The following is a 63,722-nucleotide window of genomic DNA, read 5'->3' as shown; positions in this document are numbered from 1 at the left end:
GGCAGGAACTGTGCACAGAGCAGCCTCGGTCTCACTGCAGGCCTCGAGGAGTTGCCATTAATACACATGATCCTCCGGCACCAAAGCCCGGGCCCGGATCCCAGAGGGCTCAAGCTAGGGGAGATGCCCTATTAGTTATTAATGAGCTAGGGGGCCTATGACACCAGTTGTGTCATTCTGATTCAATCCAGTAGGGGGCAATGGTCTTTCTCTCTCACGCACACACACACACACCTGATTAGTGCAGCCCCTTCCAGACTTCCCCCGAGCCCCACAGCTGCATTTCGCCAGCGGGGCCCATCCCCAGCCCCGCAGTGGCCTTGTGCCCCGTAGCCGGCTCCGCAAGGGTGCACCTGGATTGTCCGTGCCCGCGCACCCTGCTCTTTACTGCAGTGGAAGCTGCACAGGGGAACACTCTGGCCTTGCAGTAGCCGAAACAACAGGGAACTTTCCCCCCAGGATAGCGGCAGCGGGAGCTGCGCTGAGCTCTCTCTCCTCTCTCTCTCTTTCCTGGCATCTCTTTCTCCCCACAAAGTGCCACCCACCTTCCCAGGCTGGCTGGCTGGTGTGCCCAGATCACCTGATCCCCCTCCCACAAAACCCAGTGTCTCCCAGTCATGTGCCCTGCACTCGCAACAGAGAACTGTGCCTTTCGCCATCTGCCAGGGTAATTGGGCAGCGGCTTGGAAGGGAACCTGGAGGAGGAGCTGCGTTCCTGGCAGCATTAACCCAGTGAGCTGCCAGCTCCATGCGGGTGCTCTGCACTCACATTGCTGCAGACGTGCGTTGGGCAGGGCCAGGCCAGGCCCTGGTACCGTGGGGGTGCCAGTGGAAGTGGGGTTTTCCCCTCGCTCCAGTGTCGTCCCCGAGGATCCTGCATTTCGAGGGTGCAGAACAGGCGCCGTCGGCTGAGCCAATCCCACCCGGCGTCAAGGCGAAGTCAAGAAGCAGATGGGGCCCAGCTCAGAATCAGGCCTGGGTTGTGATGAAAAGGCCCCTGGGCGCAAGTGCACAGCCTGGTTTGCAGAGGGGCCGGACGCCTGACACTTCTGTAGGCTCCGGCGAGACCTGTGGGCGCTCAGCACTTTGGACCCTGTCTCTCTGCAACGACAGCTGAAGCCAACCGAGTCTGACCTAGTTCCCAGCTTGGCCGTAGGAGCAGTGGACTGAGCTGGGGACCATCAGCTAGGACTCCTGGGCTTTATTCTTGGCTCTGCCACTGACTCCCTGCATGACCTGGGGCGAGTCCCACCTCCTCTGACCTGCACTTTTCCCATCTGCAAAATGCTGACAATGCTGCTGGCTGATCGCTCCCTTTGTGGAGCGCTGGGTGTCTGGGATGAACGGCACCATGGCCGTGCACAGCACGGCAACCAACCGGTGGGCGTGGCTGAGTCACCAGTGCCCCCTGCTGGATGGAATCGCAAACTTCTCGGCTGTGTGTCATAGGCCCTTCACCGCTGACAGAGATTCCCCTTGAGCGGCCGTGCAAGGGCTTTCGGTGCTGCTCTGAGATCTAGCCCCAGGCAGTTCCGAGTCCCCGTGAGCTATCTAGGAAGCTCCTTGCTCCCATGAAAGCAGCAATCCACCTCTTCGCCTCTCTTTTCCTCTCCTGTGGCTGTGCAATACATTGTTCTTTTTCTTTCCCCAGCGGCAGGGAGCAGGTGACAGAGGCTTAGAATAATGATCAGCCCACGTGTGGTTTCAGAAACCCTCTCTCTTCCCCTCCAGGGTCTTCGTCTGCTGCCTGGGACACCCCCCTCCCCGCCCAGCCCACGCACAGAAGATGGAGCAGAACATGGCTGGGAGAGCCTGCGTAGGGAATCCTCAGACAGCCCTGACTGTCCTGCAGGCGTGGCCTGGCCTGTCTCCGTTCCCTGCACATAACGTTGCCTTGTCCCCTTCTGCTGGTATGACAGCACAACCCCGAGACCCGCCCAGGGCCCCGCCGTGCCGGGCAGCGCGCAGGTGGAGAGGCAGCCCCGACCCAAGTGCTCACAGGCTAAGCTGGCGAGCGGTGTGATCTCAGCGGAGAGGCCTGTGGCGACATCTCGCCTCGACCTGGGGCTTGCCGGCAAGGCTGGGGGACGCCGGCCCTGCCACGGCCTGCACTGCCCTGGCCATCAGCAGAGGGCGCTGCCCTCCCAGGCGGCTGAGCCTGTGCCCAGGACTGCAAGCGCCAGAGCAGCCTGGATCCCTCCGGGGGGCTGAGGGCCGAAGGCCACACCCCGCTGCCTTGGGTTAGGTCGTCACCTCGCCTGGAAAAGCTGCTGCTGCTGAGCAGCAGGGAGGGGTGGGGGGGCCCTGCGCCCCGTGATGCCAGGGCCCTGGTCTGGCTCCCCCCAGCCAGCGTGGGGTGCCCCTGGGATCTCACTGGGGTACAAGCGACGGCCCTGGCCCCAGGCTCTGGCACACGCCAGCTCCGGCCGCAGCCTGTGGGAGCCCGGCCCTGCCCCAAGCTGACACCACGCGGGCGCTGCCCGCACCTGAGCAGCCGCTGCCAGTGCCTGGGGGGGGCTGTAATCCGCAGTGTTACCCCCCCCCCCAAACCGTTCCCAGCCCAGGGATTCTGCACTATGGCCAGCAGAGGGTGCTGGGCTCCCCCCGGCCATCCCTGGCACCCGGTCCATCGTACCCACCCCCCCACACACAGACACATACACAGGGCCCTTGTTTATTGTTCAGCCCAGCTCCTTCCCAAAGAGGCGGTCGAAGCCGGCGGGCGGGGTGGGGGGGCTCTGCGGAGAGGCAGCAGCTGTCAGCTGAGCTGGCGTCTGTCCAGCATGGCTCTGTGGGGGCCATTCAACAGGCCGGGAAACTGCCTACGCTCGTGCCACGGCACCGACAGCCCCGCCTGGGCCGGAAGGGTCCGCTTGTCCCAGCAATGCCAGACTCCGCAGCCCCCGCTCGCCAGGGCTCCTGGGCCAGCAGCCTGCTTGCCCTGCTCTGGCTCCATCTCCCCAGCGCCCCTCAAGCCCACCCCCCAGCCCCCTGCTATCCCAGCACCCCCCACTACCCTAGCCCTGGGCTCCCTCCAGCCCCCAGCTGTACCAGTGCCCCCCAGTCCTGACCCGCAGCCCCCTGCAATCCCAGCACCCCCCGCTACCCTAGCCCTGGGCTCCCCCCAGCTGTACCAGTGCCCCCCAGTCCTGACCCGCAGCCCCCTGCAATCCCAGCACCCCCCGCTACCCTAGCCCTGGGCTCCCTCCAGCCCCCCAGCTGTACCAGTGCCCCCCAGTCCTGACCCGCAGCCCCCTGCTATCCCAGCACCCCCCACTAACCTAGCCCTGGGCTCCCTCCAGCCCCCCAGCTGTACCAGTGCCCCCCAGTCCTGACCCGCAGCCCCCTGCAAACCCAGCACCCCCCACTAACCTAGCCCTGGGCTCCCTCCAGCCCCCAGCTGTACCAGTGCCCACCAGTCCTGACCCGCAGCCCCCTGCAATCCCAGCACCCCCCGCTACCCTAGCCCTGGGCTCCTGCCAGCTGTACCAGTGCCCCCCAGTCCTGACCCACAGCCCCCTGCTATCCCAGCACCCACCGCTACCCTAGCCCTGGGCTCCCCCCAGCTGTACCAGTGCCCCCCAGTCCTGACCCGCAGCCCCCTGCAATCCCAGCACCCCCCGCTACCCTAGCCCTGGGCTCCCCCCAGCTGTACCAGTGCCCCCCAGTCCTGACCCACACCCCCCTGCTATCCCAGCACCCACCGCTACCCTAGCCCTGGGCTCCCCCCAGCTGTACCAGTGCCCCCCAGTCCTGACCCACAGCTCCCTGCTATCCCAGCACCCCCCGCTACCCTAGCCCCGGGGTCCCTCCAGCCCCCCAGCTGTACCAGTGCCCCCCAGTCCTGACCCGCAGCCCCCCGCTACCCCAGCCCTGTGTTACACGGATCTGCACAAACTGGGTCTCCAGCCAAGTTCAGCGAAGACGTTGCTCCTCTGCCCAGGGCTAGAGGCGACCGATCTCCCGGCTGTGCCATGTCAGCGGCAGGTTGGAGCCCAACGCCTGGGCAAGCCGGGCTTTCGGTCCCTTCGCTGTACAGCTTCCGCTCTGGCTCTAGGGCCTAGTCACTGAGCTGTGGGCACCACACAAAACGTGCCAGGCCCTGCCAGCGTGGCGGCGGAGGGACCCGAGGCCAGGAGGGATCCGTGCTGGGGGGAGAGGCCATGGCAACGGCAGGAGGAGCTGAAGCAACAGGGAAAGAATTTCAGAATAAAAGGGGCGCCGGGTGCCCAATAGGGGACCCCCTTTCCCCCCCACACCCTCGGGCCCCTCGTAGCTTTGAGGGCAGCTGGAGAGAGAGAGGAGAGGGAATAGTTACTCAGGATCCTGCATTTATGGAAGCAGCTCAGGATCTCAAAGTGCCTTGCAGAGGTGGCACCGTATCAGTGCTACAGATGGGGAAACTGAGGCAGGGGGCCTCACCCATGCGGTCACAGTGCAGAGGTGGGTGTCCGCTAGCACCACAGCCGGGCACAGGGGTCCTGACGAGACTTAGTCCCTGCCCCCGCCCAGCGGTGCTCAGCTTCAGGGACGGGAAAGGCGCAGCCCCGTGAGCCAGCTCTGGTCTCACCCAGGAGAGAGCCCGTCGGGGCTGCTGCGGTCCGGCCGCTGGCTGACCCACCAGCCCTTTGAGTGGAAGCCATCCCGGAGCATTGGCAGCCTGCGAAAGATCCAGGGCCCCCAAGCCCAGGAGAGGGCCAGGGTCAGCAGCTTGGGAGCAGCTGGCCAGCGTCAAGCGTGTTCCGCAGAGTCAGCAGCCGAACAGCTGGGGGCCGGATGCGGAGCCCGGGGGTAAAATATTTGGGTCGTTTACAACATCGGCGTCAGAAACAAAGCCAGAGGCACCGAAAACGCAAAGGGCCCCTGGAACCTTTTGTTCCCAGTGCAGGAAGGATGAACAAAGCCCTCCTGAGAGGGCTGCCAAACTACGCCCACTAGTGCTGGGGCCTGGGCCTGGCTGCTGGGGGGAGACACCCCCGGCATAGCGCCCCCCAGCACGGCTCTGGGGTCAGCCCCCTCTCAGAGGGCAGAGCGCCCCCTATCCAAACACCAACCCGGCTTTCGGCTGCCCCTGGGGTTTCCCTGGCTGCTCCCCCATCCCAGCACTGAGCCGGTCCCCAAGGCGTGGGGCTCGGCCAGCCCGGGCTGTGGGGGGATGAGCAGTGCGGAGGTGACCCTGCTGGAGAGCTGTGGCTGGGTGCTCGGGGCAGCACCCATTTCCCGGGGGCGCCGCTCCCGTTCAGCACCTCGCTCTGGGTGGGAATTTCCCTGGGACCCGTCGCGCGTGGGGAAAACGCCTCCTCAGCTCTTGTGGCCGGCAGGGTGACCCCCCCCCCTCACCCCCGTGCCACCACTCCCAGCCCCACGCGGGGTACGAGCCGAAGGGGCTGAAGTGGATCTGGCAGTGGGGGAACAAGGGGGTGGGGTCCTGGGCTCATTCCGGGGGCTGGGATTTCCCAGCACTAACCAGCCAGGAGGAGCTGGGAGCGTCAGTGTCCAGGTTGGGGCGGGAACCAGATCTCTGAACCCACCCGAAATGGACCCCAGCTATGGCCTCTGGAAATGGAAACAGTGCCCCTCACTCCCGACCCGCAGCCCCCTGCTAGCCCAGCCCTGGGCTCCCCCAGAGCTCTGCCAGTTGCCCCTCAATCCCAATCCACAGCCCCCTGCTAGCCCAGCCCTGGGCTCCCCCCCCAGCCCAGCTCTGACGGTGCCCCTCACTCCTGCCCCTCAGCCCCTGGGCTCCCCCCCCCCAGGCTCTGCCGGTGGCCCTGACAAATGCACTGACTCCTGGTAACCTCAGCCCCTGCCCCCAGCGCTGAGGCAGTGAAGGGCACCTCGCCCTTCACTGAGACTTCAGCAGCAGCGGCTGCGACGCCAGGTGGGGGGGATCAGCACTGGGTGGGCTGGGAAGCGGGGGGAAGGGGTGCTGGGTGGTTGTGCTCTGCTCACACAGTGACTCAGGACTCCTGGGTTCTATTCCTGGCCCCAGGGGGAGCAGGAGCAGGGTTGAGTAGCAGGGGGGGAGGGTGGAACTCAGGACTCCTGGGTTCCGTCCTCAGCTCTGTCACTGACTCGGCCTGTGACTGTGGCTGATGAACACCTGCCATTGTGAGGCTGTTTTGCCCCAGCCAGACACCTGGCTCCTGCTCCCACGTGCTCCTGGGACAGACGGGGAAACTGGGGCAGAATCACAGACTTGCTCTCAGTAGCTGAGCTGGGAATGGAACCCAGGAGTCCGGGCTCCTGGCCCCTCGAGTCGAACCCAGCAGACCCCACTCCTCTCCCAGAGTCAGGGACAGAACCCAGGAGTCCTGGGCTTGGTGCCTCAAGCCCAAGCCCTGCTGGAGGAGGGGAGCAGAGGACAATCCTGGGAGCCAGCAAGGCCCATGGGGGGTCCCTGTCTCCAGGGTCCATGGTCGGGATTCTCCATCTCTCCTGGGGGGCCCCGGCGTTTCCCCACGATGCTCAGCCTCCCATGTCCCAACTGCAGGCCTGGTATGGAGGGTTGGAGGGGAAGAGGGGACATTTGCCACCCACCCCCATGATCTTCAAGGGCCTCCAGATTATTGTCAGAAAGGCCAAAATCTCCGATCCCAGCAAAACCCTGACCCAGCAGCCAGAGCTTCGGCCCCAGGATTTCCCAGGTCCAGCAGCCCCGGGCGCCTGGAGAGCAGGTTGTGTTTTAAATAGCAGCATCCAGGGACCCAAGGATACCCACTGGCCCCCCAATAATGGGGGCCTAGAACTGGCCCTGCCCAGGGTGCCAAGCCCTTCCCCGGGGCTCAGATCCCTCTCACCCCAAGCTGAGCAGGGACTCTGGGTGGCAGGAGCAGATGGGACAGTATGGGAGCCTCTCGCACCCACAGCCCAGCTGGAGCCTGCCTGGAGCGATGGAGCTGCCTTGGGGCCAGGCCCCTGCACTCTGACACCCCCAGGCACCTTTCAGCCAGTGCCCCCGTGCCTGGGGTCGTCCCGGGTTTGGGCCGGGCAGTACTGGGACAGGAGAGCTGGTAGCCAGCGGGCGTTAGCCTGGGTCAGCACACGGGGGCTGCGCCTGTCACAGAGAGGCCCTGGTCCCTGGGGTCCTTCTCCCAATCCTTGGGGGTGTTTGCCCCTGTCTCCTGGTCAGACCCCAGCAGGGGGGCTTGCACCCAGCCTCCTTGAATTGCTGCTGGTGGCTGGAGAAGTGGCCTCCGGGCCCCACCCCAGAGCGGGCCGCAGCGACCCCAGTGACGTAGGGGATAAGAGGCGCCCCAGGCAGGGCAGAGCCCTGTTCCTTCCCCAGCTGTGTTCCTGGCCCCGCTGGGCCATGGCAGGGAGGGAGTCGGATGCCGGAGCCTTTGTCTCCCAACCCGGCTCTGGCTTAATTACAGGGCGAGAGCGACCCTGCCCTGAGAAAAGAGCTCGTTTAGCAGCCTGCTAATGAACCTGTCTCCCGGGGAGGCGCTGACCCCGCCGAGACCCAATTCTGCACCACGCTCCACTTCCCGGAGCCGAGGCCGCGCCGGAGGAATGGATCAGAGACGCAGGCACACGGCAGCTTCCTATTGCAGTGGGTGAACCGGGGGGGCCGCAGGCCTATCGGTGCCCCTCAATCCCGACCCACAGCCCCCTGCTCTGCCAGCCCTGGGCTCCCCTACCCCACAGCTTTGCCGGTGCCCCTCAATCCCGACCCACAGCCCCCTGCACGTTCCATTTGCACCTGCCCCAAGCACACACGCTGGGCTGCAGTCAGGCATGGGGTACCTGCTCCCACACTGGGGGAGGGCCCCATCTCCTGCTGCCCCCACCCTTGTGGGGCACAAGCAACCGTCCATGTTCTAGAGCAAGATGTGTGTTCTAGAGCAGGGGCACGTGGTTCTTCTAGAACGGGTGCATCTACAGACTCGTGTTCTAGCGCGGGTGCCTGTTCTAGAGCAGGAAGGGCCTGGGGCGAGTTGGTCTAGAACAGGGGTAGGCAACCTATGGCACGTGTGCCGAAGACGGCACGTGAGCTGATTTTCAGTGGCACTCACACTGCCCGGGTCCTGGCCACCGGGCGGGGGGGCTCTGCATTTTAATTTAATTTTAAATGAAGTTTCTTAAACATTTTAAAAACCATATTTACTTTACATACAACAATCGTTTAGTTCTATACTATAGACTTATAGAAAGAGACCTTCTAAAAAGGTTAAAATGTATGACAGGCACGTGAAACCTTAAATCAGAGTGAATAAATGAAGACTCGGCACAGCACTTCTGAAAGGTTGCTGACCCCTGGTCTGGAACATTGATGATCTAGGGCGGGGCGTTCTAGAGCCAGGGAAGGGTTGTTCTGGAGCAGGGCGTTCAGGAGGCCTGTAGCCCCGACCCTTCCCCTCCCTAGGCAGTGAGGAGCTGAGGACCAAGCCTGGATGCGGTGAGCTGTCCCTGGCCCCTCCACCTCGGAATAACTCCCTGAGGCTCCAGCCAGGGCCATGCCATGCCCAGATCCCCCGCCCACCCACCAGGGACCAAATCCCAGCCCAGGTACAGGGGCAGGGGAGGCGCCGGGAGCTTTGCCAGCCAAGGGGACGTCCGCTCCAGCAATCGCACTGATGAGGAATAACAAAGGCCACTTAATTCCCAGCGTTAATTATTCATCCAGGCCCCGCGGAGCAGGGAGCCACAAATCCCCCTATGATGGAGCCGGGATTAAGGGGATTTGGGCAGTGCCTTGTCGGCTTGTGGGAGTGACTCCCAGAGAGGGCAGCCGGCGCTGGAGGAGCCCAGGTGGGGAGGGGCTGGTGGGTATTAATAAGGAGAGATTTCCTGTGACCAGGGCTACGCACGGGGCCCTCGGCACGTCTGACAGCTGCAGGCCGGGGCGGGGGGGCGGCTGTAACGGGACACTCGTTCTTCCCTGTCGGTGGGGCGCTGGTTCGAATCCCGCCTGGGGTGGTGGAGAGCAGAAGGCAGCGCTGTCCAAAAGCCCTACGGAGGGCCCCGGGCCCCACCCCCTGTGCGGCTGGGATGGGACGCCGGGGTGGAGGGGCCACGCAGGCGGCAGCCCGGCAGGCCAGGTCCGTCCGCAGCAGGGTGGGGACCCTGGGGGTGAATGGGGCTGCCGGAGGCCACGGACAGCAGGTGCAGGGAGCTGCCCTCCCCCAGCCTGGCCGGCCCCAGGGCTCCTAGGTCCGTCCCTCGGGCAGGGCACTGCGAGCTGAGCTCCCTGGGTGCCCAGCCCCCTGCCTGAGCCCAGCCCCCAGCCCGCTCTGCCCACTGCCCAGCCTGCCACAACCCATCCCGCTCAGGGTGTCTCTGCGGGAGCAGGCTGCCCCCCCCCACCCCCGTTCTGGGGAAGCGCTGCCCTGCCGGGCTCCTGCTGACACCTGCACCCACCGGGCGACAAGGGGCCTGGGGGGGGCTGCAGTTCGGGATCGAGGGGCACGGGCAAAGGGGGCCGGAACAGTTCCCAGCGGGTTCGGGGGGGGGTGGCTGCCAGTTCCCTTTTTAAGAATGAGGCCCCTCCCCCCACAGCTGGGAACGGAGCTGAGGCATCTGGGGGGAGGAATTCATGCTTCGGGGAGCCCGTCGGATTCTCAGCCAACGTCCCCCTCCTGGGACCAGCCTTGGCAGGGAGCCCTGGACCAGCTGCATCCAGCCCCCCGGCAGACGGCGATGGGCTCCCACGGCCCAGGCAGGGCAGGGCTCCGGCCCCGTTCTCATCCTCCTGCAGACATGGGGAATCCGGTCCTGTGGGGAGCTGGAGCCAGCAGGGTCCCCCAGCACCGCAGGGGTTAATGGCCCTCCCCACCTGGCGCCAAGGGGAGGCAGATGCTGGGAGCCGCCCGGGGGCAAGGGGTGCTGCCCAGGGGCCCCAGGATCAGGCGTCCCCATGCTGGAGATGAGTGATGGGCAAGCGAGCCCTTTGCCCCCCAGGCGGCTGGTTCCTCCCAGCCCCTGGTGCCAGGCCTGGCAGAGCTGCCCCAAGGAGACAGAGCCCCCCATGTGGGGCAGCTACAAGGAAGTGTGAGGCTGCCTGTGTGCAGCGCACGGGGGGCCTGGATCCCTGCTTGGGCTGGGAGCCAGAGCTTCCAGCACAGACCCCACTCCCCTCCCAGAGCCGATGATGGAACCCAGGAGTCCTGGCTGGCTCCCAGCCCTTCCCCCACAACCACTACCCCCCTCCCGGGGCCGTTTCCCTGAGACTAGACCCCGCTGTTTCTCTGGTCCCTGGCCTGGGAGCCGCGGTGGGGAGCCGCAGGCTCTGGAAGAGATGGCTGGGGGCAGGGGCTGAGGGGGGCTGGCTGCGGTTCCCACCAATGAGACTCCCCTGGGCTGCAGTTTATTGGGTGTGAACCGTTTCCTTCCCAGGATGAGTTCCCAGCAGGAAGCAGGGCATGCTGGGCTATCAGTCGTCCTCCCACCCCCAGGTGACCAGCCCTTAGGCAAGGCCTGCCCTGCCCTGTGCCTCAGTTTCCCCATGCAAAGCCAGCCTCTTGGCAGTGGCATGGGTCACATGCCATTTTACACCTCGTTTTACAAACAGGGAAACTGAGGCACTGAGCAGGCATGGGACACGCCCACGGTTGAGCAGTTCATCGGGCAGAGCTAGGAAAAGGAGTCCTGGCTCCCAGCCCCTCCCCTCCCCCTGCCTTTGCCCCATGCACAAGCTGTTGTCTGGTTCCTGGCACGGCTCCCCCAGCTGCGTCCGGCGGCGACAGCCCCCAACAGCTGATCCACCAGGCATTGTGCAACATCCTGGGTGGCTTCAGGACAGAGAAGCAGCCGGCTCCATGCCGACGCCAGCGCCACGGAAACGGTCTGTCCCGTCAGGGGGCCCCAGGTCTGGGCATCACTGGGCACGGGCACAGCCTGGCTGCCCAGATCCACAGTGCAAAGCATGCTGGGAGGTGCGTCAGTTCCGCTCCTGGGCATGCTGAGCCTGGGGGGCAGGGCCTGCTGGGCACCCCAGGCCCCGTGGGGAAGGGAAGAGCCATTGTCCCCTGCAGAGCCACCCAGACTCATCCTGCTCAGGGTCCCCACGTCACCAGCGTTAGCCAAGCAAAGTCAGGGAAACTGAGGCACGGAGGGGGGGACACGACCTCCCAGGAGCAGGGAACAGAACTTGGGAGCCTGGGCTCCCAAAGGTGGCTGGGAGAGCGACCCTCGAATGGTGCTGGTGAGCAGCTGCTAGGCCCCACCCCAGAGGTGGGCGCATTCTGGGCGGGGTGAGGGATCCCTCTGTGTTTGGGGATGGTTTGGCATGGACGATGCAGGAGAGATGAACTGTTCCTAGCCCCGCCGGCTGGTGGGACAGTTGCAAGGGGAAGCAGCTACTACTCTGCCTCCTGGTTTACCCCGTTTGGTGGATCCTTGCAGCAGAGGAGAATGCCGGAGGGACCCGGTTGGGATGCGTCTCTCTCCAATCCAAGATGCACTCGCCCGGAACAAGCTCATTAAAATTCATCCTGCAGCTCGGCATCATGGGTCTGTCTATATATAGCCTGGGCCCCGGTGGAGCGGCCGGTGCAGACGGGGCTGCTGGTTTGGTCAGGAACCGCGCCAGGGATTTTAGGATCTGGGTCCTGAGATCTGAGCCCACTGTGGGTGATAGGAACAGTGACCGTGGCCCCAGACCTCACCTGACCTGCAGCCCCCTGCTAGCCCAGCCCTGGGCTTCCCAGGCCAATATCCTGTGCCAACCTGCGGCTGCACCCAAAGCAGTTTGGAAAGTCATCAGTTTCCAGTCCCAAAACCCTGTGACCTCCAGCTTCCAGCCCCCTCCTCTCATAGCCACCCCCCGCCTCCAGTGGATGCTGCCCTGAGGCCTGGCCCATCCCTGCTGAAACCAAAGGGCCCTTTGACGGACCAGCTGTCTATCACCTCCTGGGGGCAGGTGTCGTCCCAGCTGCTATCTAACTGGGCAGGAGGGAGGCTGGGTTTCTGGGCCTGAAACACCTTGGCAGCAGCCTCAGAAGTGAATTTGCAGTGACAGCGAGTGCCAGTCCACAGGCTTCAGGGCCAGAGCTGAGAGGCAGGGCTGTGGTCAGGAGGGAATTATCTTTCTCTTGTCTCTGCCCTTATGGAAGGGTGTCGAGCAGAGAGGGTGCTGGGAACCAGGACTCCTGGGTTCTATTCCCAGTTCTGTTCCCATGTGAATATGGGTGGCCCCTTCCCCACCACATGCCTCAGTTTCCCCCTTCTAACATGGGGCTAATGATCCCGCCCCACCCCGGGGGCTCAGCTCACCAGTGCAGACAAAGCCCTTTGCGATCCATGGAGAGGAGGCCTGGGGTCTGGGCTGGGATGAAGCTCATTGGGGCAGCCCACGTCCCGGAGGGGCAGGTCAGTACGTGCTAGGGGAGCCCTGGGGACACTGGACTCCCCCTTGCCTTGCTGAGCAGGCCCTTCCCCAAAGGATGAGCTCAGCCCTGGCTGGTCCCTTATCGCAGCCAGACGCTGCCGCAGACGCAGATTATTTGCAGAGGATAAAGTGTACGGTACAGCGAGGACTCGCAGGGGGGAAGCTGCACGGCCTCACCCCCACACTGGCTCGCTGCCTCCAGCGCAGGGAGGGGGCTGGAGGGCCGCCACAGCCCCTGTCAGGAGAAGAGGGTACCAGCATCCAGCTGCCAACCTGGTGGTGGGGATTGCTAGCAACCCCTGAGCCCGCCCCCGCCAGCTGGACCAGGGGAACCCTCAGCCCGCTTCCCAGGGGGACTCTTTGGGCAGCACTCCCTGCACACAGGCAGGTGGGGATGGGCGGCGGAGACCAGCCCTGTGGGTGACACGGTGCCAGGCTCCCCACCTGCTCTCTGGCAGAGGCTCCACGCCCAGCCCCTGCCCCTGTGTGGTGTGTCATGGGAGGGAGGGTGGTGGGACACCCATTGGTGTGAACCAACTTCCCAGGCAGGGCCTTATTACCTCCTCCTGGGCTCCCCCATCACATACCGGGGTCCCCGGAGTGTGCTCCCACGTGCCAATCCACCAGGTGACGAGGTGTCACTGGCCCTTTAAGGGCAGGCATTCTGGGACTTGTAGTGCCCAGGGTCCATTCCCGGGTGGGAGGAGCTGAAGCAAGGCCTGCTGGGAGTGGAGACAGGGTATAAAAGCCAAGAGACGCGCGTGTGCCAGTCCTGGGGGTAGTGGTACAATCTGTTTGGTGGGGTCTAGAACAGCTCCTTAAGGTGCTGTTGCCCCCAGGATGCCCTGATCCAGGGGGTGGGGATCTGGGGGTGTTGAGGGAGGTGCAGAGCTGTGTTGGGGGAGGTCTGCTAAGGGGGGCTGAGCCCCAGAATGGAGATTTTGGGAATGTCCCCACACACCCCTGGCCTGTGGCTGGCTGCAGCGGGCGCCGGCACCTGGGCCTCCGTCGCTTCCCTGGCTGGGCTGAGTGGGGAGGCAGGTAGCAGAGGTGGGGGGAAGCTGCCCTGGCTATGGGGCGGGTTGCGATTGGCATCCAGGCTGCTGCACCACTGAGGGAGCAGAGCCCAGCGGGCCAGTGGGGGACCCCTGGTTACGGAGACCCCGTCTCCAGCACAGCCCCTTGCTCTCCCTCACCCGCCTCTCCACCCCCACGCTCCAAGGCTGAATTGCTGCTGACTCAGGGGCCCCGGAAACACAGGGCTCTTCGCAATCAGGGCTCTGGTCTCTCCGAGTCAGGTGATTGCAAATCCTGTGTTAGCCTCTCCCCTGCTGGGTGCGTCCCCCACAATTCGGCCTGGCCTGGCACTCGGGGAGGGACCCGAGGCTGCAGAACAGGGAGGGCAGGGCAGCCCCCTGCCCTGCTGTGTCAGCCTTGCCTCCCTTCCCACGCCCCTCGAGTCTGACCCCCGTTCCTGGCTGTGTCAGCCCTGCAATCTCCATACCCCTGGTGCTGCGGATCCCCTCAAACCCAACCTCCCCCCGCCCCATTATAATGTTCACCATTGGGCCAAACCTTTACTGGAGGAAAAACATTCCCCGAGCCCCAGCAAACCCCTTTGTCGTGATACTCATCAGCTCACCGAAGCTTTGCTGTCCCGCACTCAATGCTGCCTCCCCTTGCCCTGCACATACCCACACACCCTGCCTGCCCCTTCCCCTCCCTCCTGAGCAAGATCTGAGCCTGGAGGAGCCATGCGTCCCCGCGGCCTGTGCACAGCACACCTGGTTCTGAGGTGCGCCCATCTCTCTGCCCACCTGCAGACTGGCCTTCCTCAGGGCCGCATGCCGGACCTGTGCAGTTTTGGAGACAGCAGCTGCTAGGAAGAGGTGGGAGCCAGAGCTGGGAATGGTTTGGGATGCAGGGAAAGGGGATCAGCGCTGTGTGTCTCAGGGCATCACCTTTTAATGTCCTTCCCATGCTGGTCGGTTACATGCTGGCCCAGACACCCACATATGGGAAACAGCCATGGATTGCTGCACCCAGCCCCCAAATGCAGCCACTTCTGGGGTGGGGCACGGCGGCTCTTTAACCGCGTAGGGTAACGCTGGGTGGCAGTTCAGTCCGGGAGGAGAGGAAGGGGCTGTGTTAAGCTGACGCCGCAGCGGGGGCTTTGGGATGGTAAAACGCCCCGGCTCCCGTCACATTTGCCGTCTCGCGTAATGGAGGCACAAAGCCCCTCTGATGGTGGTGGGCCGGGGGCCTGAGCGTTACAGCTCAGCAGAGCCTTGGCCTCATAAAGGCTGAGAGCCACCCGCGCGGCCAATGGGGGCCTCTAACCTACACTCAATTGGGGGCGTAGCAGCTGGCGGCCCAGTGTGGACCTCTACGAGCCAGTCCCCATCCTCCCCAGCCATGGGGCTGGCAGGCAGGATGGACACTAATACCTCTGACCCCCCGCCCAGCCTGTGGGTACCCTCGGGGGGGCAGGGGAGCCAGCATCTTCACCACAACAAGGGGATTGTCATTGCTCCCCTCTGAGATCATCGCTCTTCCCCGAGCAACCTCAGAGCGCTGGGCTCTGATCCCGGCCTCTCCTCCTGGCGCGCGTTTATCCCCAGCTGATTTATGTGCATGGCTGTGGGGCGGGGGGCTGCCTCTCTGTGCGTGGGTGTGTGTCTGTCTCCGGCTGTGCATGCAGAGGCCTGTGTGTGCATGGTGTGTGTTTGCATACAGCAGTGCACTTATCTCTGCACATGTGAACACGTGTGTTTGCACGCCACCTACGTCTCTACATCTTGGGGCATTTGTGTGTGCCTGCATGCCCAGGTGCGAGCAGGCATGTGCTGTGCATGCTCCAGCGTGTGTCTCTGCAGCTGTGTGTTTGCACACCGTGTGTGTCTATCTCTCTGTGCATGTGTGTGAAATCACTCTTGTCTGGTCCCAGCCTGCCCCATGTTTCTAAACTGTCCAGCCAGTTTCATGGCCTGCAGGGCAGGTTCTTCTCTCCGTTACACTAGGGGAAGTCGTGAGCCCAGAGAAGGCTCTGGATTTTCCCTGATGTAACTGAGACAAGCATCTGCCCTTTTCTGTCTCTGCACCCCTCCACCTATCGAGCCCCAGCTTCCTTGAAGCCTGCCTGCCTGGCGCTGGCAGGAGAGCCCCTGCCCTCTGGGCCAACCTCCCCAGGCCTTTCCACCTCACCGACAGCAGTCCCTGCTCTGTGGCCACCAGGAGACACTGGACCAGTGGAGAAGTAACATTTAGCTAGTGCCAAGGACTGAGGTGGTAGCTAACCAGAGCCGGAATTCAGCTAGGTCATACTGCTGATATTGTCCCAGCGTTTGCTGGTACTTCCCTGGCGCTCGGTCTGGATCCACCTGCTGCCTCGACTTGCCCTTAGACGGCAAACTCTGTGCTGCCAGGACTGTCTCCCGTTCGGTGTATGGGCAGAGCCCAGCGCAACCCTCCAAGGGAGACTCCTCAGAACTCCTCATGAACAACCCAGCGGGATTTCCCAAGGGGGAAACCACTGGGCTCCGTAATCTTTTGATGGGGTCCTATAGAAATGACAAACGACCTACGGAATTTAATCCTTTCTACAGTAGGGTGGGTGTGGCTTTTTTGTGTTTTTTTTTTAACCATCCTATAGATTTCCACAGCAGGGAGAGAACCCGCCAGGGGACATATTGGGAGCCTATAGGCCAGCAATCACTTTGTGTTCAATTTGTCTGGGCTTCTCCAGTAAGGGCCGCTGGCGACTAGAGAGGGAAAGAAGTCGGTGTTCAGTGGCGCACATGGCAGCGTTGGCCAGCCCGGTGGCTTAGCTCCTTCTCCTCCCAGCTCCGGTCTCCCCGTTATGAAGGTTTCTGCTTTACATGGTGTTCTTTAGTCTCATGAATGAAAATTAACCTGCCTGCTTCCTGTCTTCAAAGGGAATCATAAACATTAGCTAATCTTGACTACGCCCCAGGAGCTGCAAAAAATCTCGGCCCAGCCAGTGTCTACACTCAGCAGGGGATAGATCTCCCAGGCACCACGCTTGGAGCCCTGAGAATCTCCATCCAGCTATAAGCCATGTGGGACGTTTATGGTTATTATCCAACTAGCAGCAACAGCTGAGAGCCCCCGTCACGCACCAGGCCCCATGGTGCTAGGTGCTGTACGAACACAGACCAAAGGGTTGGCCCCTCCCACAAAGAGCACAAGATGCCAGACAACAGACAGACAGATGGGAACACACAGTAAAGGGACCATAGCATGTAGTGGAGCAACTCTTATTGCAGCCAGTAGAGGGCAGCACTGTGCAGGCACCACAAAGATTCACTTGGGAAATAGCCACGTTTGATAAATGGGGAAACTGAGGCACACATCAGGGAAGGCACTGGGAGTAGGACCAGGAGTCCTGCATTCAGGCTACTCCACTAGACCGCATTGGTTAATGCGGTACAATAACTGGGTTGTTTGCATCCTGGAGCACATGGCGGTTGCAGTGAGGTGGGGTGGGGGCAGAGAGGAGGGCTAGGGTGGGGGGCTGCAGGGAATGAGGGGGTGCAGGGAAGTGGTGTGTGTGGGCCTGAAGAGCTGGAAATGGGGGGGGCAAAGCAGGGGAATAGGGTCAGGGTTCAGGGGCTCAGGGCAGGGGAATGGGCCCAAGGAGCAGGGAACAGGGGGGACACAGCAGGGGAAAGAGGGGTGCAGGGGAATGGAGTGGGGGCACTGGGGCAGGGACTGGGGGGTGCTGGAGCACAGGGAATGGGGTGAGGGGGGTGCAGGGGCTGGGCCCGGGGCACAGGGAATGGGGTGGGGGAGGCTGGGGCTGGGGGTGCAGGGGCTGGGCGGCTGGGGCAGGGAATGGGGGGCACAGGGGCTTGGCCCAGGGAACAGGGAATGGGGTGGGAGCGCAGGGAATGGGGGAGCAGGGGCAGGGAATGGGGTGAGGGGGCTGGAGGGCGCAGGGGATGGGGGGTTGGGGCAGGAAATGGGGAGCAGGGTTTGGGGGCAGGGAATGGGGGGAGGGGGGCAGGGAATGGGGCGAGGGGGGCGCAGGGTTTGGGGGCAGGGAATGGGGGGAGGGGGGCAGGGTTTGGGGCGGGGGGCAGGGAATGGGGCGGGGGGGTGGAGGGGGCGGAGCGGGGCCGGGCGCAGCGAGCCGGGCGGCCGGCAGGGAGCGGCCTTTCGCCGGCGAAGGGGGCTGGGGCCGCGGCAGGAGCCGGCGGGGCGGGGCGGAGCCTGGCCGCGCCGCGCTCCGCAGCCCGCTCCCGGGGACACGCAGCCAGAGCCGCGCTCCCAGCCCCGGATTTACAGACCCGGCCCCGCGCGCAGCCACCGGCCCGGGGCCGCCCGGGCCCCCGCAGCCGGGCCGAGCCGAGCCGAGCCGCCGCCGCTTCCTGCCGGGGGCCGGGCAGGAGCAGCCCCGCCGAGGTGAGGCTCTGGGGGGCGCAGGGCAGGATCTGGGGGGCGCATGGGGGGGCGTTGCACGGGGGGGTCTGTGCGGGGGGGTCCGCGCCTTGCAGGGATTAAACTGCAGAGTCACAGGCTGAGCCCCCCCCCTCCTGCCTCTCCCAGCCGGACAGCAGGGCTCTGCTCCCCTGCTCGGGGGGGGGGTTATCCTCCCCCTCCCCCCCCAGGCCAGTGCCCCTTCTGCCCTCCCATGGGCTGTCCGGTTTCCTGGGCTCCCTGTTGTCCCCTTTCCCGGCTGCCCCGGGCCCTGTCAGTGCCATGGCACGGGCTGGGGAGGGGGCAAGTGACCCCCCCACACACACGCACAGCCTTGGATTTTGGATTTTGCACCGTGTTGTGTTTCGTACTAATTCACCCCCGCCCGAAGCCCGGATCCCTCGGTCGCTCTGGTTCCTTCCTGACACCCAGCTTTAATCCGCCCCCCCGCTGGCATTAACCTATATTTTCCTCTCCAGCAAATGGAGAGCGCTGGCCTAGCTGGAGGGGCCAGACAGACACACGCTGCCAGACAGCGCCAGCCCTTTAAACCCTGGGTTTGTTTACTGTGTGCATAGCTCGCCCTGCGCGGTGCCAGCCTGGCCTCTGGCACGCGGGACCCCGGGCGCTGGGTCCCCCAGACACCCAAAGCGCCTCTCATCTCCCCTGCAAGGATGGCACCACTTCCCGCTTGCCAGCCCAGCCCGGCAGGGAGTTGTTTGCAGCACAGGGGCTGTTGGGGGGCGGGCGAATCCGGTTTTGGGGGGACACCCTCTGGCTCATTGCGTTTCTCACTTGGAATAGCCCCAGCTTTCTACTGCCCTGCAATGGTATTTTTGCTTTTAAAGGGGGTGGGGTGGGGCGCAAGGGGGCCAGGGCCTGTGTGCGACCGACCGTTGCAGGGGGGAGGATGTTGGGGGGCTGCTGGAGCAAGGGGGTGAGTTGGGGAGGGGGGGGCGGAGCGGGGAGGAAAATATGGGTAAATATTTTCTTAAAAACCAGGGCCATTTGGCATGTGGCTGGCTGATCACAAGTCAGGGGGGTCCTAGGGGGGCTGCGTGGGTTTCCGTTATGCTGCCACGGCCCTTTTCCGGCAGAGCCAGACGGATTGAACTTGCAACTCCTCTTTGGTGGCCGGGAGGGGTAGGAGCGAGCAGTGTTCCCCTTCCCCCCCACCCGCCGCCCCCCACTTGTGGCCGGGGATCAGTGGGGGGGAGTGGGGCGTACTGCTGGGCTGCGAGGACCCGTGCAGTGGGGTTCCCCTCCCCGGCCCAGGGAGGCTCCAGACGGGCGGCACGGGCGTAGCAGCGACAGCCGTGGTGTCAGCGGCCAAGTCTGCGTAAAGGAGGGTGACAGCCGTGGCCAGCGGGCTCCGGGGGTGGGGGCAATGTGGGGGCCCAATCCGGCGCGGGGCTGAGTGCCGTGGGGACACATGCAAGGTCAGGCCCTCTGTAGCGTGCCCCCAGCCATCCCCTGGCCCCGGCCTGCTGGCTTGAACGTCACTCCCTCGCCCGCAGAAAACAGGGACCCTGTCAGACTTCAGCCAGGTTTGGCCTGCGCTGGGCAGCTGGCCCGGCTTCGCACGTGCGCCGCTCCCGGGGAACCTGCGGAGGGCGCTCTGCCCGCCTGGCCCCACCCCCTCGCCAGACTGGGCTCGGGGCGTCAGGAATGCGTTTCATGTTTGGCAGCGATTGTGTGGTTGTGGGAGCTGGTTTGGGCTGGGGGGCAGGTGACCTGTGACACCGGGACGTCCCTTCAGCATGTGAACGGGCCTGCCCTGGGGAGCGAACTGGGCTGGGCCAGGCATGGCACCGCTGCCGCCCCCAGAAGTGCGGGATGACTTGCTCGGGGTCTCCAGCAGAACGTGCCGGGTGACCCCGGAGGGGGCTAGCAGGGGCAGGGTGGGAGGTCAGGCCAGGGGCACAGTCACCTGTGGGCTGGAAGGAGCGTGTGGCTGAGGGGAGGGCAGGGTCTGATGCTCTAATCTGGAGCGGCTCAGCGAAGCACCCTGAGTGCAGCTGTCTCCACCCTGCAGTCCCTCCCCCACCATCCCCCAGTCCCTCCCCAGCTTTCTTTGCCTTCCCCTTGTCACTGTGTCCATTGCCACATACACAATTAATGGCTGTGCTAGAGCTCTCAGGAAACCCAGCTGACTGTCCTGTCCTGTCCTGTCAGCTGGAGGCCACCTCTGGCGATTGGGGCGCGGGGAGGGGGGCTGGCTTGTTCTGTGATCATTGGTAGAAAATGAAGAGCAGCTGCTGTTGGAGAAGTCGGCATAGTAGTTTATAACCTGGTAGCGCCAAAAGGCTCCAACAGTGAGCAGGGACCTGTCAGGCCGGGCGCTGCCCAGACGCAGTGACCGGGATCCGGGCCCCGTCGGGCCGGGCGCTGCCCAGACGCAGTGACCGGGATCCGGGCCCCGTCGGGCCGGGCGCTGCCCAGACGCAGTGACCGGGATCCGGGCCCCGTCGGGCCGGGCGCTGCCCAGACGCAGTGACCGGGATCCGGGCCCCGTCGGGCCGGGCGCTGCCCAGACGCAGTGACCGGGATCCGGGCCCCGTCGGGCCGGGCGCTGCCCAGACGCAGTGACCGGGATCCGGGCCCCGTCGGGCCGGGCGCTGCCCAGACGCAGTGACCGGGATCCGGGCCCCGTCGGGCCGGGCGCTACCCAGACACACAGTGACCGGGATCCGGGCCCCGTCGGGCCGGGCGCTGCCCAGACGCAGTGACCGGGATCCGGGCCCCGTCGGGCCGGGCGCTGCCCAGACGCAGTGACCGGGATCCGGGCCCCGTCGGGCCGGGCGCTGCCCAGACGCAGTGACCGGGATCCGGGCCCCGTCGGGCCGGGCGCTGCCCAGACGCAGTGACCGGGATCCGGGCCCCGTCGGGCCGGGCGCTGCCCAGACGCAGTGACCGGGATCCGGGCCGGGCGCTACCCAGACACACAGTGACTGAGGTCGTGGCCCCGTCGGGCCGGGCGCTGCCCAGACGCAGTGACCGAGATTCGGGCCGGGCGCTACCCAGACACACAGTGACCGAGGTCGGGGCCCCGTCGCGCCGGGCGCTGCCCAGACACAGTGACCGGGATCCGGGCCCCGTCGGGCCGGGCGCTGCCCAGACGCTGTGACCGGGATCCGGGCCCCGTCGGGCCGGGCGCTGCCCAGACGCTGTGACCGGGATCCGGGCCCCGTCGGGCCGGGCGCTGCCCAGACGCAGTGACCGGGATCCGGGCCCCGTCGGGCCGGGCGCTGCCCAGACGCAGTGACCGGGATCCGGGCCGGGCGCTACCCAGACACACAGTGACCGAGGTCGGGGCCCCGTCGCGCCGGGCGCTGCCCAGACACTGTGACCGGGATCCGGGCCCCGTCGGGCCGGGCGCTGCCCAGACGCTGTGACCGGGATCCGGGCCCCGTCGGGCCGGGCGCTGCCCAGACGCAGTGACCGAGATCCGGGCCCCATCGGGCTGGGCGCTGCCCAGACGCAGTGACCGAGATTCAGGCTGGGCGCTACCCAGACACGCAGTGACCGAGATTGGGGCCCGTCGGGCCGGGCGCTGCCCAGGCACAGTGAGTGAGGTCAGGGCCCCGTCGGGCCCGGCGCTGGCCAGGCACGCGGTGACCGAGGTCGGGGCCCCGTCGGGCCGGGCGCTGGCCAGGCACGCGGTGACCGAGGTCGGGGCCCGTCGGGCCCGGCGCTGGCCAGGCACGCGGTGACCGAGGTCGGGGCCCCGTCGGGCCCGGCGCTGGCCAGGCACGCGGTGACCGAGGTCGGGGGCCCGGCGCTGGCCAGGCACGCGGTGACCGAGGTCGGGGCCCCGTCGGGCCCGGCGCTGGCCAGGCACGCGGTGACCGAGGTCGGGGCCCCGTCGGGCCCGGCGCTGGCCAGGCACGCGGTGACCGAGGTCGGGGCCCCGTCGGGCCAGGCGCTGGCCAGACAGGCCTTGCCCCGAAGAACTCCCAGTGGGAGAAAGCAGGGGTTTTCCCCACTGTGCGGGTGGGGAACAGAGGCACTGAGAAATCAAGCTGCCCCCCGGGTTAGGCGCCCCGGGGCACGTGTGCACGCTGGTACATTTGCATGGTACGCTGGTGTCGCCGAGGAGGGGTATGCAGGCATCTGCGCATGCAGCTCTCTGCTTCCTGGTGCCTGGTGGGCACCGGCTCCCCCTGGCTTGTGGCCACGCTGCATCAAACGTTCCTGACCCCTATCCTGCTCCGAGGCCCTGCCACCCTGTCTGCTCCCGGGGCCGAGCGGAGCCGCCAAGGGAGTCCTCGGCCTGTATGGCTTGTGAGCAGGCACCTCACAGCAGTGATGGCTGTGGGGCAAACCCTGTGCCAGCTTTTCCGGCTCGCCTGGCATGACCTTTGGCTGCGCCAGCCCTCAGAGCTGCCCTCTCCATGGCCTGCTGCCCCTCCCCCCCCCCCGCCCCGTGGCCTTGGATTGCCTGCACAGGGGCGAGGCAGATGGTGAGAAGTGGCTGCAAATGGGGAGATCTGGGGGTGGGTCCCTGCCTGGGTGTGATGCAAGGGGAGCGGGGGCTGTTGTGTGCCCCTGCCTGAGCACAGCGCCCCCCCAGCCTGTCACAGGGCATCCTGGGAGGGAGGGGGGCGCAGGGATTTCATTTCCTTCCCTGCTGTGGAGCTGAGGGCAGGCACACGCCCGCGCCAGCACCTTGTGGAACCGGTTTGCAGGACCCCCCCGCCCCACCACACCTCCCCTCTCCCCCTCAGCTCCTTCAGGTTTTTTAATTTTTCTCCTGGGCCCCAGGGTGTTTCTCAGGGTGGGGAACTCGCTGAGAGCTGGAGGTTTCTTTAATGGATTCTTCTCCCCCCCACTTGGCAAAAGTCCCTGCAGTAGACAAGTGACGTGCGTGCGGGTGCATGTGCTGCACACATGCATGCAGCCGCAGACATGGATTCGTGCACACGTGGATCCATCCGTACGTCTGCAGCCCACCCTGGCCTCATGCACGCGCATGGATCCCCGTGCCCTCGCGCAGCCTCTGGACAAGCAGACACAAATCCGTTCCCCCCTGTGTGTGCAAGGGTGAATCCGTGCCCCTGTGTGCACAGGCACATCCTGGCATGCGCACAGACTCAGGAGCGTGTGCACGGACACATACATTCATATGCATCCCCACGTGTGTAGTAGGAGCGCGCAGGGGTTCGTGTAGAGATGTGTGTGTGTTCCTTCAAGCACACACGCATGGATGAGCAGACGTGTGCGTGCCCACCGCATGGCGAGCTGCAGCGGAGCAGGCAAGGAACAGCTAAGACAGGCCGGGCAGGGTTTGATTTCCCCTGCTCATCCTCTTTGCCCTGTACACAGGAAGTGGCAGAGGAGGGGGCCTCCCCGGGGGGGACGCAGAATGTAGGGGCAACCCCCCCACACAGGCACCATCCTCTGGCACCTTGGTGGGGGGGTCAGGGGACAGCCTCAGCTTAGGGATCACGCTCTGGTGGCGTCAGCCGCTCTCCCGCCAGGGGACACCCAAGTGCCTGCACCTCTGAGTGCTCCCGTGCGGGGGGGGGAGGGCCCGTCCACCCCCGTGTCTGCACTAGACACAGGCAGCTGGGAGGAGCGCTTGGAATGTGGGTCGCCACCCTCCTGGGAAGTGCTGACGGTGCGATCCCACAGCAGCCGGGGGGCAGAGCCGGGACAGGCCCTTGGCCCCGACACTGGGAAGTTCCTTGGCCTGGCTGGATTCTGGCTGCAAGGACGCCTGGAATTCAAAACTGGGGACCCAGCCCAGCTCTCCTGTGGCTTTCTCTCCCCCCCCCCCCCAGTGTTATGGGCTGGGGTCTCCAGGAGGCCGTGCAAGCTCTGGTGGAGCAAGGCTGGGAGGGGAGGAAGCCCTGGCTAGTGGCTGGAGCAGCGAAGGAGTCGTCTGGACCCCTGGGTTCGGGAGTGTCGTGGTTGGGGTGGGGGTTGAGAGGTCAGGACTCCTGGGTTCTATTCCCGGCTCTGGGGGGGGGCATTTCCTAGCCCAGTAGGGGCCAGGAGCCAGCCGATGTGGGGTCTGGTGCTGGCCAAGTCGCCGTGCAGCCCTGCTCCGTGCCCTGGTGTCTCCACGTGGGGGATGGTGCTGCCCCCCAGCCCCTCCTGGGGGGCGTCGGCAGTCTGGGTAAAGGTGCCGGCCCAGGGCTGTGCCGAAGACAGCGCCGCGCTCAGGGCGGAGCAGGGCCGAGAACTTGTTGAAGCAGCCGCCCTCCCCCTTCGCGTGCAGCTGGCTCGTCCTCCTGCTCTCCGGCTCCGCCTGCGCCGTGCAACTTCCTGCCAGGGCCCCGCAGCCAGCTCGGTGTGCGAGGTCGCCAGAGCGCGCCCCGGCCGGCCCAGCCCCGGCCTTGGCCCTCCCTGGAGGGGGGCAGGGTTCAGGCTGGCTGGCCGGACCAGGTGGGGCGTGTTAGCAGGCGTGCTCGGCTCCCAGGGGATGGGAGCGAACCTCAGCTGAAGCGCAGGCCAGGCAGGCTGGGGAGAACGGCTCCGGTGAGGCTCCCGGCTCGGTGCAGTGGAGGATCGACCTGGAACCAGGCCCAGCTTGGCGCTGCTGACTCAGGCTTCGCGCTGCAGGGCTGACGACCCTGTCGAGGCTGGAGCCCGGGCTCCGAGACCCAGCCGGGGGGACGGTCTCCGGCCCGAACCTCTGCGCTGCTTTTTTCAGCCCCAGCGCGTGACCCCGAACCGGCTGCCCCAGTGTCACTGCCGCGGGGTGGGCGGGGAGCTGTCTGCAAACAGCAGCACGGGTGCTGCAGCTCCCCAGCCCATCTGAGACCGAGCCGCAGCGTCTGTCTGCCCCGGCTGCAGTGCACGGCCCTCAGGGGCATCCTATGGGGGCCGCCCAGACGCCACTTGGATGGACTCAGGGACCGGGCCATTGGGTACCTGCCAGTGACAACAGCCTTCATCCAGGCACCTCTGCGCGCTCTGTGGGTGCAGGGCAGGGTCACCGGCCCTGTTTTGTAGATGGAGAAACCAAGGCACGGAGAGGTCAGACGCCACGGCGATGGGCGCTGTGTGAAGACATAGGATAGCAGTTTGTGTGACTTGGGCAAGGTGGTGGTAGAACTGGGAATGGAACCCAGGAGTCCTGACTCTCCCCCTAGTCCACCTGCCTCCCTGCTCTGCCAAAGCTAGATATGGGACCCAGGAGTCCGGAGTGCTGCTGCCCTGATCTCATCACTGAACTCCTCCTTCCCGCTTGCTCGTGGAGCCAGGAATAGGACCCAGGCATCTCATGCACGGGACCAGATATTTGATGCTGCTGGTGGCTCAGAGTCATTTTAAAGTCACCCCCCCCCCCGTGACATGGGGCAGGGAAGCAGATGCCGTCAACCTGGCCCATGGGCACGTTGCTGCCCCCGGGTCCTTGTGCAGCTGGGGAATGAGGGCAAACATTAGTCCCCTCCTGAGGCCCCTCGGTGGCAGGATCGCAGGGCACAGGCATTAGGGTCGCATGCGTGGGAATCTGCTCTCGGCCCTGGGCGGGGGGGCCTGTGGAGTGGGGTGGGGGCTGTTCAGTCTCCCTGGTTCGTGCAGCCCTTCATGCTCCCAGCGCAGGGGACCCGACTGTGATGGAGGCAGGGAGAGCTGAGCCCCAGGGTGCTCGTTACATGCTGGATGCCGGGGGGTGGGGGGGAGCCTGGTAGCTCGTGGGATGGGAGTGGGGCGCTCAGAGCAGAGAGAGCCGGCACGGCACCCCCGGCCGCTAGGCCCCGACGGGCTTCGCGAGCCGGCAGGCCCAGTGGGGAGCCCAAGCCGGGGCGCTGGGCCGAGTGAGCGGTGACCCCCGTGTTCCAGGAGGGTTGTGCACGAGGCGGGCGAGTGCGGCGCCGGGGTGGCAGTGGGCCAGTGGGAGCCGGGGATTCCCCGGGCGAACCGCAATCGGAAGCAGGTGGCAGGAACTCCCCGTTCGGGGCCGCGAGGCTGCCTTCCTGCCCGGAACAGCCCCCTCCTCCCAGGCACAGGACCCCCGGCAGCCCCTGGGCCGGGACCCTCTCCGCCGGCGTTCCTCCGTCAGCGAGCAAGGCGCGCTGGAGAGCCCGATCCTGCCCCAGGCTCTCCCCTGCTCCCCCAGCAGCGGCCAGGATGGCACCTGGCATGTTGGTTTAACCCTTCCCGTGCCGGCCCCCTCCTCTCCAGCTGGGGGCGGGAGGGGGACTCCTTGGGCTCCATGAGCCGAGGGCCCCGGGCTTGCCCTGTGGGGCTGGGGGGCGACACAGGCTGCTGCCCCCTGGTGGCTAGGCCTGTGCTGTGTGGGGCAGGGGGATGGGAGAGGGGGATCCCAGATGCTGATTGGTTCCCCCAGGGTGCCAACTCGTGCGTCCCCAGCCAATCGGGTGTCTTGGAATCCAGTGAGATCTCAGCTGCGCCGGGCCGGGCTCCCTGGGGAGCTGCCTGCTCGCAAGCCCCTCAGGGTTGTTTGCCAAAAGTCTGGCTAGTCTCTGGAGCAGAAGCAATTCTGCCCGTCCCCCAACTCGTCCAGGCCCTGGGGTCAGCCCCTCCTGCCTGCCCACCTTGGCAGGTGTCAGGAAACGTTGGCGACTGGCCCGTCTTTGCCTCCCTCCCCCTCACCCCCCCCAGTGCCCCATCAGTTGCGTCCCCGGAGGGTGCTGACCCCTCTTTTCTCCGCCGCGGTCCCTCCCCTGGCCCCTGTGTGCAGGGTCGCAGGGCGGCCGCGTCGCTCGGGGCGTTAGCTGGGCTCGCTCCCCGGGCACTGGCGTAGGCTACCACGCGTTTTCGGCTCCGGCCCAGGGTGCAGGTTTCCGTCTCTTGGGGAAGGCCCCGGGCTTTGAGCCCTGTGCCCTGCCCACAAGGGGAGGTTGGCCATCCGGCCGGGGGGAAGGTGGTTTCACAGCGATGGTGCAAGAAGGGGGCTCCACAGCTCTTTCTGGCTGTGGTTGTGAAACAGGAGGGGTTTTCGCACTTTCACCCACCCCTGGGTCAGACCCTCCCCGGGGGCGTGCAGCGTCCTGTGGTGTTTCTCGTAAAGCCGGTGTTTGCCCCAGCCTCCTTGGTCAGAGCTTCCCCTCCTGTCAATAACGGCCTCTCACGCTTCCCCTCTGAGGTTGACGAAACTTTGCAACAACCATGGGAGGTGGGGAAACTGAGGCACCGAGTGAGGACAGTGACACAGCAAGCCAAGGGCAGAGCTGGGACTAGCACCCAGGAGTCCTGTCTTCCAGTTCCCCTCCTCTGACCACTAGACCCCACTCCCCTCTCAAAGCTGAGACTAGAACCCAGGAGTCCTGCGCGTTTAGCCAGAGGCGCCATGCCAGCGGCGCTGTGTTCCAGGAGCCCCCTGCGTGTGGTTTGCTGTCTCTCATCCCAGAAGTGGCTGCTCAGCCTGGGGATCCTTTTGAAAACAAAAGGCGACATACAAAGCATCAAACGTTAAATTGTCTAACGATCAGTGATTGGATTTAAACCCCCCAACACTTCTCATGCCGGCGCGGCCAAGCTGCTCTCTCGGCTCTCTGCTGCACCACACGCCCAACAATGAGCTGTTTATAACTGTCTTGAAATCAAAGTCCCAGGACAGAAAAAAAAAGTTTTCTAGAAAAGTTAATTTTCCTGTTTTTCTGGGTGTGGGAGATTGGCTTGTCAGGCCGAATCTCACAAGCTGTGAGGAAGCGGGAGATCTCCATGCGGGGAGGGGGAAGAGAGGCGCGCGTGTGTGTGTGATTTCAATACTGTGTATTTTATGTCACCCGCTACATAAATAGTTCCAAATGTTGCATTCACTAGCTACACGGGCCCCTGTTGGCAGGTTTTAGTGTCATCCTTTGCTTTGACTGTGTTTTCTCGGTTGCGCACACACTTTTACACCTGACACTGACTCTCAAGAGATCGATTCCCCCCAGCACGCCCCTCCCGCCCCCTCCAGCCTGGAACTGACCCCTGCCCTCCCGATGCAGGTCAGCCCTGGCGGGGCGGTGGCGGGATGGGTAGCCTGGCGCCCTGTGGGTTCGTTACACGGGGGCGTGCTGGCGGCGCGTTGATTTCACAATAGTTTGTTCTGTTGCCAGGTAGATCTCCGCCTGTCTTTGTGCGGGGAGGGGGGGTTGTAACACCAAGAACGTCACCTCCCATGGAGCAGAGGCTGAGGCCGCGTGCTCTGGCTGAAACGCCTTGCCCCGGCGCAGTCAGAGCTGCAGGAGCTGCAGCGCTGTTGTCACCCCGGCCCCGGTGTGGGGGTGGCTGCGGGCGTCTTCTCCCTGCCAGGGGGTAGGCTGGGTCCCATGTCTGTATTATGTCATCCGCATGGCATCCTCCTTCCAAACCTGACTCCAGGCAGCCCAGCTGCTGCCACCAAATGCTTGGGATTCCAGCTGCATGTAGTCATGTGCTGGCTGTCCCCAGCCAGCCACTGGTGTGTGCACCTCTGGGCACATGCCCACCCGGGCAGGGACGTGCGTGCACACACACATGCTGGTGTGCAAACCTATGGGTTATGCACGCCCAGCCTGGGACGGTGCGTGCACGCGCGCACACTGGTGTGCGCACGCCCAGCCTGGGACGGTGCATGCACACGCTGGTGTGCGCACGCCCAGCCTGGGACGGTGCGTGCACGCGCGCACGCTGGTGTGCGCACGCCCAGCCTGGGACGGTGCATGCACGCGCACATGCTGGTGTGTGCACGCCCAGCCTGGGACGGTGCATGCACGCGCACACACTGGTGTGTGCACGCCCAGCCTGGGACGGTGCGTGCACTCACACTGGTGTCTGCACGCCCAGCCTGGGACGGTGCGTGCATGCACACACGCTGGTGTACACGCCCAGCCTGGGACGGTGCATGCACGCGCACACACTGGTGTCTGCACGCCCAGCCTGGGACGGTGCGTGCATGCACACACGCTGGTGTACACGCCCAGCCTGGGACGGTGCATGCACGCGCACACACTGGTGTGTGCACGCCCAGCCTGGGACAGTGCGTGCATGCACACACTGGTGTGCACACCCAGGTGGAGAGAGAGCGCACGCGATTACTTGTGTGCACAGGTAAATTCACTCCCACACATGTAGCCTCACACACGTGTGCAAACGTCCATGCATTCCATGCATTGTGTCCTTGCACACACATCCGCAGCCATGTGCGTGTACCTATCTGTGCCTTTTAATCCACTCACACACGTACACGACTGCAGCTGCACCCACAGGTACGCTCATTGTACATGCACTCAGTGACACGCCCATGCCCACCCTCGTCGCCCGGCCCCTCCCCACCAGCTGTTGATGATGTTGGTTAATCAGCTTGCAAAGGTCCCGCCAGCTGCGAGCACCCACCAGGCCTTGGCATGGGCATCTCCCGATTAAATCAGCCCCAAGCAGGGATGAACTCTCACCTGCGCCCCTCTGGGGGCCTGAGCCACCTGCGGGGCTCCATTCCAGGCCTGGGAACGCTGGCGTGGCCGTACCCAATCTGTACCACCCCCTTGAACGTCATTCTCAGACATCCCGCTCCACAGTGCTGGTAGCAAGATGCCAGCCAATGGGGAGGCCCCTAGGCTCCCCCCACCCGGGCCTAGTTAATGCCTCTAAGCTGGGCGCCTCAGGATGCCGGCAGAGAGAGTCTCCTTGTCCCCTCGCCAAGGCATCGGGCCCCTAGCACTGCCCTAGGGAGGTGCATGGATCAGATCCCCCCGACCCTCTTGGTCCCACCTGCCCCAGCACCCTGCCCCCCCCCACTGCCCCATTTCCTGTCTCTGCCCCGCCCCACCCCATAGCTCCCCTCTCCCCATCCTCCGAGGTCTGTTTGCCCCGGCCGCTCCAGGCCTCGCCTCCCGCCTCCCTGAGGGGCCGGCTGAGCCCGTGTGCAGCCCGCGCCGGGAGCTGTCTGCATGCCTGGCACCTCGCCACATCTGTGGTGGGACAGCTCTGCCAGCCCGTTCCCTGCGCCAGGCTCCCATGCGTGTGTGGGTGGCTCTGCTGGTGCCCCTCAGTCCTGATCTGCAGCCCTCCGAGCCATTAGCAGCTGCAGAGTTTATTGTGGGCAGAAACATCCGTCTGCTCACTGTCTGGGGCACCATCCCCCCAGCAACCAGCTCCCCCTGCCCCCTGGCTCCTGTCCCCAGCCCCTGGATTCCCCTCCCCAGCTGAGGCTTGGGGTTTTCTCTTGCTGGGTCCCGCAATGCTCTGTGCCCATGCGACATCCCCAAACCCGCCTCCCCCCTGCAGCCACCTGCCTAGCCGGGGTCCCGCCCGGCCCTGGACTTTGCCCACCGGTTGTTTTTCAGCCCCATAAAACCCGCCTCTTTTTGCCCAGCTCAGCAGTAAAATCCCTGCTGGGCTGGGCCAGGGCAGGGAGCTGGGAGGAGGCTCTGGGTTAGGTGATGGGGACTAGCTGGATGTCAGCGCTGTGGGGCCTGGTCAGGTTTTAGCCTCTTCCTCACGGGGCAGGTGTGGGCAGCAGAAATCCTGCCTCGCTGCGGGTACTAGCTGGCAGAGACACCCAGCACTGACTGGGCCACAAAGCTGGAGCTCCCCTTGGCGGGGGGCAGTGTGTGGGTTGCGGAGAGGGAGGTATCGGTCGCTGGCATAAGCCTCCCCCATGCCCCTGCAGAGCCAGTTCCCAGGCGGTGGCAGGAATCTGCCCGTGCCCAGCTGGCTGCTGGGTGTGAACGTGCCGTTGCACAGATGTGGTGCGGGTGCAGATGCACAGGAAAGCGGGGCCCCCGGGGGCTGAGGGGCGGGGGAGGGAGTGCGGCTCGGAAGCTGTTACAGTCGTTTCCCCAGGCTGCCAGCCAAGCGTGCCCTGTGGGCGCCGGTGGAGAGCTGCTGGCCAGGCCCCAGCGCTGCCCGCTGGCCCCGGCGGGTTTGCGGGGCGCGGATGGGGCCAGTGACAGGCGCTGGACGTCGGCGGCTGCTGCTGCAGAGCGCTCCCTTCCCCCGCTGGCGGGCACTTCGGCCAATTCAACGTTTTCTGATCCGTGCCCGGGAAACCAGGGCGCGCGGATGGGCCGGGCCCTTCTGGGGCTGGCTCTTGCCCTGGCCCCCCGACCCTGGAGTATGTGCGAGGGAGGGTCCCCCCTTTTCCCCAGCTCTGCCGGGGCCCCTCGCTCCCGACCCGCAGCCCCCTGCTAGCCCAGCCCTGGGCTCCCCCTTTTCCCCAGCTCTGCCGGGGCCCCTCGCTCCCGACCCGCAGCCCGTGACTGAGCCGACTGCCATGCCGTGGCGCTTGCAGGGTGGGCACGTGGAGGGGGTCGCTGGGCTGAGGCTTGGCCAGTTTCTTTCACGTGTGCCCGAGGCTGAGGTTCGAGTCCTGCTCTCCACAGGTGACTGGTTGGGGGGCCCCCCTTCCCGCGGGGGAGGCAGGAGCTGGCTTGGTGCCCGCAGGCTGGCCGGGTCTGGCCAGGCCTGGCCGGGTGTCTGGCTGAGTCACCCTGCGGCGGGAGCCTGGTGCAGAGGGACCTGTTGTCCTTCAGGCAGTGGCAGAGCCGTTGCCCGTGAGGGAGCCCGGTGTCCGTGGCCCATTGCCCCCTCAGCTGCTCGTGCTCCCGGTTGGCAGGGCTCCCAGCTGCTCTGTGCTGTCCCAATGCCCGTGGCCCTGTGGACGCAGGGCTGGCAGAGGCTCCCCGGCGGAGCTCGAGCTGCCCTTTGGGTACCAGCCAGGGGAACGGGCATCTGAGGCAGTCCCCTCCCCACCAATGTGTTAGTGGCTTGTCTGGTCCCCTGAGCCCGGGTGCAGGCTGGGGGGCAGGGTGCTGGGGGATGGGGTCAGTGCATGCAGGTGGGGGGCAGGGTGCTGGGTGTGGGGGTCTGTGCATGCAGGCTGGGGGGGCAGGGTGCTGGGGGATGGGGTCAGTGTATGCAGGTGGGGGGCAGGGTGCTGGGGGATGGGGTCTGTGCATGCAGGCTGGGGGGGCAGGGTGCTGGGTGCAGGGGTCTGTGCATGCAGGCTGGGGGGCAGGGGGATGGGGTCTGTGCATGCAGGTTGGAGGCAGGGTGCTGGGGGATGGGGTCTGTGCATGCAGGTTGGGGTGCAGGGGGATGGGGTCTGTGCATGCAGGTGGGGGGGCAGGGTGCTGGGTGCAGGGGTCTGTGCATACAGGCTTGGGGGGGCAGGGTGCTGGGGGATGGGGTCTGTGCATGCAGGTTGGGGGGCAGGGGGATGGGGTCAGTGCATGCAGGCTGGGGGGGCAGGGTGCTGGGGGATGGGGTCTGTGAATAGAGGCTGGGGGGCAGGGTGCTGGGTGCGGGGGTCTGTGCATGCAGGCTGGGGGGCAGGGTGCCCGTGTGCTGGGCATAGCATGCCAGTGTTGTGGGGCGGGCATGTGAGTCTCGAAGGCAAAGCGGAAGAGGCCAGCTTCCCTGGGGGCCTGTACCGACCTGGCAGGACTCGTGGGGTGAGGGGGCTGGCAGTGGGGCGGAGCTGGCTGGGGGACGGCCCAATGACGTGAGTGGGGTCGGTGGCCACGGGGGGGGGGGGGGGCGCTGCGGATGGGGCCCAGCAGATTGGAGACGTCCCGTTGCCTCTCGCTCTGTGCCAGGCGCAGACACCGACTCACCGCCAGGTGGGCTGCGGGCGTCACCGGGCCCCCAAGCCGCAGCCGCAGCCGCAGGGGGTGAGCCCTGGCTGGCAGAGTGCTGCGTGGGCAGGGGATTGACCTGCTGGGGCAGGAGCAGCTTGGGTGGGTGAGGGGACGGGGGCAGGGCGGGAGGAGCCCCAAGCTGAGCTGCACTGATGGGGCAGCCCCCCCAGTGCCCCCGAGCTCCTCCCCCGGCTGCTGGGCCACTGGCGCTGCTGTGGCGGGCGCTTCCGAGGCCGTTAATTAGCCGTCACCGTTAGTGCAGCTTAGCCGGGCTCAGCGCTGGCTTTCGTCCTAAGCCGCCTCGTTCCTTATCAGTCACAGCGCACGGAGCATTTCGCACCCGTGCCCCTGCCCAGGTCATGGCCCTTGGGTGGGGCCCGGCTGGCCGCATGGCTCTGCTGGGAGCAGTGGCTTGCCTGTGCTGGGTGCCAGGCCCATGGCCCTTTGCCAGTGGCACACCCAGGTGGGGAAACTGAGGCAGAGGGAGGGCAGGTGGGCAAGGGACTTGCCCAGCATCATACGGAGAGTTGGCTGGGGCTGAGCGCGGGCAGGGCGGCTTGTTCTTTGGGCTGGACTTTCCATGCCCCCTGTTAGCATCACTGAATCCCACCAGATCCACACGGTGCGACACCCCCCAGCACCAGGGGGGCTGTGGGCAGCATGGGGAGGGTGGTGTGAGGAGAGGTGGGTGCAGCGGGTGTCTGGCTGGTGCTGGGGGTGGAGCTGGGTGTCTGGCTGGGGCGGGGAGGAGGCGCTGGGTGTCTGGCTGGTGTTGGCGGGGGGGGGAGCTCGGTGTCTGGCTGGTCCTGGGGGGGAGCTGGGTGTCTGATGGGGTAGGGGGAGGCGCTGGATGTCTGGCCAGTGCTGGGGAGGGAGCTGGGTGTCTGGCTGGTGCTGGGTTGGGGGGGAGCTGGGTGTCTGGCTGGTGTGGGGGGAGGCGGCTTAGAGAAATGCTGCTGAGTTTTCTCCCCCTCGGTCGTTCTCTTCATGCCCTCAGAGCTGGGGTCTGCCCACCGGCGGCTGCCGCAGGCCCTGGCTGGAGCTGGGGTCTCCTGGCTTCCGGACGGCTCTGATCCGGCCTTGGCAGCTGTCCTTGAAATGTCAGAAGTGGCCCCTGATTGTGGGACCCCCAGAGGCGTGTGGGGCTCTCACCAGGCATTGGGGGGCCGGGCCCAGCGACTCCAGAGGCCACGGCTGGTGCTGTGAATGGCTGCGAATCTCAGGCCGTCCCCAGCCCTGACTCAGGCCTGTGCAGTGGGGCCGGGCTGCCTCCCCTGGGAGCATGTCAGGGACGTGGCTAGAACATTCCTTAGACAGGCGAGACCCGCCTGGGCTGGAGAGATCACGTCTGCACACACTGAGCTTTCTAGCGCTGGCGGAACGTTCCTGCTCTGTGCCTCAGTTTCCTCGTCTGCAGGTTGGGGGCTGTAAGAGTTAAACAGTCGCTGCCTGTATAGCCCTGATCCCAGCGGAGGAGAGCTGGGCCTGTACAGGTTTGGGTGTGGGGGCTTCTCTGCATACCCCTGGGGATCCCAGAGCCTGCGTTGTTTCTACCGGCTCCCAGGTCAGTCCAGTGCCTGAGCCGTGGGAATTGCAGCACTGCCAAAATGCAGCCACCTCTGGGGAGCAGCAGTGGCCTGCAAAGTGTGGGGCAGAGAGCGCTACCCAGGTATGACCCCTCGCCCGCAGAGAGAACGGGGGGCTGGCGCCAGCGGTCTGAGCGCCGGCCTGGGAGCCGGGACTCCTGGGTTCCATTGGCAGCCCTGCGGCCGACCCAGGGTGGGGTGATTAGCTGGCGATGGGGGCGGTACGGAGCCGGTGGCTGCCAGCCCTGCACCCTCCCCTCCTGCGGGGCAGCGCTGCGTGCAGGAGCTCGGGGGGGTGGGGGTCTCAGCCAGTGGGTAGCGGGAGACTCCCAGCGTGGGGGCTGGGGCCGGCCCCTGAAGGCCGCGGATCCTGTGTCCTTGGCTTCCCGCCAGTGCCTATACTTGGAAGTGTGAGTGCGGCTGATCCCCGATGGAACAAACCCAGCGCAGCCCCTCGCCCGGGCTGTATTTACCCTGCAGCCTGTGGGCGCTGCCTGGGGCGGGGCGCGGCCCAGCAGCCCGGGGGGGAGGGAGCTACAGGGGCTGTCTGGGCCCTGTGTGCCCCCCGCCTGGGGGGACTGTGGGCTCACCCTGGGCCTCAAACCTGCTGCGTTCGCTGGCCCCCGAGGAGTCATGGAGGGGCAGGAGCAGAGGCAGGGATAGGACCTAGGAGCCCTGGCTCGCTGCCCCCCCGGCTCTACCCGCCCACGCCGCACGGCTCTGCAAAGCGCCGTGTCTGTGTAAACACAGGGTCAGGGGGGGGCGCGTCCATGGAGAGTGAATTGGCACCGTCTGCCTTGCACGTGCTCAGCCCTGCCCCTGCCCACACGCCCTCGGAGCCTCTCCCACGCCGGCCCTGCCCACCCTGTCTCCCCCTCACGCCCGCCGCGGTGCTCAGCGCCAGGAGCCGGGCTGCTCTCTGCCCGTGGGCTCAGCCCTGGAGAGCCTGGCACTGGGAGGGCAGAGCCGCTGGCGGGCACCCAGCCCCATGTGCGGGATGAGGCCCTGGGCGAGTCCGTGTTGGTGCTGGTGGCAGGGAGAGGAGTGGGCCCAGGTTGTGCCCCAGGGCCGGGCTGGGAGTGAGATCGGGGGCGATGGGGGGGATCCCGGCAGGGGGAGCGCAGGGCAGGTACGGGGAGGGATCCGCACAGGCCGTGTGTTTGTGGGGGATCGGCACGGCCCGGCTGGGGCAGGGTTGTTCTGCTCAGTGTCTGGGATGGGACGGGCCAGTGACTGACTCAGCCCGATTGTGCAATGCCGGAAGCTGCGGGCTGCTGGGGGGAGAGGCTGGGGACGCGCCAGCCTCGGGACTTCTCCTGTGAGGTGTGGGCCTGCGAACCGCCAAATAATCCCCCAGGTGCCGGTATTGCATTGGGGGCCTGCACCGAGTGCCGTGCAAGTGGAGACCCTGCTGAGAGAGAGGTGGGGGGGGGGGCAGTAGGGAGCCCTGCGGGGGTTTCCTGGGATCAGGGGCGATTTGCCGGGTTGCAAGGCAGGTGGTGTAAGAGAAAATGTAGCATAGTGGTTACAGCAGACAGGGTGTGGTTTGGGAAAGGCCCCAGTCGCTGGGAAGCAGGGAAAACCTTTGCCCTTGTAGAACCCAGGAGTCCTGGCTCCCAGACAGCCCTGCTGCTGCCCCGCAGCCCCGACCTGCCGCGTTCCTGCCCGGCTGGGAGCTGGTCTTGGTGATTCACTCAGCAGCCTCCAGCGTCTTCTGCTCTTCAGTGAGTGGGGAGTGCGGCAGGCTCCGGAGACTGGCGCAGCGCGATGCTGCTGGCAGGTGGCACCAGGGGCTGGCAGCTTGGATGGGGGGGATTGGGAGCGATGAGTTGGCATTTCCTGTGCCGATGGAAGGGCTCCGTGTGGCAGCCCAGGGGATTGGAGGGGGAGGGCATTTCTAGCTGGGCACGGACACCCCCCATACCCGCTTGTGCCCCAGGCTTTGCGGCTGGGTCTTACTTTACCCAGGGCCATATTGGAGTCAGATTTCGGGTCAAAGTACCGGCCTGGGCATCAGGACGCCTGGGTTCCCTGGGTCACCCTCTGTGTGAGCCCCTCCGTCTGCCTCACTTTCCCTGGCTGCAGCACGGGGCGGAGAACGCTGGGGGCGTTACGGGAGCTGCCCTAGAGGGGTTTGGTGCTGCCCCTGTAGAATTCCCTGTCCCGGGGGTCTCTCTGGAGCGCTATAGGGGCCTATGGAAATGGAATTCTATAGGAGCCTGTGACACTCACAGCCCTGTTCCATAAGGGCTTTTTGGCATCACCTGTCTGTGGCTCTGCCTGCCCTGAAGGTGCCCAGTGACCCCTCTGGGGCAGGGGTGATGGCGGGTGCATGGGGGGGGCGTGGGAGCCCTGGAGCCTGGGCGGGGCAGGCGGCGGTGGGGTGATGGATCTCTCCCCCCCAATGCATCCTCCGCCCACGGGCTCCGTGCCAACCAGCCACAGCCACTTCAGAGAGCTCGGCTTCTCCTGCCGCTGCCATGCAGCCTGCTCTGGGGCGGGGCGCCCGCAGCCAGCGCCAAGGGGGTAGCACGGGAGCTGGGAGGGCAGGGCGGGGTTGAGGGAGGCAGCTGGGAATCTCCCGAGCTGGAAATGGGCCCAGACGCCAGGGTTCACGCCCTGCCTCTCGGGGAGAGCCCCCGTGATCTGTCAGCGGGGACCGCTGTGGTGATCCCAGCTGAGAGACAGCCCCGTGCAGCGGGGAGAGCACCCCCTGCCCCCCTCCCTGCAGCCCAGCACCCCCTAGTGCAGTGCCACACTGGGGCTAGCTCTGACTCGGGGGGCCCAGCACCTCTCCCAGCAGCACCTGGGGAGCTCTCTGCCTTTGTCTCGCCAGGGCCATCCCCCGCTGCTCCACCTTGGGCCGGTGCCTTCAGAGGAGGGGGGATGCTAAAGCTCAGAAATGGGGCCCCCCTCCCTGCCCCCCAGGCTGGCTCTCCCCGGGGCCCGGCGGGGCAGTGGTTGCCATGTTATAAGTCTGCACACGGACTCTCTCCCTTGGCCAAGACAAACTTGACCTACTTTCCCGGCTGTCCTTGCACCGAGGCAGCAGCTTTCAGCAGAGGCCACTGATGAGCCGGGCACCACGGCCGGCCCAGCCCTCCGCCCAGAGGCGGGCACCCCCGGGTGGGTTTCTCTGCAGCGGGGGATGCTGGGGCCTCCCTTGGACCGGGTGCGGCGCTAGGGCAGGGCGGGAGATGCTCAAAGCGTGCCAGGGCTTTTCCACACCTTGCGCTGGTGGGAGCGGGCGGGCGGGCGCCAGCTTGCAGGCAGGGGGGCGAGGAGCAGGTGCCCATCGGGGGGCTCCCGGCGCATGCTGGGCACGTTGCCCAAAGCCACCCCCACAGCTGGCGGGCAAAAGGAAAGGCAAAGGAGGTGAGAGAGGCCGGGCTTCCTCGTCTCCCCCTGCCCCCCAGCAGTGCCCCAGAGCCCAGCGGGGCTCCGCAGGGGGGTTAGCTGGCCGCTGGACTCCCAGCTCTTCCCCAGGCAGGGACAGCTAAGAGCTGGGCTGATCGGAGCCCCGGGGAGGACAGCCCTCTGCACCCGTGCCCTGGGCAGAGCAGCGGGCATGGGGACTGGCCCCTGAACCTCGCCCCTCGCTCCCGTCACAGCCCTGCTCTCTCGCCTGACCTTGCTGTTGCACCTTCTTTGCAGGAGGGATCGAAGTGGAGGAAGAGGAGGGGCGTGAAGCAGCCGCGCTCTGTCCCCCGCCCTGGTGTCACCTACAACTGTGAGTCACTTTCTGTTACCTTCCCCAAATGGCCAAGTGCTGTTGGCGTCTGTCCCCGAGGGGGCACCGGGGGGCGCTGGGCTGGTGGGGTGTGTCAGGTCGCCCTCTAGTGGCTGGTTTGCATCTAGGATAAAGACCTGCTGCTGCTGCCTGCCTGCCGGTGGAGTCGCTCCTTCCACCCCAGCCCTTTGGGGACGGGGTTCTGTCCCGGGCCATGCGGTCGCTGCACAGATAACCCCGCGGCTGGTGGTGGCCCTGGTTCCTGCGCAGGGGCCCACGTGTGTGGTGAGTTTGGTGGGGTCTCAGCCCTGTTCCTCTCAGGGAATCCCTCTCCGTGCCTGGCCCCATGCTGGTGTCTGGAACCCAACAGGGTATGGATTATGACCCCCCCACTATGGGGCAGGATGTTGGGGGGGGCATGCCCCGTCCCTGCTCTGGGGAACGCACACCCCAGGGTGAGACGCTGACGCGCCTCCGGGAGCCAGACGGCTGGAGGGCGGGGGTGGGGCAGAGACCCCGACGTGGCAGCGGGTCTGGCGCCCCGAGGCGGGCGCTGTTGTGGAGGATGCTATGGAAACGCTGCCGGCCCGGCTCGCCTGGGGAGTGGAATGTTCCCCGGCGCGCCCCGGCCACGGCTGCTGGGTGTGGGGCTCCCCCCAGGCCTGGCCTCGCCTGGCCGGGTCGCTCCTCCCCCCTCTGAGCACCTGGGGCAATGGAGCCGGGGGGCGGGGTGTCTCAGTGAGGTGGAGGGAGGATATGTCGGGGGGTGGCTGAGCTCCCTTGGAAACAGCTGGGATTGGGGCCTGCCGAGGGCCCATGGAGCGCATGGATAGGGGAGCCGGGGGTCCCTCTTGAGCAGGCGGCGAGTGGCAGCTCCTGCGGGGCATAGGCCCCACAGCCCCCATCACCGGCCCGGCTCCCCGGCAGGCGTTATGGGGCCGCAGGGCCGCGTGCTGCCTCTGGCCGGCAGAGGGTGCCGTGTGCTGCCCAGGAAGGGGCTGGCTGCTCTGTCATGCCAGGCTGTGGGGGACTCTCTGTATCACCCCACGGAGCCATGGGCCGGCCCCAGCCCCCCACGCCAGGCGCTGGGCCCTGCTTGCAGAGAGCCTGGGCTTGCCCCATCCCCAGCAAAGGCCCCTGCTCCCCTGCACCCAGGTTAGCGCCTGGCATTTCACAACCGCTCGGCTGGGTCGCGTCATCTCCTGCGCAGCAACAGACGCCCCCCCGCCCCCAGCGCCAGGCCTGCTCAGGGCTCGTTTGCTGGGACTGGGGCACCGGGAGCAGCCCGGGAGCCCCAGGGTCTGCGGAGAGCAGCCCTTGCTGCAGGGGCCTGGCACCCCTCAGGGGTCCCACCTTTGGGATGGGCCGATGCTGAGCCAGGCCTGGCCTGGGCTGGGGCCATGGCAGGGCTCTCCCATCGCACCCTGCTGGCCCCCTCCCTGGATGGGACCTGCCCCCTGCTCCAGGGGCTCTGGCCCGGGTCTGTCTGGAGCCACGTCTGGGCTGAGGCCTTGACCCCATGGCCCCGAGGGCGGGGATGCTTTGGAGGTCACTGGCTCTCCCTGCTGGGTCTCCACTGGGCTGCGTGGAGGGGCCCTTCCCGGCGCCCCAGGCTGCGTCTTCAGATGCTGCGGGGGGGGCCTTCCCCCAGGGGCCCTGGCACAGGCGGGAGGTTGGGGCGGGGGAGCAGACGTGTCTGATGTGGAATGGGGAGACGGGCCCATGGGCTGAATCAGCACAGGGACTGGGGGTGGGGGGTCACCAGGCTGGATGAGCCAGGGGCGTGAGGTGGCATGGCTGGGGGTGGGGGGGTAACCAGATTAGATGGGCCGGGGGCATGAGGTGGAGGGACTGGGGGTTACCAGGCTGGAGGGACTGGGGGTGTGAGGGGAGGGACTGGGGGCTGAGGGTTGCCAGGCTGGAGGGACTGGGGGTGTGAGGTGGAGGGGCCGGGGGCTGGGGGTTGCCAGGCTGGAGGGGCTGGGGGTGTGCTGTGGAGGGGCTGGGGGTGTGCTGTGGAGGGGCTGGGGGCGTGAGGTGGAGGGGCCGGGGGCTGGGGGTGTGCTGTGGAGGGGCTGGGGGCGTGAGGTGGAGGGGCCGGGGGCTGGGGGTGTGCTGTGGAGGGGCTGGGGGTGTGCTGTGGAGGGGCTGGGGGCGTGAGGTGGAGGGGCCGGGGGCTGGGGGTGTGAGGGGAGGGGCTGGGGGCTGGGGGTTGCCAGGCTGGAGGGGCTGGGGGTGTGCTGTGGAGGGGCCGGGGGCGTGGGGTGTGCTGTGGAGGGGCTGGGGGCGTGAGGTGGAGGGGCCGGGGGCTGGGGGTGTGCTGTGGAGGGGCTGGGGGCGTGAGGTGGAGGGGCCCGGGGCTGGGGGTGTGCTGTGGAGGGGCTGGGGGCGTGAGGTGGAGGGGCCGGGGGCCGGGGGTGTGCTGTGGAGGGGCCGGGGGTGTGCTGTGGAGGGGCGGGGGGCGTGAGGTGGAGGGGCCGGGGGCTGGGGGTGTGCTGTGGAGGGGCCGGGGGCGTGCTGTGGAGGGGCTGGGGGTGTGCTGTGGAGAGGGGCTGGGGGCGTGAGGTGGAGGGGCCGGGGGCTGGGGGTGTGCTGTGGAGGGGCTGGGGGTGTGCTGTGGAGGGGCCGGGGGCGGGGGGTGTGCTGTGGAGGGGCTGGGGGCGTGAGGTGGAGGGGCCGGGGGCTGGGGGTGTGCTGTGGAGGGGCTGGGGCGTGAGGTGGAGGGGCCAGGGGCTGGGGGTGTGCTGTGGAGGGGCTGGGGGCGTGAGGTGGAGGGGCCGGGGGCCGGGGGTGTGCTGTGGAGGGGCCGGGGGTGTGCTGTGGAGGGGCCGGGGGTGTGCTGTGGAGGGGCCGGGGGGGTGCTGTGGAGGGGCCGGGGGCGTGCTGTGGAGGGGCCGGGGGCTGGGGGTGTGCTGTGGAGGGGCTGGGGGCATGAGGTGGAGGGGCCGGGGGATGGGGGTGTGCTGTGGAGCGGCTGGGGGTGTGCTGTGGAGGGGCCGGGGGCGTGCTGTGGAGGGGCCGGGGGTGTGCTGTGGAGGGGCCGGGGGCGTGCTGTGGAGGGGCCGGGGGCGTGCTGTGGAGGGGCTGGGGGTGTGCTGTGGAGGGGCTGGGGGCGTGAGGTGGAGGGGCCGGGGGGGGGGGGTGTGCGGTGGAGGGGCTGGGGGTGTGCTGTGGAGGGGCTGGGGGCGTGAGGTGGAGGGGCTGGGGGCGTGAGGTGGAGGGGCCGGGGGCTGGGGGTGTGCTGTGGAGGGGCTGGGGGTGTGCTGTGGAGGGGCTGGGGGCGTGAGGTGGAGGGGCCGGGGGCTGGGGGTGTGCTGTGGAGGGGCTGGGGGTGTGCTGTGGAGGGGCTGGGGGTGTGCTGTGGAGGGGCTGGGGGCGTGAGGTGGAGGGGCCGGGGGCTGGGGGTGTGCTGTGGAGGGGCTGGGGGGGTGCTGTGGAGGGGCTGGGGTCGTGAGGTGGAGGGGCCGGGGGCTGGGGGTGTGCTGTGGAGGGGCTGGGGGTGTGCTGTGGAGGGGCTGGGGGCGTGAGGTGGAGGGGCCGGGGGCTGGGGGTGTGCTGTGGAGGGGCTGGGGGTGTGCTGTGGAGGGGCTCCCCACCTCTCCCCGCTCTGCCTCATGCAGTTCCCTTCGCCCCGCGGGCTTTTCCGCTCTCTAATGTCTCCTCTGATGATCTGGGTTCCCCCGTTGGTGTCCCGGCTCTGTCGGACCCCACGCGGGGCGGCTCTGCGGGGCCCTCCGGCTGTGGAGCTGGGCTCTGTGCCCGGGCCAGGCAGGGCATGTGCCCGGGGGAAGTGAGGGACGGGGAGGTCCTGTGGTCAGGGGCTGGAAACCCTCCGGCCCGGCCACAGGTGCAGGGATTAGTCGCCCTGGGAGATGCAACAACAAAGCTGGGCTCTGTGTCAGCTGCTCCACCAGCCTCCATGGCTGGGGGGCAGATCGGGGTGGCAGGGTCTCCCTCCCCCCTGCTCCCTCCCCCCTGCTCCCCGCCGGCCTTAGCAATGGCCTTGAAGCCGCCCCTGAGCCTTCCTGTCCCCCGGGCTGCCAGTGCTTTGTGAGGGGTTATATTGTGCCCAGCCCTGCGGGTGCCGGGTGCGAGGAGCTGCAGCTCTGAGAGGGGGAAGGTTTCCTCTTCACCTCCTGTCCTAAACGGCTGTTGTACGGTGTTGCTGTGTGGCTGTTGCCTGGCTGCTTTGCTCCACCCCAGAGGTGGTCGCATTTGAGCTGGGGGGGAGCAGTGCCTATGCGGCGCTCCTGTAGACGGGGGGGAGAGCTTAACGATGGCCTGCAATTGGTGCTGGGGGGAGGGGCTCTGCCCTGTGGCCCACCCACTTTTAGCCTGGGTTGGGAGGGCAGCTGGGCCAAGCCCCAGCCTGCGTGGTGTGGGGACACTGTTCGTTTCTTCTGAGTCATCTCGCGACGCCTGGGAGCGCGGAGGCCTGTGCAGGTCAGAGTCCCGTGGGGCCGGGGGTGGAGAGGGAGAGAGCTCGGTCTGCTCCCCCCAGCAGAGCCCTGCTGCCCCCCAGCGCAGTGCTGACACCTTCCAAGGGTGCAGCCCACCCCCCACCCCCACAGCTGCTCGGCAGCGTCTTCCCCTGCAAGGAAGTGAGGGTAGGGGAAAAGGAGAAGTGTGACAAGCACCTTTCTCCCCATTCCAAACCCTGCTGTGTCAGCGGGGGAGGAGTCTGACTCGGACTCCTGGGTCCCAGCGAAAGCTGACTCCCCGTGTGCCCCAGCCCCTGCCTTCTCCCTGGGCGCTGAGCTTGGCAAAGCGGCAGGCTCTGGCCTGTGCTTGCCCCCGGGGCCTCCAGCAGCGCCATGGAGATGGATTGTGCCCTGCAAATGCCTCTGTGCCCGCAGGGTCCGGGCACGCAGAAGCCTGGGCAGTGCTGGCTCCAGGCGAGGCAGGGGCTTGTGCCCAGCTCTGCCCAGGGCTCAGTGCAACAGGCCTCTGGAGAGCGATGTTCCTGCATCGCGCCAGCCACTGGCCCTGATGTGTGAGTCCTGCTTGCCCGGACATGGTGCGGGTGGAGCTGAGAAGGGAGGCCTCTCAGATGGGCACCTTGGGCCCAGGGCTAGCCAGGGCCATGCTGTGCTCTGTACAGAGCGTGCGCTGGCAGCGTGGTGTGATGGTTAGAGCTTGCGGTTGGGACTCCGGGTCCTATCCCAGCTCTGGGAGGGGCCTGGTGTGTTAAAGCAGGCGGGGCTGGAAGTCAGGACTCCTGGGTTTCATTTCTGGCTCTGTGTGAGCCGGGGCACATCGCTGCTGCTCAGTGCCTCAGTTTCCCTATCTGCGCAGTGGGCCGCGAGGCAGGCCAGGAGTGCTGGGATCTGGGGGTCCAGGGTTGCCAGAGAAGGCCTGGTTTGTTCGTCCCTTCAGTGCCCGGCCGGGTCCCAGTCTCCCCCCCACGTGGGTTCTTGGCTACCCCAGGCTGATGGCAGGGCAGAAACAGGTGGTGTCCTTGAACCCCCAGTCCCTCCCTCCTCTGGCCAGCAGCCCCAGACTCCCGCCACGGGGCCTTGCCGCCTCTGCAGCCCAGTGCCTGACACCTCTGCTCCGTCCAGGCTGGGGGAGTCCAGGGGGCCGGGGGAGTGTCGCGCCGTGCAGCACCGCGGGAGCAGGGCCGAGCCCTGGCACACAACAGGGTGTTCTCTGGGCAGCCAGGGCAGGCTGGCGTGTGGAGCTGATCCACCACCCGTCCCTGCTCTCCTGGCCGGGGCAGGTAGGGGGCTTAATGTTGTCGCACCCAGTGCAGGGATCCCCCAGGGCTCGGCACACCCATGGGCGCTGGCTGTGGGCGGGCACTGGGGTGTTCTGCCAGGCCCATACTCAGCTCTGGGCTCTTGGGGGGCATGGGCTGGCAGGGTGCCGTGGGGCTGCATGCCTCACCAGATGCAGTTTTCTCAGCTGCAGAGCAGGGCTGCATACCCGGAGCCGGGGAGGGCAGAGGCGGGTGCTGGCTGAAACCAGCCATGCACATTCACATACCTGCTTGCACGCTCGTGTGTGCACAGACACTGACACACACGCGCTTGTCTGTGTGCTCCCCCCCCCCCCCAAAACAACCCCATTCCACTCCTGTGTTCATTGCCCTTCGCTCACTGTCATGTCAGCGCCCCAGAGTACAGATGGGGAAACTGAGGCACAGCAAGGGGCAGGGTCTGCCCTGAGGTCACGCACCAGGCTGGTGACAGAGCTGGGGAGAGAACCCAGGAGTTCTGGCTCCCAGCCCCCTGGTTCTAACCACTAGACCTAACCTCCCTCCCAGCCCTGGGATAGAACCCAGGCGTCCTGGCTCCCAGGTCGGTGCTTTAACTTGCTCACTTGCTCGCAGCCCCAGGGCGCTTGCCAGGGGTTTGAGAGCAGGAAGTTTCTGGCTCTGGGGCCCTGTCCCCAGCCCCCCTTGGTTCTGGCTGGCTGGGAAAGCTGCCCCACCCCCTCCCCGCAGTGCCGGGGGCGTGGAAGCCCATCAGCCATGGAGACGCACCGCTCTGCCCGTGCTGGGGCCGGGAGCATGACCGGCCTTGGCTGGCACCCAGGGAATCCCCGAGAGTGTCCTTGGCTCATCCCACCCGCTGTAGGGATCCGCCTGCCTGCCGGGGGAGGTGCTGGGCCACAGGCGGGCCTGGCACTGCCCAGAGCCGGTGCCCTCCCCCCCACCACCACCGGGATAGCCCCCAAGTCTCTGGGGCGGGAGCTTCATTTGCATATCACCCATAAGCCCTTGCAGCACTGTAAGGCGAGGCGTGGGGGGGGGGCTGTGTTGCAAGGGATTTCCCCCTCCACTCAAAGCTGCGCCTGCCATCACCCTGGGAGGCACCACGGGCTAGTGGCTAGAGCAGGCGCATACCAGGACTCCTGGGTTCTGCTCCTGGTTCTGGAAGGCGAGTGGGGGCTCGGGGTCTAGAAAGGTGGGGAGGGGAGTTGGGAGCCAGGATCCCTGGGTTCTAGTACTGCCTCTGCCAGTCCCTTCCCCTCCGTGCCTTAGTTTCCCCCCTGTTACCCGGGGCTCTGGGCACTGAGGGTGGTGCCTTGGCACAGCCGCTCTCACCCCCCTTCCTGTCTGTGCCCGTCCTGCTTGCCTCCAGCCCACAAGCCTGGGGCAGGGCACCCCCCTGCTTTGGCGGGGGGGACCTCTCTCCTGTGATTTTTCTCACAGGCTCCTCTCTTCCTGCTGGAGGGAGACAAGGCCCCTGGGTGCAGCCGGACGCTGGGCTGGGTCATCAGTGAGGGCGGGATGGGGAACCAGCCAAGGTGGGGCCAGCCGGACGAGTGTGGCTCTGAACAGCCCCGGGGCTGGGAACGGCTCTGGGGCCGTCGGACCCGGATCGGAGCCTGTGGCCTGGAGTCTCCGCGTCCCGGCCGTGTCCCCCGATCTGCCCCGCAGCTGCCTGGTGCGGGAGCCTGAAGGCCGGGCATCTTCAGCGGCTCTCGGGAGCTGCACGGTGCCCCCGCCTCTCCAAATCCCTCATGCCCAGGCCCCCCTCGCTCCCCTGCCCCGTGGCCTCCCGCCATGGCTGTAACAGCCGGAGCTGTTCTGGGGTGCCCTGGGGTGCCCGGTGCTTTTGGGGATGGGGGCAGATCAGGGCCGTGTCACACAGGCCAGGAGGCAAAGGTGCTGTTGCACTCTAGCTGTGGTGCTTGTGACTGGTGCATGCTCCCCGGACACATGTGTGACCCCCAGCACTCAGGACAAGTGTGCGTGCCCCCACCCCCGGCTCTTGGGACACGTTTTCCTCCCCCCTGCCTCCTGGGACACGTGTGCGCCTGCTCTTGCACGAGGCTGCCCCCTTGCACGCACACCTCTGCACAGAGCTGCGTTCTGCCAGGCACAGGCCTGCCCCCTCGTGCGCAGCGTGGCACACACGGGCGTGCCAGTCCGGACGCTCCACGCATGCTAGTGCAAACTCTTGTGCACACCCCCGACCTGCAGACTCCTGCGCTCGACGGATGTGCCAAGCCAAAGCCTCTCCCCCCACCCCCACAATTCTGCGTGAGCCCCGATGCCTGGCAGGCCCCACCACTTGCCATCTCAAGCCCCCTCCGCCCAGGCCCCCATGTCGCTGCAGTGGGGCCATGTGCCCCCGGGGCAGCCGCGCCTCCACTGGGTCTGCCGGGAAGCCGGGAGCGCCAGACTCTTGTCCTCAGCTGACCCCGGAGCGCGATTGTTCCTCCACGTGCACTGTGTGCCCAGCCGTCACGCACCGAGGCGAGACCCCGCCGGGGGTCAGCCGAGGACACGGCTCGCCTGCCCCCACCTCCCGGCACTTCCTGCCTCGGGGGGCCCTGCGGGGACCCCGCTTCTCCGCTGCCCTTTGATGCGTCTGCTTAGCTTGGCCCCGTGCCAGGCTGTCTGCAGAAATCCTTATGTTTGGATGGGTGGGGAGGGGAGGCTGGGGGAGGGGGCTGTGTGGAGTGGGGGGGTTGCACGGAGAGGGGCCGTGCTCTGTGCCAGGCTGCGGGAGGGCATCCAGCTGCTTGTTAACCTCTGGGTACCCTCGGCTGCTGTCACCAGGGGAAGGGGAAGAGGGCGGGCTCCCGGCTCGGGGGGGGTGGGGGGGAGGGTCTGAGCCAGGGGGAGCCCAGGGCTGAGAGCCCCTGGGGGATTCCAGCAACCCCCTCCCCTGTGTCTGACTGTCCGTCTCGCCTGTACCCCCCTTTATCTGCCATCAGGGCATTGTGATAGCCGGGGGGGGCAGGGGCGTTGCCTGGGGGACAGGGATTTGCAGTGGGGCTGAGGGGACCCCAGTCACCCCCCCCATGGCTCCCGTCCTTTGCAGAGCGGAACCAGGCCGCTTCTCGTCCCCCCCGTGGGGCACAAACGCCCCTGGCCCCTCGCTGGCCATGGGCTGGGGGGGGGCACGGAGCCTGGGCTCCCCGCTAGAGGGGGCCCTTCCAGGCAAGGCTGAGCCCCACAATGGGGAGAGGGGAAGTGGGGGGGGTTGGAGCCCCAGCACAGCTTGGTAACAGGGGTTCTTCCGCCAGGGTTGGGTCCCGGAGCTGCCATTTCAAGGCCGTGTTTGTTTTTGTAGGGTCTCTCCCGTGGGATCGGCGCCCCTCCCCCCCGGGGATGGTCTCCGCCGGCGGGCGCTGAGCCGGGCGCCATGGGGAGTGCGCCATAGACACCCCCCGGCGCCCCCCGTCTGCCGTGGCGGCCGCGGTGCTGAGCACCTGGGGGCGGAGCCCACCTTGGTCTCTCGTGAGCGCTCCTGGATGGAATTGCGGTGAATGGAACAGAAGCCCAGCACCCTGGACTGCCTGTCGGAGCCAGAGGAAACCCGGTAAGAGCTGGGGGAGCCCCGTGTCGCACCCCCTTCCTGCACCCCCCCATCCCCAGCCGCTCCCCTCTCTGTCCAAGGCAGCTGTGACCTGCCCTGGCCTAGGGCAAGCTCCCTTCTAAAGGGATAACAGCCTACTTCTGTCGCTGGCTGATGGAGTTCTCCCTTCAGCTTGAGCTGCCGAGCTGATGGTCCCAGGTTCCAACAGGCCCCAGTGGGTGGCTGAGCTGGACTCGGCCTGATTCCCGCCCCTGACTTTTCATGCCTGCGATTGGCACTGCCCCCGGGGTTGGGGGTGGTGGGTGGAGGAGTTCAGCCCTCAGGGGAGGGGTTGGCAGGACTCAGCATCGGGGAGGGGCTGTCCAGGCCAGGCTGGCTGCGGCCTCCTGCCCGTGCTGGTCCCTTTGTGGCTGGACATCTCTGAATTCACGTGTGCTCCCACGTGGGGCTCTCTGGGTGAGTCAGCAGCCCCCTCCCCTCCACGCAGAGCTGGGGCAGCAGGGGGGTGGGTATGAGAGATGGGGTTTGCACGAGCACGTACCCTGGTGAAGATGGGTGTGCCCGTACGTGCTGCAAAGACTCAGTGCCAGCCGTCCCTGTTTCCTGCACTACCCGCCCAGGCTGGGCAGAGGGGGGGCCGGAGAACGAGTCCATTCTCCAGCGCTGGCACCGTCTGGGCCCCGCTGGGTTCAGGGCAGCAGCCGGTGTCTCTCTTTGCCAGCAGGCAGACAGTCGGCCCGCGCCGCTGCCCTGCGTTTGCACAGCCTCTCGCTCCGGTTTCCTGGCACCGGTGCCCTGCCTGTCCCCCATGGCTTGGGGTGCAGGTGGCACTGCCCAGCACTGGATCAGATGATCTCCGCTGTCACTCCCTGTCCTAACTGGCTGTGCAGCGTTGCTGTGTGTCCCTTGCCGTGATCCACCCCAGAGCCTGCTGCATTTTGGGGGGGGGCAGGGGTGGCGGCGATCCCTAGTTGTAAAAATCTTTGGGGTGGAAAGGCCACGAGTATGAATCTTCCCCAGACCGTGATTACCCCCGTCCAGCACCTACCCCAGAGGCAGGTGCCCCCCTACAGAGGGGGAAACTGAGGCACAGGGGAGGGAGGTAACGTTCAAGGTCTCCCCGCACATCCCTATCTTTGGCCAAGAGCAGAGCCCGGGGTGTGTGGGCCAGAGATGCGCACCTGTGATTGGTGCACCTGGCCACTGGGTGGCAGTGTCACTCCACAGACACCCAGCCCCCGGGGCGTTTCCCTGGGCCGCCCCCTGCTGGTGGGGGCCTTGGGACAGGTCAGGGGAGCGTTGGCTGGAGGCGCCCTGGCCCGCTGGGGGGGTGTCTCGGGGTGGGGGAAGTGGGGGCTGGAGCCAGCACCGACACATGCTCCCTAGCGCTGCCCAGGCCTGTGGAGTCACGTGGGGCCGGGACTTTCCACCCCGCCTCTTCTGGAGGGGTTGGCATGAGCCACGGGATCAGGTTGCCGGTGATTTACTGCTCCTGTCAGGAGGGATAAAGGGTCCCCCGCCAAGGGAGGCAGGGTGCTCGGGGGACAGCGCTGACTCATGGTTAGTGCTGGCTCCCCACAGCTCTCCTGGCTTCTGTCCCCAGCTCCGGGAGGGGAGTGGGGTCCAGTGGTTAGAGCCAGGACTCCTGGGTTCTCTCTAGCTCTGAGAGGGGAGTGGGGTTCTCTAGCTCTGAGAGGGTAGTGGGGTCCAGTGGTTAGAGCCAGGACTCCTGGGTTCTCTCTAGCTCTGAGAGGGGAGTGGGGTCTAGTGGTTAGTGTGTGGGGGGAGCTGGGAGCCTGGACTCCTGGGTTCTCTCTCTAGCTCTGAGAGGGGAGTGGGGTCTAGTGGTTAGAGTGCAGGGGGAGCTGGGAGCCAGGACTCCTGGGTTCCCTGCCTTGCTGACGGAGCGGCTTGCCCCCGTTTGCCCTGGGAGCAGTCTCCATGTCAGGCAGGGCAGGAGGAAGCCTGTTACCCTGAAGGCCCCTGTCCCCTGATGACCCAGCAGCCCCCGCCAGGGCCCCAGCCCCTGGCGGTGCCCAGCTGGTAAACAAGCTGTGAGAGCCCAGGCAGGGCTGGGGCCAATTCCCCAGGAGAGCATGTAGCCCCCCCCACCCCCACTGGGAGCTGGGCCAAGGCAGGGTCACCCTTGGATCTGCTGGGCGGCTCCGCCAGGGTCGCTGCCTGTGTGCCCCCTTCCCCTGCGCTGCTCTCCCTGCAGGATCGGGCCCCTGGGTGGGGGAGGGAGGGCTCTGTGCTGCTCTCCCTGCAGGATCGGGCCCCTGGCTGGGGGAGGGGCTCTGTGCTGCTCTCTCTGCAGGATCGGGCCCCGGGCTGGGGAGGGAGGGCTCTGTGCTGCTCTCCCTGCAGGATCGGGCCTGGCTGGGGGGCTCTGTGCTGCTCTCCCTGCAGGATCGGGCCCCGGGCTGGGGAGGGGGCTCTGTGCTGCTCTCCCTGCAGGATCGGGCCCCGGGCTGGGGAGGGGGCTCTGTGCTGCTCTCCCTGCAGGATCGGGCCCCTGGCTGGGGAAGGGGCTCTGTGCTGCTCTCTCTGCAGGATCAGGCCCCTGGCTGGGGAGGGGGCTCTGTGCTGCTCTCCCTGCAGGATCGGGCCCCGGGCTGGGGAGGGGGCTCTGTGCTGCTCTCCCTGCAGGATCGGGCCCCGGCTGGGGAGGGGGCTCTGTGCTGCTCTCCCTGCAGGATCGGGCCCCGGGCTGGGGAGGGGGCTCTGTGCTGCTCTCTCTGCAGGATCGGGCCCCGGCTGGGGAGGGGGCTCTGTGCTGCTCTCTCTGCAGGATCGGGCCCCAGCTGGGGGGGCTCTGGGCTGCCCCCCCTTGCGCTGCGGGGAGCTCTCTCCAAGCTGCACGTGCTCTGTGCTGCGGCCGGGGCACAGCCCGTCCTGCCCTCGCTAACTAGCCGGATTTAGGCGGTCGGCCCCTGGCAGGCTGCCAGGCAGCGCAGCGCTCCCAGGAGCTGTCTGGTACGGTGTGGGCTGCCTGCCCCACGGGGTGGGGGGGCTCCCCGATCTCCCACTCTCAGCTTCTGTGCGCTCGGGCAATGGCCGCAGGCTGCCGGACGCACGAATGCCCAGGCCAAGGGCCACTGGCAGAGCCCAGACCTGGCACTGGTTTGTTATTGGAGGGTCTGGGGCAGGGCTGCGCTCCCCCCCGTTTGTTATTGTAGGGTCTGCAGGAAGGGACGGTGCCCCCCCCCCGCCCATATGTTGTTGGAGGGTCTGTGGGCCGGGCTGCGCCTCGCCCCCGTTTGTTACTGTAGGGTTGCTGGGAGGGACAGTGCCACACACGCTGGGTTGTTATTGTAGGGTCTGCAGGAAGGGCAGGGAGGACAAGTGTATTTGCTGCATTAGTTCTGACGCGGAGGGTCCAATGGAGGGTGCCAGGAATGGCTAGAAACATGCTGAGCCCACCACTGGGCACCCGCCCTGGCACCGTTCGCCCTGCCCGGGGGAAGCCAGCCCTCCAGCTGGGGAGGGGGCTCTTACCCTGCAGGCACCAGCCCCCTGACCACGCTGCTGCTGCTGGAGCCGCTGTCCTCATGGGCCTGGCCTTCGCCCCACGGCCGTGCAGGGGCCAGCACTGGGCGTGGGGCTGAGATGGGGCAGCGCAGGTGCAGGGGCTGGTCCCCAGTTCCTGCCCGGACGCTCAGCCTGGAGCTGGCTGTCGGGGAGGGACAGGGCATCCCAGCCGAGCTCGGGGCTCTTCATCCCACGGCCGGGGGGCTAATTCCAGACACTGGGCCCAACGCCCGGCCTGGAGCCTCTAACGCAGGGAGCCGCCGTTCCCAGGCGTCGCCAGGCAGAGCTCAGGGCTGGCAAACGGCGCCCGGGAGAGGCAGCTTCTTGGACCTTCAGCTCTGCACAGGGGTCCTGGCACAGCCCCCGTGTTGTCCCGTCATTCCCTCCCCCATGGCTCTGCCAGTGCCCCTCGAGCCTGACCCGCAGCCCCCTGCTGTGCCAGCCCTGGGCTCCCCGGGCAGGGCTGGGCCGGTGCCCCTCGAGCCCGACCCGCAGCCCCTTTGCCGTGCCAGCCCTGGGCTCCCCGGGCAGGGCTGGGCCGGTGCCCCTCGAGCCCGACCCGCAGCCCCTTTGCCGTGCCGGCCCCGATGCCCCTGGCTCGCTGCCCCCCAGCAGTGCCAGACCCGCACACGGGAAACGCCCTCCCCCCCCCCCATCTTTTCCAGACACTCGCATCAATGGAATCGTGATATGCAAATGACTTGCCGGCCTCTGGCTGCCGATTGGCCGACCTGCCTCTGCCAGCCTGGGCCAAAAGGACATTTTGTCTTTGAATGTAACTGAGAGTGAAAAACCAGCCACCGGGCCCTGGGGGCCACCGACCCCCCCCTCCTGCCCCGTGCCCCCTGGCCTGCCCTGCACCTGCCCGGTCCCCTATGCCCTGCCCCCCCCCTTGCCCTGTGCTAATCCATGGCCCCTCTTGGACCCAGGGAGCTGGAAGAGCCCCAGGGGCAGGCCCGAGTGGGCAGTGGTTGGGATGCGCTGCCCGTTGCCCGTGTGTGGTGGTAAATCCCCCCCCCCCGGGCTCTGCCAACCCCCCCTCTCGCCCCCGGCTCAGGCTCTGGGTCCAGCCGGGGGCTGTTTCATTTGTGGCATGTCACGGCGCCCCCTTGTGGTTTGCACGGCCACTTTCCTGTCACCTCTGCCTGGGGGGTTCCTGCAGCAAACCCCTCTGAGCTCGGCTGCCCTGGGGCATCTGAATCCAACCCTTGGATTGCTGTTCATTGAGACTCTGGGGGTGTGGAGAGCGTGAGACTGTGCTGCGGGGGGGAGAGGGGGGGGGACGGGATCAGGCTAGAGGCCTGGTGGGGGTGGTGACAGGGTTAGATAGTGGGCAGGGATGGGGTCCGGGTTAGAGGGCCGTGGGGTCAGGGGTCGGAGGGACGGGGTTGGAGATACAGGGCTGGGGGGGCGGGGTTGGGGTTAGAGGGACGGGGTGGTGGTGGAGGTCAGTCAGTGGGTGGGAGGAGGAGGCCCAGGACAGGGAAGCCGGGGGCGGGGGGCACTCAGAGCCTCCCCCTGGCCCTCCCAAGTCCCCTTATCTCCCCTGCTCTCCCAGATAACGGGCTATCGCCGCCCCTGGCCGGTCCCTTGGCACCTGCAGCCTGAGCTGGGGCTGGCCTGTGGGTCACTGCCCGGGGCCTCGGCTTGCCCGACTGTGCAATGGGGACAGGAGGGGCGACCTGCCTGTCGGGGGAGCTCCCGCCGGGGGGAGGCGTCGCTGCGGCCACTAACCGGGGCTTGTTCTCGCTCTGCTGCAGGTGGCTGGATGGGAAACGCAAAAGAAAGAGCAGCCAATGTTCGGTGAAGAGCAGCATGTCAGGTACTGTGTGTCCTCTGCCTGTCTGTGCCCCAGCCCCCGGGCCAGGCCTGTCCATTCCCCCCCCCCCCCCCACCCCGTCCGGGCCTGTTCCGTCCCCCTGCCCCCGGGCCAGGCCTGTCCCTTGCCCCCCCCCCCCCCCCCCCCCGTCCGGGCCTGTTCCGGCCCCCGGGCCAGGCCTGGCCCTCCCCCCCCGTCCGGGCCTGTTCTGTCCCCCTGCCCCCGGGCCAGGCCTGTCCAGTCCCCCCCCCCCCGTCCGGGCCTGTTCCGTCCTCCAGCCCCCGGGCCAGGCCTGTCCATTGCCCCCCCCGCCCCGTCCGGGCCTGTTCCGTCCTCCACCCCCCGGGCCAGGCCTGTCCCTTCCCGGTCCCCCGCCCGGGTCCGGGCCTGTTCCGTCCCCCTGCCCCCGGGCCAGCCTGTCCATTCCCCCCCCCCCCCCGTCCGGGCCTGTTCCGTCCCCCAGCCCCCGGGCCAGGCCTGTCTATTCCCCCCCAGGCCTGTTCTGTCCCCCTGCCCCCAGGACAGGCTGCGGGCGCCCCAGGGCGTTGTCTTGTGCCCCGGCTGATGGGTCAGGCATGCAGCTGTTTTCTCCTTGGCGTCGTCACTGGGCCCTGGCCTAGGCTGGGGGGGGGCACCACAGGCGGGTCAGTGCCCCCTTCCCGGGGCACTCGGCGTCCAGGCCAGGAGGGCGCAGGGTCCTGCCCTGGTCGGTGCCCCCCCCCAGGAGATCCGTCCCTACAGCGCCCTAGGGAGGGGCTCGGGGTCAGGTCAGGGCCTGGCGTGCGGGGGCCCAGCTCCGAGTCCCAGGGAGGTTGGGCCGGGGCAGCTCAGGGTATCGGCTCCAGCAGGCTGGACAGTGGGGCCCTGCGGGCGGGAGATAAACCCACTGGCTCAGCAAACAACACGACCTCTGTGACGGGGGGGCCTGTCCCAGGGACAAGGCTGGCAGAGCTCCCCAGGCGGATGGCAGCAGGGCCGGATGCTTTTAGGAGCATGGAGGGGCTGGTGTGGGGCGTGGGAGGGTCCGGGGGGGGAGCGTGGAGGGGCTGCTGGAGAGGACGGCGTTGGGGGGCACGGGCTGCTTAGGGTGGCTCTGTGTTTCCTGAGTCAAGTTCCTGGGTTGCAGCGTCCAGCATTTTCCATGCAAGACCCTGGCTCCTCCCGGCACCGCCAGCCGCACCCGGCGCCACCTGAGCTGCCCCCTCCGCCCGCTTGCGTCCCCACCTGGCAGAACAAGGTGCCCTCGAACCCAGGGGGCGTCTCTCTCTGTGTCCCCAGCCTTGCTGAGCGCAACGTGCTTTGGCTGGCTGCTCTGCAGCCCGGTGGACATGCCTGCATTGCCTCTGCTCTGCGCCCTGGGCGTGCCTGCCCTCAGCTCTGCCCGCTGCTCGGCACTCGCCCCGGCCCCAATTCTCTGTGACACCCTGCCCCACACACGTCCTTCCCTGCCCGTGCGCTGCCCGGCCCCGGTCTCTGCGCCCTGGGGCTGCAGCACGGAGCAGAACAGTCTCGCCTGGTGTCTGGCTGAGTGAATGTGCCGCCCCCCGGGGCACCTGCCTGCAGGCACAGGGCCTGGGTCCCTGACACCCCTGGGGCTGTCCCGGGCCAGGGGACTCCTCTTCCACAGCACCCAAGGCTTCCTGCAAGCCGTGGGGCTCCCCCTCTTCCCCGAGCGCTGGCTCCGCAGGGCTGTAACCTCCAGGCTCCCTTCTCCCCAGGGTACATCCCTAGTTACCTGGACAAAGATGAACAATGTGTCGTGTGCGGTGACAAGGCAACCGGCTACCACTACCGCTGCATCACCTGCGAGGGCTGCAAGGTGAGACGCGGCCCGGCCGCCCCCACACCTGCGGGCCAGCGGGCTCCCCCAGCCGGCAAGGCAGGTGCCTGGTGCCTAGGGCACAGCCAGGCCGCGAGAGCTCTGGAGCTCAGCCTGGTCTGCATGTGGAAGGGAGACCTCTGTGGGGGCTCAGTAGGGGGCACCTTCCTATCACTGAGCTAGGGGGCGCGGTGCTGCAGGAGGCTCGCTGGGGCGCTCTCCCCTCTGGGGCAGGGGAGCTGTGGCGACGTTGGAGGAGGTCACAGGATCCTCCGTCACTTCCTGTTCTAACCTGCCACGTAACTGTTGCCGTGCTGCACCCCAGAGGTGGCTGCACCCCTGTGCCGGGAGAGCCATCCCCACGATACCAGCCCTGAGCCTGTTTGGGAGCCTGTGGGGCTGCACAGGGACTCCCCCTGCACCTGCCTTTCCAGGGGGGTGGGTGGATAGGTTCAGGGCTGTCTCTCACCGGGGCCCGTCCTGCTCCCCGCAGGGTTTTTTCCGACGGACCATCCAGAAGAACCTGCACCCGACCTACTCCTGCAAGTACGATGGCAGCTGTGTCATCGACAAGATCACCCGCAACCAGTGCCAGCTCTGCCGCTTCAAGAAGTGCATCGCCGTGGGCATGGCCATGGACTGTAAGCGGGAGGGGGAGGCAGCCAGCGGCTGGGGGGTCCCGGGGCCAAGGGCCGGGCTGGCTCGCTCGGTATTGGAGCAGCACTGCAGTCCCTGCTTACAGGCCTGTCTGGGGGCCATTTCCCCAGGGCCGGTGCCTGCCGGGGAGGGGGACCCCAGACCCGCCTCCATTGCTGGCCCCCCTCTTCCAGCCACAAGCCGGGGGAGGGGGGGCAGCCGCAAGGGCAGCAAGGGGTTAACGCCGGAGGGGTGGGGTTGCAAGTGTGAGATAATGACATGTATTCCCCCCCCCGGGGAGGGGAAGGTGGTGATCACCCTCAGTACCCGTGGAGGCAGGTGGGGCCGAGCCCCGAGAGGGGCTGCCCCGTGGGTAGCCCAAAGCCCCTGACCTCGCACTCGTCACTTGGAACGTGGCACTGGGGTTCCCCCCCCAGGGCAGCTGGTGTCCCCCTGGGGTGCACCCTCTGCCCACTGAGAGGCTCCCCCAGGGCCCTTGCTGTGGCGCCCTGGCCAATCACCATGGCCGCTGTCTGGAGCTGAGCTGGGATTGGACCGGTCAGGCCCCGCCCCCTGTGCTCACGCCCCGCCCCCTCTGCGTGCTGCCCCCAGTGGTGCTGGATGACTCCAAGCGGGTAGCCAAGCGGAAGCTGATCGAGGAGAACCGAGAGCGGCGGCGCAAGGAGGAGATGATCAAGACCCTGCAGCACCGCCCGGAGCCCAGCGCCGAGGAGTGGGAGCTGATCCACGTGGTGACGGAGGCGCATCGCAGCACCAACGCCCAGGGCAGCCACTGGAAACAGAAGCGGAAATTCCTGGTGAGCGCCCTGCCCTGTCCCGCCCCGCCCTGCCTGTGCGCCTGCGCACCCTGGGGGCAAGCCACGGTCCGGAGCACGGACTCGCACCTGCACCCCGGGCAAGCCCTGCCCAGATGCTCCCTCGCAGGCGTGCAAGCCGCAGTCACGCACACGCACGTTCACGTGCTCACGGGCCCTGGCCCGCTGTGCAATGCCCGCTCAAGCACACGGCCCTCCCCGGTGCCCAGAGCCGTCACACCGCTGCAAGGGGCTGGCAGTTGGTGGGGGACACTTTGATCCCACCCCTGTGCTCTGTGGCCTGTGCAGCCCGTGTGTGGGACCCGTCCTGCTCCCCTTCCGGTGTGGGAGTGCCGTCCCTCTCCCGTTGGGCTGGGAGCCTAGAGACCAGGGTGATGGGCCCATTAGAAATCTGGTGGCACGACACTGTCCTCTCCAGAGCACTAACCTGAGCCCGTCCTCTCCCCCTGGCTCTGCGAGGCCCCTGTGACCCATCCATCCTCCATCGTGGGGGCAGGGCGACCCTCCGGCTCTGTGCCCCGCTCAGCCTTTGCTGAGCCCAGGGAGCTGGTTTGGGTCAGTCGGGTTAGAGGGGAGGTCTCAGGATGCAGCCGTTGGGAACTGGGCTGAGACTCAGCAAACTCATTGTAGACGCGTGTCACCAAAGCGCTGCCAGATGGGGGCACCCTCCCGACTCTGCTGACCTAGGCTGGGTCTAGTGGCTTGGGAGTGGGGGCTGGGAGCTAGGATTCCTGGGTTCTCTCCCCATCAACACCCTGGAGAACGAGCCCGGTTCCATTCAGGCCCTGGTGCTGGCTGCGGGGCAGTGCCCAGGGGTTTGCTGGAGCGCAGACGGGGTGGGCAGAGGCTAACCCCAGAACCTGCAGCACAGGAGAACGATGGGTCCCCCCGGGAGCGAGCAGGAGAAAACCCAGCCCCCCTCCAAAGGGCTCGTCCATGCCCGGGTCCTGCCTCACCCACCGGCCCCTCCAGCTGCCAAGGGGTTAATGCCGCCTCGTGTGGGTGAGTGAAGGGCACAGCTCTGAGTGGGGAGGTGGGTGTCCCACAGCCCCTTCCCGCGCCGGCCAGGGTTCGTCTGCTGAGGGGGCTCCCTCTCCTGGCCACAGCCCCTTGCTGCCATGGGAGAGCCAAGGCGCGGGGGAGAGGGTGCCAGGACTCCTGGGTTCGCTGACCAGCTCTGTGCCCTGGCCGAACGACTCCCTCTCTTACCCCGCCCCCCCTCGCCTCTCCCCTGACCTGGCCACAAGGGGCTGAGCCCCTTCCCCTCTTCCAGGGTGGGGGGCAGTGGGGGCTCACGCAGGGAGGAGGCTGGGGACAGGGGTCCAGGCAGCGCACTGGGCGGGCCGGCTCCCTGACGGGCTGTCCCGGCCTTCCCCACAGCCCGAGGACATCGGCCAATCGCCCATGGCCTCCATGCCCGACGGGGACAAGGTCGACCTGGAGGCGTTCAGCGAGTTTACAAAAATCATTACCCCGGCCATCACCCGCGTGGTGGACTTTGCCAAAAAACTGCCCATGTTTTCAGAGGTAGGCGGGGGCAGAGACGGGTTGGGTGGGGGGCAGAGAGGGGGTTAAAAGCAGGGGGAAGAGGGAGGGTGGTCGGTGGGGGAGGGGAGATGGGTTGGGGGGCAGAGGGGGGTTAAAAGCAGGGGAAGGGGGAGGGTGGTCGGCAGGGGAGGGGAGACGGGTTGGGTGGGGGGCAGAGAGGGGGTTAAAAGCAGGGGGAAGAGGGAGGGTGGTCGGTGGGGGAGGGGAGATGGTTTGGGGGGCAGAGGGGGGTTAAAAGCAGGGGAAGGGGGAGGGTGGTCGGCAGGGGAGGGGAGACGGGTTGGGTGGGGGGCAGAGAGGGGGTTAAAAGCAGGGGGAAGAGGGAGGGTGGTCGGTGGGGGAGGGGAGATGGTTTGGGGGGCAGAGGGGGGTTAAAAGCAGGGGAAGGGGGAGGGTGGTCGGCAGGGGAGGGGAGATGGTTTGGGGGGCAGAGAGGGGGTTAAAAGCAGGGGAAGAGGGAGGGTGGTCGGTGGGGGAGGGGAGATGGTTTGGGGGGCAGAGAGGGGGTTAAAAGCAGGGGAAGGGGGAGGGGAGATGGTTTGGGGGGGCAGACGGGGTTAAAAGCAGGGGAAGGGGGAGGGTGGTCGGTGGGGGAGGGGAGATGGTTTGGGGGGCAGAGAGGGGGTTAAAAGCAGGGGAAGGGGGAGGGTGGTCGGCAGGGGAGGGGAGACGGGTTGGGGGGCAGAGACCCGAGGACTGAGGGGGTTAAAAGCAGCGGGAGAGGGGGAGGGGCAGGGCCTGGGGGGCGGAGTCCAAGGGGGAAGTGGGCGGAGCACGGGGCAGCCGAGGTCTCTCCCGTGTCTGACCCCGGCTCCCCCCGGCAGCTGCCTTGCGAGGACCAGATCATCCTGCTGAAGGGCTGCTGCATGGAGATCATGTCGCTGCGGGCGGCCGTGCGCTACGACCCCGAGAGCGAGACGCTGACGCTGAGCGGCGAGATGGCCGTCAAGCGGGAGCAGCTGAAGAACGGCGGGCTGGGCGTGGTGTCCGACGCCATCTTCGACCTGGGCAAGTCACTCTCCGCCTTCAACCTGGACGACACGGAAGTGGCGCTGCTCCAGGCCGTGCTGCTCATGTCCTCAGGTAAGGGCCAGCGGGGGGCGGCCGCCCCCTCACCCACTGAGCCCTGCTGCTGGGGAGGGATATTCCCATCATGCACCAGGCCACATGGCTGATGCTGCCCATGGGGCTGGGGGGCGGTTCCTTCCCCCCCCCCCCGTGAGCTCAGCTGAGATCTCCACAGCCTCCCCCCCCCCATCAGCTTCCCTTGCTGGGGTCCCCATGCGCCCGCAGCGGGGATGCACCAGCTCAGCGTCTGTAGGGAGGGTGACGCGCCCGCTGCTGGTGCCCACTAAGAGCGCCAGGGGAGAGCCCCGGGGCGCAGGAGACAAAGCCCCCAGGGAGCCCAGAGCCAGAGCTGTTGCTCAGGTATCAGAGAGAGCTGGAGACGGAGGATCATGGTGGGGCTAGCTGGGGGCAGGGAGGGGTAGTTGTGGAGATGAAGGGATAAAGGAGTATTTATGGGGTGGAGGGGTACAGGGGTAATGATGGGCCTGACTAGCCAGAAAGGGGGAGCGATGGGTTTGGCTGGGTAGGTAGGGGGGGTGGTTGGAGGAGCACAAGGGAAGAGGTGGGGAGGGAGAGGTAGATAGAAGGGGCAGGATGCGGTGGGGGGGTTGGATCGACGGGGGCGGGTAGCCAGCGATGGGCGGGGAGGGGTGGATAGGGGGGCGGGATGCGGTGGGGGGGTTGGATCGATGGGGGCGGGTAGCTAGCGATGGGCGGGGAGGGAGGGATGGGTAGGGGGGGCGCGATGCAGTGCCGGGGTTGGAGGGAGGCGGCGGGTAGCCAGCGATAGGCACGGAGGGCAGCCGTGGGGCTAGCCCCTCGGGTGGAGGCTGCGTTGCCCCCGGCCCCCCCTGATGCCCGCCCGTCCCGCCCGCAGACCGCACCGGGCTGTTGCGGGTGGAGAAGATCGAGAAGTGCCAGGAGACCTACCTGCTGGCGTTCGAACACTACATCAACTATCGCAAACACAACATTCCCCACTTCTGGCCCAAGCTGCTGATGAAGGTGACCGACCTGCGCATGATCGGCGCCTGCCACGCCAGCCGCTTCCTGCACATGAAGGTGGAGTGCCCCACCGAGCTGTTCCCACCCCTCTTCCTCGAGGTCTTTGAGGATCAGGAAGTCTAGGGCGGGGGGAGGGGAGGGGGCGAGGGGGCGGGGCCAGGACTCGGACGAGAGCCCCGCCCCCAGCCCCTCCTGGACACGTTTTACTTGGTTCTTTTTCGTTTTGGTTTGTTTTTCTAAATATTGCGCGTGGGTGTCACCCGGCAGCGCCGACACCACCACCACCACCCCCGCGGAGGGGGTGGGACCATGGGGGGGGGCTGCTGTCGGGGTGGGGAGGGAGGGGCAACACTTTTCAAAAACCACACAAAACATGAGCTTTTTGGGGGGGGCGGAGGAGTTGGATTTGGAGTAGCGGGGGAGGATAAGTGGAACCTGGATCTCCTTTCGTCTGAACCCCTCAGTTATGTGGGTGCTGGGGGGGTGGATACATAGCCCTGGTTTCAACCCAACTGCAGGAAGAACCCCCCCACTCATAGAATTCTCCGTCCCATCACCTCCCTGGCACTGGGCTCAGCTGGCACCTCACGGCTCCCCCCAAATAAACCTCTCTCGTTCCACGGACGCTATGAATTTTGTTTGTTTGCACAGGACAGTCCCAGACGTCAGAGCGTTTGTTTCCTTTATTATTTCCTTAGGTGGTTTTGTTTTTGTTCTTTTTAGCATTTATTCCCTCCCTGAGAGGCTAAAATATTAACTAACTGCACTTTGAAAAGAGAAAAGCTATTAAATTATTAGTGGGGAGAACCCGGGCGCAGGGAGAGGGGGTGAGGTTAGAGGGGGGGTTCGGGCCACGGAGCCGAGCGTGAACGACAAATGCACTTTTTTTTATTAAAAGACGAAACTCCAGCGGGAAGTCGCTGGTTAGATTCCCAGGGGTGCCTCGATTTCCCATCGAACTACAGGGCGCGAAGCCAGGGTGCCAGCTGACCCCCATGCCAGGGTTGCAGGATAGGACCACCGGAGAATCTCAGCTCCCTGCTACACTGGAGAATCGGGGCTCCGAGGTTGGGCTGTCAGGTCGCTTGCCCTCTCCCCACCTCCCTTCCCCCTCCCCCCCCGAGAACCCGCCACTTCGGCCCATCTACCTCTTAGGCTGGATGGGGCGGGCAGGTCTGTCCTGACACCCCAATCCCCCCAGCACACCCGCCTCTCCCCCAGTGCAGGCGCCTGCCGAGGGCCGTAGTGCCAACACTTTCCCGAAGGCGAGGCAGCGGTGGGCGAGGGAGAGAGGCTCCGGCCCGCAGGGGTTGGGGGCTGTGCTGAGAGGGGGCGGGGGGAAGAGAAGAACTGGTCGAAAACATTGGCTCTAAAGTATCAGAGGGGTAGCTGTGTTAGTCTGGTTCTGTAGAAGGAGCAAAGAGTCCTGTGGCACCTTATAGACTAACAGACGTTTTGCAGCATGAGCTTTCGTGGGTGAATACCCACTTCTTCAGATGCAAGACGTCTTGCATCTGAAGAAGTGGGTATTCACCCACGAAAGCTCATGCTGCAAAACGTCTGTTAGTCTATAAGGTGCCACAGGACTCTTTGCTGCTTCATTGGCTCTAAACTGGCTCTCGCGGGACAATTTGGTTTTCCATGCAGAGTCTGCTCCCCGCGGAAAGTTTTGATGCTTTGTTCACGGAACAAACACCAGAAAACGAAAGAGCTGAATTCAAAATGGTGCCACCGTGCCTCCTGGGAGTTGTGGTTGGGGGGCCTTGAGCTCCCATTCATCTCTATGGGATGGACTCTCTGGTCGGACTCCATCTCCCATGATGCACCATGGCCAGAGGCTCCCATGGGGCACCCCCTGCCCAAGAAAAGTCACTGTGGCAACATGGGGGATGGAGTCCAGTCCAAGAAACCAGCCCCAAAGGAGAATGGGAGCGTGAGACACCTGAACTACAACTCCCATCAGGCAGTGCGGTGCTATTTTGAATGGAAATATTTCGGTTTTTAATATTTTGCCAAAAAGTTGTAATTTTCTTTGGGGAAGCTGACTATTTTCCCACCAGCTCTGCCTGGGCGGCTCCCCCTGCCCCGGTCCCTGCCCCTGCCCCTGCCCCTCCAGTGGCCTGTCTGTCTCTGATACCCCCAGGGCAGGGAACATCTGCTCTGGTAACGTGCCCCCAGGAGAACCCCTCGCTCAGCAAGGGGCCAGGGAGGACCGTGCGCTGAGCCCCACCCACGCCGCTCCCCATGGGGCCCACACTTGTAATGGGCACGCGCTTTCCACAGGACGGCCCCCTCCCTGCCACCGCTCACTGCACTAAGGCCGTCAGTCGTCTGCCCGGTATTGCCTGCAGCAGGCGCTGTCCTGTCCCCCAGCTATGCCGTCCCAGCCGGCGCTGCCATCCCAGTGCCTAGCTCGCCTCACCACCTCACAGCCTTGATTCTCCACGAGGCGGGGGGATCGGGGAGCCCTGGAACATGGCACTTATTGGGCACAGGGGCCGGGAGTCTGAGCTGAGGCGTTTGCCCTTTCTAGGCGTGGGGGGGAGCTAGGGAGAGGCCACGCCGGGGCAGCTGCATTGTACGGGGCCCGGGGTTGCTTTATGGTTGTCTACCCGCCCTGATCCCTCTCCCAGCCCCTGCCCCGATTCCTCCAACAGCCAGGGCCCCGTGATCACTAGGGTGGGGTGTGCGCACTCTGCTGCGCCCGGGGATCACCCCTCGCGGCCCCAGCCCGGGGCCCACCCGCACTGGGAAAGCACGAGGCACAGGAGGCACGTCACACCCGAGCGGCGGGCGTGTTTCCACCCGGCTCAGCCCCGGGGAGCCACCCCCGCGTCTCCGATCACGGCTTGGCCGGGCCCACGTGTTTAACCCCGCGTTGGCCGACGCGGCTTCCCCAGTGCGGGCGAGTTCACGGCACCGCCGTTTGGGGGCTAGACCCGAGGCAATGGAATAACCCACCCTGCCCTCCCCCGCAGCCTGACAGCAGCCATGGGGGGCACCGGCACCACCCATCCTTAAAGCTGAACCAGCAGAACTGAGCCTCAGCCGAGAGCGAAGCGGCGCTTGTAGGTCCCTCTGCACTTAGCCGGCCCGTGGGCTGCGGCCCGCCTGGCTCCTCCCTTTCTGCTCCTTCTCTTTCCTTTGGGAGGGGGGGAATAACAATCGTTAAGGAATTTAAACCGCGGGGGGGGGGGCAGATCTAAGGCCCAAAGGGCGTCAGACTTATAGACTTTTCAATTTCACTCCTTGTGCGGAGAAGCTGCACTCACTCACCCCTGCCTGTAGGGGGCACTTACTGGTAGTCGGCCACGCTTTGACCCCCCCCACACACGCCCCCCCCCGTTTCCCCAGCTGTCTGTCAGCAAACCCCCAGCCGCTGATGTGCGCCGTGTATCTGTATCTATCCATCTGCATCAAGATCCAGTGGAGGGAGTTCGTTTTTAAGCTTTTTCTTACCCGGTTTAGGGCGTGAATTTTCTTTGTCTTACCTCAGTCGAGAGGCCAACGGGGATGGGGGGCGGGGGATCGGCTTATTCTGAATGTACCGTTTAAGGTTCAGGTCCGGGTGAGGAGAGCCACTGCAGGGTTAACGCCGCTCCGATTTAAGCTAATATATATTATATATATATATATATATATAATTATATATATAAATTTTTTTAATTAAAAAAAAATCTTTTTACGGGTTATTTTAAAAACAAACAAACAAACACACAAACCTTTTGTGGTTGGTTTGGTCGGATAGCGCTTGGCTGACGTAATGCTTGGGGTGCTGAACAGGAGCCCAGCCACCGCCGTGACCCCGGACTTGGTGGGCGTAGGCCGAGGAGCCGTCCCGTTAGCGTTGTGACCAGGGCGCCGGAGCCAGCGGCAGCCATGGAAGGAGTTGATTCGGGGCGGGGGAGGGAGTTTGGTATTAGCCTCGCCTGTTGCAGTATATTCCCGGAGCAACTCGTGTTTGGGAGAGATGGAGATGCGAGGGTCCGGCACCCACAAAGGGCCCAGGTTTTCAAACAATCTGAGCACCTAACACGCACCCAGCGTCACGGGCTCCGTGGAAAACCTGGGCCCAGGCGTGGGTGCCACCTGCTTGGAGCCGTGGCCTATTCTGTAAATATAGGAAGGAGCACGTTTCCCCGGCAGATACTCTGGCTTTCTGTAATCTGTCCTGCCTTCCCTGGGGTGTGTGAGCTGCAGCGTCTTGGCTCATTACTCAGCATTGCCAGCGCTCCTCCCACTGGGTGATGCTTTTCGTAAAGCCCCAGCTCCCGGAGTCATGGGGTTGGGGGAAACTTCAGCTTTCATTTAAAAAAAAAAAAAGATTTTTCTCTCTGGTGGTTGCCGAGAAAGGCTAGAAACCAGGAAGCGAGTGTGGCTTGGAGGGCAAGGAAAAGGGACCCGAATTGGATGAGGTAATAAAACAGCTCCTGTTTGAATGCTTGGGGCTGGCAATTGGCTTCAGACCCCGGCAGTCTCTTCCCCGCCTGTCAGCGCGCCGGCTTGGCACCGAGCGGCTGGCGCAAGGCTGGTGACAGGCGCAGCATCGTCACCTGTTCCTGGTCTGTGCCCGA

At 66.2% G+C, this 63,722-nt stretch overlaps 1 protein-coding gene across 1 annotated transcript; it reads left to right on the top strand.

Moving 5' to 3' along the window:
- The first annotated feature begins 17,599 nt into the window (after positions 1-17,599).
- THRA (thyroid hormone receptor alpha) lies at positions 17,600-60,594 on the top strand. The gene is made up of 10 exons (XM_044999910.1): positions 17,600-17,755; positions 37,536-37,611; positions 46,641-46,889; positions 52,178-52,239; positions 53,955-54,055; positions 54,549-54,696; positions 55,304-55,509; positions 56,908-57,054; positions 57,900-58,158; positions 59,021-60,594. Exons 3-10 carry the CDS (start codon positions 46,837-46,839, stop codon positions 59,269-59,271), a joined length of 1,227 nt encoding a protein of 408 aa, XP_044855845.1. The 5' UTR covers positions 17,600-17,755; positions 37,536-37,611; positions 46,641-46,836; the 3' UTR covers positions 59,272-60,594.
- The last annotated feature ends 3,128 nt before the right edge of the window (positions 60,595-63,722 follow it).

This window comes from Mauremys mutica, chromosome 25 (assembly GCF_020497125.1).
Source record: "Mauremys mutica isolate MM-2020 ecotype Southern chromosome 25, ASM2049712v1, whole genome shotgun sequence".
NCBI classification, from domain to species: domain Eukaryota; kingdom Metazoa; phylum Chordata; order Testudines; family Geoemydidae; genus Mauremys; species Mauremys mutica.
The sequence above is the reverse complement of the archived record's forward strand: the minus strand, read 5'-3'. Positions and strand labels throughout refer to the sequence as shown.

Excerpts from the sequence above, each read along its gene's own strand:
- THRA (XM_044999910.1), top strand. The coding sequence starts at position 46,837 with ATGGAACAGAAGCCCAGCACCCTGGACTGCCTGTCGGAGCCAGAGGAA. Across the intron at positions 52,240-53,954 it reads GGTGAAGAGCAGCATGTCAG|GGTACATCCCTAGTTACCTG; the intron begins GTACTGTGTGTC and ends CCTTCTCCCCAG. Across the intron at positions 58,159-59,020 it reads CGTGCTGCTCATGTCCTCAG|ACCGCACCGGGCTGTTGCGG; the intron begins GTAAGGGCCAGC and ends TCCCGCCCGCAG.